The sequence below is a fragment of the Anabas testudineus genome, chromosome 3, assembly GCF_900324465.2.
Source record: "Anabas testudineus chromosome 3, fAnaTes1.2, whole genome shotgun sequence".
In the NCBI taxonomy this organism is placed as follows: domain Eukaryota; kingdom Metazoa; phylum Chordata; class Actinopteri; order Anabantiformes; family Anabantidae; genus Anabas; species Anabas testudineus.
This window is the reverse complement of record NC_046612.1, coordinates 18,634,001-18,706,089: the sequence shown is the minus strand read 5'-3', so window position 1 is coordinate 18,706,089 and position 72,089 is coordinate 18,634,001. Positions and strand designations below refer to the sequence as shown.

At 42.5% G+C, this 72,089-nt stretch overlaps 2 protein-coding genes across 3 annotated transcripts in view; both read left to right on the top strand.

Moving 5' to 3' along the window:
* Positions 1-55,568: 55,568 nt before the first annotated feature.
* Positions 55,569-62,141, top strand: onecut1 (one cut homeobox 1). 2 transcript variants are annotated; one of them, XM_026377655.1, is made up of 2 exons: positions 55,569-56,966; positions 60,937-62,141. In XM_026377655.1, the coding sequence occupies exons 1-2, from the start codon at positions 55,910-55,912 to the stop codon at positions 61,224-61,226; spliced, it is 1,347 nt and encodes a 448-aa protein (XP_026233440.1). In that variant the 5' UTR covers positions 55,569-55,909; the 3' UTR covers positions 61,227-62,141. The 2 variants fall into 2 exon arrangements, with proteins under 2 accessions (XP_026233440.1, XP_026233439.1); XM_026377654.1 differs by having other exon boundaries at positions 55,569-56,981.
* Positions 62,142-69,712: 7,571 nt separating this feature from the next.
* fam214a (family with sequence similarity 214 member A) overlaps positions 69,713-72,089 on the top strand; it is a 25,499-nt gene continuing 23,122 nt past the window's right edge. The window contains exon 1 of the mRNA XM_026377940.1: positions 69,713-70,964. Within this exon, the coding sequence (XP_026233725.1) occupies positions 70,934-70,964 (31 nt within the window). The 5' untranslated portion in view covers positions 69,713-70,933. The remainder of the gene's footprint in view (positions 70,965-72,089) is intronic.

Sequence of the window (72,089 nt, the reverse complement as noted above, 5' to 3'; positions counted from 1 at the left end):
GATGTCTCATTCACATAGCTAGATTAGCTAATAAAGAAGGTATTGTAGCTGCAAACGTCCACACACACACACGTCCACGGAGCACACAGACAAATGTTGCAAAACACAGTATACACAGCGATAGCCCAGAGGTCCTCTGGCCAGGGACGAGAGTTGAATTTAAGAGCCTCAATCACTTTCTCAAAAACACACCTAATCCTCTGTCTCTCCACAACAAACACACACAGAGAACACCCCTTCCCGCTCTCACACTCTTTTGCCCTCTTTCCAAATCTACATTCAATGCGGCACGCTCGTGACTGTGAGAGGGAGAGCGCATGTATGTATGTATGCATGTGTGTGCGTGTGTGTGTGTGTGCCTATGTGTCAGTGTGTTTATTTGTCTGCGTCTGCATTGTGATTGTGCTTGGAGACATTGTTAGCCCCAACAGAGGATTGCTGCCGTGTGTTTCAGCTCAAGGTCTCAGCCTCCGTCTCCGGCTGTGGTCTCAGCTCCTTCCAGCTGCTCCTGAAAGCTCCACTCTGCCTGAATGAGCTGCTAACCTTGGCACCAAATCAATATCAGCCAAACTCTTTGAAGAATCACAGATGGAACTGGCCTCACTGCTCTGTGCTCTTGGTGCTGTGCGATCAGTGCGTGTGTGTGTGTGTTTGTGTGTGTGTGTGTGTGTGTGTGTGTGTGTGTGTGTGTGTGTGTGTTTGTGTGTGTGCATGTGCGTGTGTCTATAATTGCTGCCAGCCTCCCTTTCCTGCTTGGCCTTCATCCAGAGAGCTGCACAGTGTGACGGTGGAGTATCTGCTCTCATTCATGATTGAGGGTGAGGTTTAGGGTTGGCTAAAGACAACCCCCTCCATCCCTCCTTAACAAACACACACAAACACACACCTTCATTATGTGAGTTTTCAGGATAAATTCTATTTTTGTTCACTATTTCATTGTCCAATTGTACAAATGTGATCTGAAGTGACGCTTCCTTCAGTCCATGCAGCCATTTTATCGTCCTTGGCCTGAACACACACGCACTCACTCACACACACACACCAAAACACACACACACACACATACACACATGCTTCCTGTAACCCAGCCCGGCATCATCTGATCTGGGTGCTGCTGAAGCTGATCGATGGTTGTGTTGAAATATCTCAGGGTATGATGGGATACCAAATTCACACAGGCACAGAAACATATCAATAGCGAGGACGCTCGCACCCATCATCTCTGTTTCCAAATACAATTAAATAGCTTATTTTACAGCGGAGCACTCTGTGCACAAGAAAACATTTCTACAAATAGATATGATACATGCTTGAATAGATTTTAGAATTGACATACTGCACAAATTACATCCAATGTAGAGACTAAACAGACACTTTGACTTAATACAGTGCTGAAATCGTATACATTTCCAAATCAAATCATTAGAATAAATAAGGGAATGAACTGGTTTCCGCTGTCAGATAATAAGTGCAGCATTTGTTATGAACAGCAGAGATGCTAGTTTAGATTTAGATGTGTGTTCTTTTCCAGTAAAAATACATTTATTGCTTCAAGTTGAAAGACACCGTAGTGGACGTATGAAAACCTTCCAGAAAAATCATGTTAAAAACGGACGTTGGTAGAAAATCCTGACTCAGGTTATCTTAACTCGTGCATGAAAGGGTTAAGTTCAGTTTTACACATGAACATCATCCATCACACAGTCCTTTGGAAACAGATAAGAATGGAGGAGACTCAGGCACTTTTCACTCATCAAAGCTACTGAGGACAAATTTGTCCGTCTCCTGACTTGAGTCTATTGATGGGAAGGACAGTCACATAATAACAAATGTATTCCTCTGATTGTGTTCTGCCATCATTTCTCTTTGTCTCTTTCTTTCTACTCTCCTCTCTCATTTCTTTCCCTTTCCTCCTGTCCTCATTATTTATCTTTAGTCTATTCTATTACCTTCCCCCCAGTTCTTATGCCTTCCTGCCTTCTCGTATTGATTTTCATTTATAGGTTTTCATCCTTTTCACTCCCATTTCTCTGCACTGATGGCACCTTGCAGCTTGCCTCTCACTCTGCCTCTTCCCTCACCTCTCCACAAGTAGATGCCTTCCACATTCTCTTGCCATTCTTTTGTTATAATATCAGATACTTCTGGACTTTGCGATACTTAGAGGCCAGGTAGTGAAAAAGAGCATGCACTGCGGGTGAGGAGGTCCTGGTATCCTTGTGCTATTCAAAAGCCATAAAGGTCACTCTCTTTCCTTATATGTTGGAGAAAAGAAGTTGGTATGGATCCAGAGATCTTTCAGTGAATAGAGCATACCAGCAGTTATCAAAAGATCTATTATAGAATATATTCATCGCTGTACAAGAACTCGATCTGCTGCACGTTGATGTTAAACGCATTTCAAGTGTTGGCTGTGAGTTCTGAGTCAGGAGGTGGATAGGTTCAAAGAAAACATTGTTAGGAGTCACTCGCCATGAGGAAAAAGAAAAACACAAAAAGGAAATTTAGCAGTAGGTAGCATCCAAATACAAAAGGTACAAAACTTAAAGAAGTCAATAATCAACACTGTACATAATGTATGCATTTTTACATGCAAGCTTTATATCAAGAGCAGAGTTGTGAGAACTCAACAGACACTAAAGCATATTTTTAGCAATGGAAACTGAACATTGAATTGTTTTTCACAGTCGGAAAACTAAATACAACATTGCTCAATGACAATTAGATCTGTGGACGTAATTCTTTTAAAATGTTGGAGACTAAAGGCTGAAAAAAAAGCAACTGTGAAGCGTGGATTGTGATCATCGAGGACATGATTTCTGAGATTGTCATGAAGTTTAATCACAAGTTTGGCAAGTTAGGATGAAAATATAGTGTTTTTGCCAATCACTACTGTTTTAGTGTGCCACATTAACCTACAACTTACCTAGAAATAGGGGGTGGTGACAGTCACTATGGTACACTTACAAGAAAATATATTTAAGTCTTTTCTTTTTTTCCTCGGTATGAACACGCGTGCACAGTATTTACATCACACCACAGTTCAAATTAATAGTTTTGTGAACAATAAACACAACACGATGTACCAGCGCGAAATAGATAATGGGAATAAAATCTGCAAAGGAAACGTTGATTAGACGGATAGGTTTCAGATTGGGTGCAAACAGGACTCCATGTTTGTTTTGACTCTCCAGCCAACGAGGAAGCGGCAGAGTATCAATGGGGCAAAATGTCAACTTAGAAGAGAGATAACGAAATGGCGTCGTCGGAAATGTATGCCCTTATTCTCCTGCTCCTTGTGCAAACATGCTAATATCAATGCTGGTTATTAATTGACCAGACAAAGAGTTATCCAAGGAAGCAGACAGTTTCATACTGATAATGACGGACGCTGTCTCTATCTGACAGCAACAAAAGAGAGTCTGTCTAGGAATGAGCTGATGTTCAAAAAACGTATGTTTACTTTCTTCAAGGAGAACAAACATGTTGCTTGACTATTTCTCAAGCCCCTTCTTGAAAATGAATTTAAATAATTGATTTATATATTATGCTATTATAATTTAAATCATAATTATTAGGTACAAAAGCTCTTTATAAGCCATTAATCTTTTATAATGTCATTATCGTTTATGACAATCCCATCATTTATCATTCTGTGTTGATGTTCTTGCTACAAACACCTAACGTGACATAGAGAAAAGAATGTATGGAGAAGGCATCGTGAGGATCGTGGGTACAGCGGTTAGTCTTAGAACAGGTCGTGCACGATTAAAAGGTAAAAGCTTTTGGCAATTTTGTGTAGAATGTCAACTCCAGTGATCTGAAAATCAGACCACACCTACGTACTGTATAGGGCACACTGATTCCTGCATTGGCAGCAATATCAACATAATTCATGAGACTCCTGGACTTTGTGACTTATGACAGATGGGCTATATCAGAGCACACCTCTACATACCTCTGCACCTACAAAAAAATGATAATAATTATTTATTTCAATCTTTACCCTCTTCAACACTGATATAAAACTGAGGGAATCTGTGTGTGTGCTACTGAGAACTGGCATGAATATGATTACTTTCATGCAGAGATCAAGCACTCCCCCGTTCCTCTTTGGCCTGACTGCAGGTCCTCACCTCCAGTACTACTTTGCTATTTTCCTCTTACTGATTGAAAAAATCTAAAAGTGCCCAGTAAAACAGGGGTCTTTGCCCCTGTAGCCTGGCATTACCAAGAGTCCTATTATCCTCAGTGATAGCTCTGAGACATGACCACACACACACACACACATACACTCACAAACACATGAACAATGGCACATCGATCACACGTCACTGCATTCTGACATTCTGAAGACACACACACTCGAACACACACACTCGAACACACACACTCGAACACACACACTCGAACACACACACACACACACACACACACACTGACTGATGCACACACACATGCTGCAACAACAAAAACATTGATTTGCCCCCTCCCCCTGCAGAAAAACACTGCCAATCTTCACCAGGCTGTAATTTTATGGCACAACAAAATGAAAGGGTAATTTCAGCGGAGTAGTGAGGGAGAGGCACAATCGGAGATAAAGGGACAAAGTTTGGTGTCTGAAAGGCCAGTGATGATGATAGCAGCCGTGCAGCGAGAGAGAAAGGAGGGAGAGAAAGGCCGTTTGACAAGGCTGACAGCCTCACGCCTCACTACCCAGCTCGCCACAGAAAGACAGACACTAAAACACTGCAATTTAGATAGTTTACTGGCCATTGTCAAAACACTAGCGCAATCTGTGGAGGGTTTAACGGGTTTAAAGTCACTCAGTAGGACCCCCACCATCTTCTACTCATTGCTTTCCACTGCAGGTTCTCTTCTGTTTTTTTTTTTTTAAACATACACCTATGCTGAGTGTACAAAATATTAGCGCTGCTTATCCCCTCATAGAAATAGCCTCAAATTATAGGGGTGTGTATTAGATTTCATAGAAAAAACATAACTCTGTTGCTCAGCATTTTTACTACAATTACATACCTGTAAATTATATTTATTGTGGACATGTTTATATGTGGACACACAGCAGTTGCCTTTGTCTTGTGGTCTTTGAAAACCCCTTAATAAAATCATGTTAGGAATCCAATTATAACACAATACGTTATTGTGTCCAGAAGATTTTATTGTAATTTGTCACTGTTGCCTTGTCCTCTTCGCTTTGTTTCTTCTTTTTTTGTGCCAGTCAGTATCAGTTTGTTGTGTGACACTGATGAAGAGAACCCAAACATTTATTCAGTTTGAAGGAAGGCCGAGATAGATTGATACTGATAACATCAAACAGAGGCTCTGCTCTGCGGTTTGGAGAATGGAAGACGTCCAACCTTTTCCACTTTTCCTGGCCTCACCCAGAGCTTCTGTCTCCGTGATGAAGAATTTACTTCAAAGCCAAAAAGTCTCTGACAGTTAATCAGTTTTTCTTCTGTCCTGTTTTTTTTTCCCCCACTTGTATTATTGTGTTAGGTTTCTATTTGGATGCTTTGCTCTGCTTACTGGATGCTCTAATGCTTCTTAAACTTTAAAACCATAAGATAACACAACACTCTAGGGTAGATTATACCCTAGGTTGTACACCTGTATTGTCTTACAACAGCATTCTGGAGCCAACGAAGAGTTGGCTGCAGTTTGCACCTCTGGACAATTCAGAAACAGTGAAGAATGTTTTGTGGACAGATGAGACCAAAGCACAACTGTTTGTCCTTAATGTCTTCACGTTAGTCAGATTTACCACAACAAGGTTGGGTTGTTTCTGTGCATCACTCAACTGGGACAGGCAGCACCAGGTTTGTTGCTGTGGACGTTTACTGGCCAACATAGCGAAACTGCAGAAACAAAATATGTAATATGTTAAAAATCGTGCCGACTGTGCAGATTGGGCAGGACAGTTTCACTCTGTTGAATAAGATGCTGCAGCTGAAGCACCTGCACTTCTCTACCACGCCATGCTGCTTCCGGCTTCCTGTTAAAACATCTCTTCAACATAAGGTACATTATTTCAGTGTCAAATATGTCATGGTCCAGATAGAAACCTCTTTGGATCCAGAGTCAGAAAAGAGTTCTCCAGTTGGGGAACACTGCTTACAATATGAACATGTATGAGCTGCTAGACTTTTACCTTAACAACTTGACACTGCTACTTATTAGGTTTTTGCTGCTTTGGTGTAAATTACTTGGACAACATTGGCACATATATTAACATTGTCCTGCCTGAATATGGGAAAAACTGAAGAAGATAAACAACAAAAAAGGATTGAAGTAGAGGAAAAAGGAGATGATGGGACAGAGAGATGTAGATTAGGTTGGTGACTACATATTCATTATGTACAGTAGTTTAGAGAAATTGTAGGACGTTAAGAAGCTGTGCCCATAGATAGATAAATATTGCTGGGAGAGACCTGAATTGGGGAGGGGGGGTGGGGGGGTCACAGTTTAGAGGTTGTAACCTTGAGTATTGATCCAGTTTTGCCATTTCCATAGCACCTGGAGGCCCCCTCTTTCTGACCTGCTGGAGTACATTAGACCTGAGATCCATAATGCCTGGTTGTTCTCTCTCTCTCTTTTCCTCTTTCTTTCTCCCTCTTTCCCCTCCTTCTCTATTTTACACACATACTGGGACACACCCACACAGACGTGCAATCACACTTATCAATATACACACACACACACACACACACACACACACACACACACACATGCACAGCTGCTCATCCAAGCACAGGAAGAAACTGAATTAGACCTTAAAAAACAATCTGGGCCTGCAGAGAGGACAATTCATCATGATCTCTGTGTGTCAGAGGTGTGTGTGTGTGTGTGTGTGTGGGTTTGGTGGGGTGCACAGTCAGAAGGGGGTGACTGCAACATACCAGCCACTGACCAGTAGTTCACACACGCAAACACAGAGCAAAACACACAAACTGTGCTCACTTCACCACACTGATCTTTAAACACTCATCCTCATTCTGGCCAAGGTCAGCGAGATTGTAAATGAAGCCACATGTGGAGCCAGCAGTGTGTGTCTGTGTCCGTGTACCGGAGGAAGACTGAGCTGAGGGCGAGTTTAGAGCATGAAAGTGTGTTAGAGATTTGCTAATTCAGCTTCATTTCAGACTAAAGTTCTTCACGCTGGCTCCAACTTGGCAGCACTTGCAGTACTTTATATCAATTCCTCTCATATGTTTTCTTCCCTCTAGCCCATTAAGAGATTCACCCATTCTTTATCCTTTTCTCACAGCTTTATTCTACTACTCTGTCTGTTGCTCTCTTCAGTTTTTCTTTTAGCCGGGTTTCTGATTCATTCACTCCCTGTGTGCGTGTCCATCACTCCTGCAGGTGACTGAGCCAGAAGCGGGGCTCTGTAGTTTGTCCTGTAGGCTGGCAGGGCCCCGCAGAGCCAAGGGGCAGCCTCTTTGTGAGGAAATGATTTTCTCGGTGCTGAGGAGGACACTCCAAATCATCTCCAGCAATCTCAGTAATGGCTCTGAGACGCTGCTGCCTTTGTCCTGTAATGGTGACAGATGACTGGCTGGGCAGATGGGGGCCATCCAGAGCCTAGTGAAGGGGCACACAAACCTCCAAGCGCGCACACACATACACACACAAACACTTGCATAAAATGCCACTCCACTAGCGGCTGGTGTGATTGCAGGTAATTGTCTCTTCTCGGGCTGTGGTGTTAGTGGTTATCCTTAACGATCACTCTCAAAGACGAGTTCTAACTATCTGTCCTTTCAAAGGAAAGATGATTCCACTTTACAGAGTCACGCCTGAGCACCCCACCACCACCACCACCACCACCATCACCCCACTGCCACTGTCTCCTTCAAACATAACAGGGACAATACAGCTTTTATTGTTAGTGCATTAAAAGTGTTTGGACAGCTGTCATGCGGAAACATCATAATAGCACAAATATGCGTAAATTACAGTCTGGTCACCTGGAGTAAAATGTTTAAAATAATTTTATAAATATTAATTTAGATCAGCATCACTGACCTAAATTCTTCTGTTCACATGGAAACTAAAAACAGTCCTTGAAGTTATTGCTTATCATGCTTTAATTCAACATAAAATTGTTTTTCTTCTTTGAAACATAACATGTTTAACACCGTAACATATAATTACATTCATGTATACACAGCTAATTAAATAAGTTGTAAAACAACTTAATACTTACAGTGGCAAGAAAAAGTATGTGAACCTTTTGCAACTTTCCGGTTTTCAGCAATAATTTGTCATAAATGTGATCTGATCTTCATCTAAATCAGGAGTAATAACAAAAAAGAAAATGGTGGTGGGGTCAGTCAGGGTTCACATAATTTTTCCACTAGCACTATGAGGTTTTCTTGTTCTCAATAAAAACATGAATGATCAGAATTTTTTTGTGTATTATTTTCATAATTAATGCAGAAAACCATGACATTCCAAAAGGTTCACATACTTTTTCTTGCCACTCTATGTATGTTGTTTATAATATAGAGTCATTTTATACTTTGCTGTTGTTAGCATGTTAGTTTAAACATCTAACTTATCTTTTCTGACAAAATTCTCCTTTCACAAAAATAAATGTGTTCACATTACAGTAACTCATCTTGAAGTTTTAATTATATGTAAAAACTATTTACTGTAGTTTATGTTTAACTTTTCATACATTTACCTTTTACTAAGTCTAGTTTTGGCGTAACCTGTATGTGTGTGTGTGTGTGTGTGTGTGTGTGTTGTGTGTTTGGTTGTTGTGTCTTGTGTCCTCCCATCATCTCTCTCACCAGGACATTAAAGGACAGTTTTCAGTCACAAAGGTTGAGAACATGTCTTGGATGGTTTGATGCATCCTAAAGTTTGACTTTTAGCCAAACAAGACTCAAACACATGTTAGCAAAAGAATCAATGGGTGTAAATGGAGAAAGCCTGTTGTCTTGTTCCAGGCCTGGTAAAGCAGAGGTGTGAGATGTTCGGTTGCAGTCCCCACGGTCTGAGGTGTTACCTTCTCTTTAACTTGTTTGGTAGCTACAAGATCCCGTCTCTATCAAGTGTGGCGATGATCAAAATACACGATTCATACAAACAGAAAAGTGCGTAGATGGAGGTCTTTCAAGTAATCTATTAAGTGACTTGTTCACCTGATAGATCTTCACAGTTGTATTTAGTTGTAATCCTTGATCACAATCATGTGATCATGTTTTACTCTAGGTTTATCTTAGATGACTTTATCTGTAACAAACACATGTAGCTGTGACATTTTACATTTGTCATTGTTTGTGTGAAGTGTCAAAACATTAGCCTGTTCTTTATATAAATAGTTAAAGTTATGTTATTTCGTTATTAATAATATTCTAAGGTGAGAACAATTGTGCAGTGTATGCTCACTCCTGCCTTCTTAGAAACTGTAAACATGACATCTTAGATACAGTATGTGCTGGCACTTATTATCCAGATAAGGCATCCTCTCACTTTACATCCCTCATCTTAAAACTACTCCATAGGTCATTAATTCCCAGACTGCTAAATCCTATTAGACCATGTCACCAATAAGAATCCATATGCAGAGGATATAGTCAATGGCCAATCCCTCATTAGAAGATGCCCACCAGCAGGCCCGAGGGCAGATCAAACGGGTTGGTCTAAATATTGCCTTCAAACCACTGCAGTAATCATGTCTCACTCTGTGGAGCGTGTAGGTGCAGCGCTGTGTGGGACTCCACAGGCAGGACTGTCATTTGGTTCTGTGTTCCTCCAGCTGGTCTGTTTTCTGCCTGTGTTGACTCCCGCAGTGGATGTGGAGATAAGATGTTTTGGAAAGCAGTATGGTAGTTATAATGAAGATATTCTGTGTTCCAACACACAGGAATATGATTTCTTAACATTACACACAGTAAATCAACAATCATTCATGTCAGCTCTCCTGTTTAATTCCTCCACTTACCTCTGAAAATGTCTATTGTCTTATGACCAATAGACACCAGTGACAAAAAATGAGCTCGCCAATCAGTAAATGACAGACGTCTGGGATGAGGAAGCTACTTCTCTTGACAAAGAAAGATGTGAATACCTTAATTCAGAGCTTATAAAAGTGATATTTAAGACCATGCACTATTAAATAAAATGTGTTTTTATTAGAAAACTGGCATGCTAGTAAAGTCTAAGCTATTAAAATGAAAGAATATATATAATACAATGTTTTAGGTGTATAATCCAGGACAGTGTTGCTTAAACCTTCCTGGAAAACTGAGCTGAATAAGAGCCTTCTCAAGAGGACGCTTAGTGTAGAACTGCCTGGATTAACTGCACTTACAGTATGTTGCAGGTGTGTGTGTGTGTGTGTGTGTGTGTGTGTGTGTGTGTGTGCAAGGCAGTGGAAAGTGGTCGGGGCCAAATTGCTTTATCATTTGTGGATGAATTGAATAAAGTCATATCTGGCTTTTTGGAATGTTACCACAGGGTTCAGGAAAATTCGTTAGTGGAGCATCTTGCTGAATTTTCCAAGATCCTGTTACACACTCACATGCACTCAGTCAAGGCTGTTGTGGAAAAATACCTTATGGGCTTGGAAAATGAGAAGTGCAATACAGACGCAGTCATAGCAATTTTTTAGTGTGTCATCTTGAAAGCAGAGAAATAGTTGAAGTGGATGAAACAATTTCAAGTAATGAAAGCTGGGAGACAACAAACACAACAGCTGCACTAATAGGAATGGTTCCCCCCATTTTAAAAATGCTCAACAGATCAACTGAAGCTACAATTTATACTCATGTCTGTCCATGACTTATATAAATCTAATTATATAGAGGAATAAATATAGAAACAATTGTTATAATATTAAAACTGTATAAATAGATGTCTTCAAGGCATTTCTGAGATTTCTCATTCAACACAACTGGATGGACATAAGGTCACGGTAACCTTGACCTTTGGTCTTTGACCACCAAATTCTAATCAGTTTATACTTGTGTCCAAATAGACATCTGTGCCAAATGTGAAGAAATACCCTCAAGGATTTTCCTGAGATATCGTGTTGACAAGAGTGTCTTTGTCCAGATGTCTTTGCATGGACAGCCTTAAAACACTGTGATAAAAACACAAGAGCAAATAGTAACAAATGGTTCAGTTTGACTCTATATGACGCCACAACGAATTTAAAAATGAAAAAGATGTGCAAGTATACGCCACTGAATACCGAATGGGAGCCCAAATGTCTGTTTACAGGACGAACCTCTCATCTGATGGTATGTCTGTAGACCTTCAGCATGCTGTACTGACTGTGTGGAAGGCAAGATAGATTAACTCAAGTAGTAGTACATACTAGAATAAACCTAGGGCGACACCATCCAACAGCACCGTGATCCAAAGCAAACCTACAACACAAAATTGTAGAGCGGCCGCCACTATCACCTGCCTTCAACCCCATAGAAAATCTCTACTGGGATTTAAAGAAGGTGGTCGCAGCACACAAATCCAGCATTATTTGTGAACTGGGGGCCGTTGTCCATGACGAATGGGCAATTTCTCAGGTATGGCTGATGGAAGGCTGGTGTGCGGCTATGCATCACAGCTGCAGCAGGTCATAACATCAAAGGGGTGTTCTACTACTAAAGTACTTAAGATGTCGTTAGGGGCTGAATATTTCTGAGACTGCATTTTGTTTTGAATTTGAGGACAAACTGAATCGGAAACAAATTTGTGTTGAGTTATCTAAACTGTTCTATTTGCTTGCTGCAGACGGCCAACAGTTAAATTATTTTAATTTTGTAATAGGGTTTCGACTGTATTATTTACTCCTGATTATGGCCCAGATGTATTTGTCCATGTTTAAGTATGCTGCAGTGTATGTTTGTGTGTAGTAGTGTGTGCGTTTCTTTGCAAGGTGGGGCAATTTGATAAATGGCGCCAAAGTAGAATAGACTGCTGTTCAGATGGCTTCAGCCTTGTAAAGATGTGACAAATGACGGAGCAGAAAGTATTGATTCCAATCTCTCTTTGGTGCTGTGTTTCACTGTGAAGGCTGCACACACGTTCACACACACACACACACACATACACACACACACGCTATACATACGTACAGTACACATGCATACAGCACAGTTGCATACAAAAGAGAAGAAGCACAAGCAGTGAATGCATGCATTATATAGATATATTTGTGACTCGTGTGAATATTAGAACATGGATTCTCATAGCTGCAGTATGTAGAAACATATGATTTGTTTGTGTGTACATGTGAGTCTATATGTACTGTATGTATGTGTAATGTTCTGCACATTGATGCTTTGTGGCCATGTGACTGTGGTCTTTGTGTATGTGTGTGTCTGTGCGGCTGTCCATATGTGTGCTGCCATTGTTAGTACTTTGTGTTCAGATGCCAGCAGGAGTCCCCGGTCACACACATTAAGGTCTCATCTCACTGTGTTTTAAACCAGCTGTGTTTCTCCACGCTGTCAAGAACATTCAGCCGCTCTGATTATATTTGTGTGTGTGTGTGTGCGCGGGTGGTGTGTGTGGGTGTGTGTGTATGTCAGGAAGTGTGTCAGGCTGTTTGTCAGGGTGCATGGGAGTGTGTGGCATGTTAGCATGATCACACAAGGGGGCAAAGGTCAAAGACAGCTAACCACAAGATGACAAGAAGGGGGGTGGAACCGATCAGATGAGAAGGGAGGACCAGAAGCACCAAGAGCAGGAAATAATGTGGCAGAGGGTAGGTAGGTAGGTAGGTAGGTAGGTGGGTAGGTGGGTAGGTAGGTAGGTGGGTAGGTTTGAAGTTCTGTTCATTTTTGGCAGAGTTGATGGGGACGAAACAGAAACAGAGAGAAGGAGACTGCATGTCTCCTTTTTGTGGTTAGTGTGGGTTACATGAAGAACACATTAATTATTCAATCAACTGTGTCTTGTGGTTGGTTTAAAAACAACCCTCTTTGCCTGCAACTTGTCTGAAAGAGTCCCCAGAGTGTAGGACAGCGTACTGCTGCTTTCTGACAATGGATGGATGACTGGTTATATAGCTAAACAGACAGAAAGCGCAGTTAAATATCTGCATGTCTCAACAAGATAAAGCTGATTACATAAGATTCAAACATACACTTTCATCACCACCTACTCAAATAGAATACTCTGCTACAATTAAAAGCTGTTTAAACCCTCTCAGCGAGCCCAAAGAAGAATGTTTATCTTTCCATAATACTGGATATGTCTGCATGATGATGAAAGCGTATGAATATCTTTGGTTATTGTTCCCAAACCTATGAGAGATGTTCAAAGATGGCTATGAATTAAACACTTCATTTATTAAATTGCAAGGACCAAAGTCCTGTGTGAGGTCAGGTTTAGGACAGTGAAGTACTCATGTCAGGAACCCAACCACTAAAAATGTAGTGACGTTGAAGTCATATATCTGGATGTTGAACGGCACCATCAGTTATATTGTTGAAGAGAAACTGGGATGTTGTAGAATCAAATTTAAACTCTACATCTAGAGAGAGACCTGAAGATGGTAGTTCACACATCCCACTTCCCATCCAGTCTGAAGGGGTTTAAGAGGATACACTGGCCAAATCCAGGTTAAATTTGAACCTGCTTAATTAATTGTTGGCCAAGGAGCTTGTACAAATTACTAAATTAATACTTTTGTAGTCACAATAATTGGCAGATTTGAGTTTTCCATTTTTAAAACATTTGCAGAAATGAACTCATTATGATTCACTGTGTGTAGAAAGGTTTTAAATTATATTTACTATGCAGTAAAATGTATAAAAAGTGAAGTGGGAAGAATTTCTAAAAACTAGAGATAGATATTGTTGGAGACTAACGTCTGTACATACTGTACACACACAAACACAAGCATTACTGTCAGTCAGTGCAGAGGGAGAGAGCTTTCTGCGGGGGGTCGGTGCAGAGGTCAAAGGCATTGAGAGGGACAACCACCACCCTGCCTGTCCTCCTCACCACCTTGCAGCACCACTTCCCATCACCCTCACTCACTCCCAATCAAGCCCTTCACACTCACATCTCCTGTTCCAATCTTTATGATGTGTGTGTGTGTGTTTGTGTGTGTGTGTGTGTGTGTGTGTGTGTGTGTGTGTGTGTGTGTGTGTGTGTGTGTGCGTGTGTGTGTGTGCGGCATCCAGGCATGCTGCAGCACAGCTCATCTCCCTGATACTGCAGCTCCTGAAATCGCTGCAGGGGGACACATTACTTCTGACCTTTGACCTGGGGAGAATTGACTCTTCACCAGGCCTGTGGGGTCACTCACCTTTGACCCCCGAGGTCATTCAGTAAAAGTCAGCCAATCACCAACCTCTGTGATTCACTCTCTGATCCTCCGGTGGAAAGGGAAGAGGTTGAGCTTATAGTGGTGGGGGGAGTTGACCATGAAGACACACCACCCCGCTGTGATGGAACATATGCTGTAGCATCTGCCTATTGTGGCAGATCTGTAGGGTTCCTGTCACAGCAGCCTGCATTGACAAGCCACAGCTTGTGTGTGTGTGTGATTCAGAATGTGTGACTAGTGTAATTTGGCATTAGACAAACCAGAGGGCTTGTAAGTCCCAGGAACATACATTCAGGTTGGGATGAATGCTCCTGCCCTATAGCTTCCTGCTGGTCTGGTTAGTTCTTGGGGAATGGAGTTTACTGGAAACTGATGGAGAATCCTTACGGTCATGACCGTTGGTGTAATCTAATGACTGCTCACTGAGTGCAGCAGGGAAGAGGAGGAGGTGGAGGCCATGGAGGAGTGGACATGAGGCGAGGAGTAGAGGGGGATGGTCAGGAAGGATGGGTGATGGGTTAGGAGGGAAGCACAGAAGAAGGGAGGGAGGGAATGGGTGATCGTCTGTCCACAAGACTGGTCGGCCGGTGTTGACCTCTATTTGATCAAATCAGATAACCAGCGCTCAGTCAAAGACATTGTCTTGTTATGTGCCATTGAAAACCTAATACAGGTTCACATTCATCTTGGAATATACAGAATGTTTGAATCAATGATTTACCACAGAGAGCTCTTCATTTAGATTAACCTGATTCTCTTTCTTGCTCGTTTGTGGAGGTTTGTTTGGCTTCTGACTCCACTTCAGAGTGGATTGATAGCAGGTGAGCCAGGGAGCACTTCATGTTCACAAAGATGCCATTACTAAAAACACTAGTTAAGCCATTCTGTGTGTTGTGTGGGAGAATGCTTTCATTATGTTGTGGGTATATTTATAATAGGAGGTGTGTGTGTGTGTGGGTGTGTATTTGGTGTATGTGTGTGTGTGGCCACGCTGCTGACCTCTAAGGATTTATGGGATGTAAGTGTGAGGGCTTTGTCACAGAGATATATCTGCAGGACCTACTGTGTTAATGCAGTGTGTGTTTGTATATGCGTATATGTCTCTCTCTGTCTCTCTTGCTGTGTGTGTGCCTGGGCGTATTTGTGAGTGTGTGCGTGTGTGTGTGTGTGTGTGTGTGACAGGGACTAATTCCATTAGTGGTCTAGTGCTACGGGAGATGAGCAAGGATTGACAGAGCTGCACTCGTAATGAATTGGCTCTGGCAGCATCACTCAGCCTATAAGTTCTCTCTCTGTCTCCCCCCTTTCCTGCTCCACTACTCGCTCCCTCTCTCTCTCAGCAACACTTTCATCCAACTGCCTCTCAATAAACACGCCCTCGTTAGGGCCTCGCTCTCTAATCACCACTCTTCATTACAGCCATGTTTGCTTAACTAGGAGGTTTCATTACAACTGCTGTGCCTGCAAAACTCCTGCATCTACCTGCATCCGCCAATTTCCTTTCTCCATTACTTTCAAGGTGCATTCACAAAATGACTAATTATCTCAGGGTCACATTATCACGTTTCGCTTGAGTAGGAGTTCTCTATTTTACACACGTGATAAATGTCTCTAACAATTGTAGCACAGACTTTGTTTTCCATATGTGGGTAACAGATTAATTTATCCCGAACTGAGGTTATTAGTTTTTTGTTCAGTCTTGCAGATGTGTGCGTGTAAACTCTTTCTAACTGTTCTATGCCAGAGATGAACAGCTGATTATAATATCCCGTATCCAGGCAGGTTATCATATGTTTATGTGCCTACAGCATGATAAAATCTTAAAACCTTATTTAAAATAGTGTTCTTTGCCTTCTTGTTCAAGCTCTTTGCTAAAACACACAATAAGAGACATTAAAAAGAAGCTAAACTTTACATCTAGATAAACTCTACAGAACACGTCCACCTGCCTTTTGCTTTTGTGTAACACCTGGGATTGTGACACTGTCGGTATATTAGGGTTTTGGTTCACGGAGCAGACTCAACTTCAGATTTGAACTGCATTCAGAACTGAAGTTGAGCCTCCCCTCATCCCACGGTGGCTGACAGGCCGAGGACTGCAAGCCTCTGGACAACAACACTGACCTTTAGGTGAAGAAAGCTCCTGCTCCAGTAGTGGAGGAACCCTACTGTTTGCTGCAGAGCCATCCAACACAGTGATAAAGGAAAGCAAGATGGCGGGGGGGCTCTGAAAGGGCACACAATGTCGATACAGGAGGAGGAGTGGTCTTCTGGACCCCCACCAGCACACTGAAGATGAACACACTCAAGGTCTGTAGGTCCTTATCTGAGCATCTTGAATTGTTGCCCTTTGTGTGCAAAGTGTAGCGACTGAATGTGAGCCGGTGTCACGATCGTGAGGTTTAAATGAACTTCACGCCTGATGACACCTGATGCAGACAGCACTTTCCCTCCTGTGAAATAGCTTCAGGCTGTTGATGATCATATAGCACCATGGTAAATAACATCAGCCTTCTGTCATTCGGTCATTTTGCAGATAAGAGTGTCTGCATTACGTTTGAAGATGACACTTCCTGTTTTACAATAAATACATGAATGACTTTATATTTTCAAATGTGTCCGTGCTTTCTGCCGTATCCCTCCTCTGCTCCTGCCTGATGTTGGCCGTTCTTCTGATCTTGTTATTCGCTCTTTTATAAGGACATTGATTCTGTAGGTCAGGTCTGCTGACCAGTCCCCTCCCCCCCCTCGGAGACTCTTTTCATGTTCCCAGCAGCAAACTGACACCTGCACTGGACCCCAGCAGTCAGCCTCCGTGATCCATACATCACACACACACACATATAGAAACACACATGAAAACAGACAAGTCACACTTTCACAGGCTTCTGTATGGGCATGTCCATATCTGCAAACACACCTTCAGCATACAAACACACACATCTCAACATGTAGACCATTACACAGTTATTGACACTTTGTGGGATGCCGGTATTCTGGCACAAATTGATTGGTCAGGTTGCTGTGGTGTATGAAGTGTTTGCACACACACTGAAAGCTGTTTTTACACTTAAACTAAACCTTTGCCTGGTTTTTGCATCAGCAGTTCATGCTGAGATATACTCCAGCTGTAAATCGGTAAAAGCACAGATGGATGAATGGACGAAAATGAATCTCTTTAAATATTATATGGTCAACAAGCTCGCCATCATTAACCACCATGCAGCAGATCACTTGTCCCTTCCTACTACCAGACCTACGCTGTCATGTACCAGAATAAACATGGTTAAAGTTATGGAACTGCTGGTCATGGTTTGGCACAAAATCTACTTGGTTAAGGTTACAAAATGGTTTGTTCAAATAAATTATATTGTTGTTAATGTAATATAACATTAAATGTGCAGTAAATGTTTTTAGCATAATGAATGAAGGATGTTTAGTTTGTACATCAGTGATAAACTGTCTTTACACTTGAAAATCAGTATAATAACGGACAGTCCATTCAATCTATTCATCTATTTTATTAGGCAACCGCTTTATAATGTTTATTAGATTTATTGTTAGTGGTGGAGTCTGCCATTCCTGCTCTAGAGTAACATTACCTACTCCTAAGGATTATTTATGGAGTTACTGACCATGCAGTATGATGGCTTAATAGTAAATAAGAAAAAATAATAAAAACCTAGTTTAAAATCAGCCAACTTATTCTAATGTTAATTCTCCTCAAATATAATGTCAATGTAATTCAATATGTAATGTAAATAGTAAGAAGTATTAATGCTAAACCTGGGCTGTCACTGTGACCAATGAAAAAGTAATACTTTTATTTAAATAATTTGTAGAGTGTAATGTAAAAATGTGCTAATCTACATGTAGGATACTGCATCCTCTGGAATGATGAAAAACACCAATAAGAGTTTAAGTGAGAGCAGTGGGAGGGAGGGAGGACTCCACCTGGACGTTGTGTCTCGTTGTGTGCTAATTGTATCTTTAACCACACTTTACAGTGATGGAGCAGGTGTGGAGCGGGGAGTCTTCATGCTGATGGTCTTCAGCGGGTCCATATATGAAGTACCTTGTTAAGCTAAGGTGGTCGATAGAGTCGACGGTGTTTGTGTGTCCTCATTAGCTGCAGGATGTCCCTCAGCAGGAGAGGGGAGGTGAGGAGGCCCTCATCGATGATGAGGTTGTGCATGTGTGTGTGAGTGTTTGTGTGTGTGAACCATCACATTGATCGATCCCACTCATAATCTCCCATGACCCCCTAGGCAGCATGAATTACACCAGTGGGCAGTGCGTTGTGTATGTGTATGTGTTTGTGAGGCTGGGAGAGTAGGGGGTGGGGGTCTCTATAATTACAGCTGATGGAGATAGCATCTAAGGGACCTGCACACAGGAGAAGCTGAGTGAGAGCAAGTGGATTAAGTCAAGAGAAAGAGGAGGTGTGGAGAAGGCAGAAGAGTGAAGGAGTTCCTCCAGTACAGTCAACTTTCTACTCTGCTCTCTGAAAATGGCAGCACCACTCACTCCTCTCCAACACACAGAGCCAACTGTAATCCTCCTGTTTGACTTTACATTGACATGATGATGATTCATTTGACACATGAAGCAAAAATGTAGATAATCAGTGGAAAACAGGTAAAGATGAAAAGTCTGAATATAGTATTTGCTTCACTGTTTTCTGTTTAATTTCAATATATTGAAATCAGTTTTCGACAACTAACAGGACTATAAAGAAATGTTTTGTTGAACCATCCATGTTTTTTGTATCTTGTAAAAAAACACTGCTAGCAAGAGCACGTGTAAGCATGTGTACATGTGCTGGCATGCGGGTGATGTGATACACAGTGTTGCTGATAGTTGGTATGAGAACTGTGGCACGACATCAGCTACAGGCGGGGAAGAAGAACAATGGCACTACTGCCAATGTCATGCATGAAAAACAGAGTGATTACATGTGATGAAACTCCGTTAACCAACCTACCTGCCTGGATCGTGTTGTTCTCCAGTGAAATAAAACGCTTTTTCCTTCATACTTAGTGTTTGTTTACAGTAAAGCTGCAGCTGCTGGCTGGTAATGACAGTGTGACATGCTCGCAGGTCGTTTGACAAAAATCTTTCAGCTGCAACCGCTGATGGTGCTTTATATATGTTGTGCCTCTTCTGTTCAGTTGAAAACTGTGATGGCAGAATAACAAATGTTCTTTACACTTCACGAAGCTAATGCCTGGTGTCTCTACTCAGAAAATGACAGCATTTCATTCAACCTATCCAGCCTCACGTCAAAGAATGAGACACACGCGTTCAAGCCTTATGGGTTTTTTAGTTTTTTGTTTTTTTTTTAATGAGAGGAGTAAAGTCCCATCTTTCTTTCCCTTCAGTCCTTCAGCCCTCCTTGTTAATATTTGGGGGGAGGAAAAAGGAAGGAGTTATATCAAGGTTGACACGCAAGTCGACTCATACATCACACAAGATGACCTTAGCTTCTGTAAAAGTCAGGACAGGACAGTGTGTGTGTGTGTGTGTATTTGTGGGTTTCTCCCAGTCACACACATGCACATATCTGCAGTTCTTCACTTCGGTTGACTTTTTTGTTTACAGCTCACCTTCTGTTTGTTTTTCTTCTGTCTGCTGATTTCTGCACCAAACACTGAATATGCTAATGAGAGCTTGTGAAACGGTGAGCTCAACCAGGAAGCTGAGGGTGCACTAAGGGATGTCCTCGGGTATAGGATTACACTGGCTGAAGATTATTATTGATTTGCTCATGAGGCTGTCAGTCTCTGCTCAGCTACCAGGAGCTGGGTGACTGACAGGGATGGGGTTGGGTGGCCCGCAGCCAACCAGGAGGAAGCACTCTGCTGGATGGTCTGAGAAGATGGAGGGATACTGAGAGAAGGATAACGCCGGGATGAGAGTAATTGATTATTGTTTCAGCAGCGGAGGGGGAGGAGGGAGAGGGGACAGGAGAGAGTGTGAGAGAGAGAGACACATAAACAGAGCAAAGGAGAGCGAGGCTGATTAATGGGAAATGGAAGAGAAATGAGTGAGTGCTGAGAGCAGAGATGTGATGGGTGATGAGACGGACAGACTGTAGGGGAGTCTTCCCTGTCTGTGCAGAGGAACCACCATCACAGCAAACACACACAGTTTATTATGTTGGTTTTTTTTATTTGATTGCAGTTTAAAATCATAAATATGAGACTAGGACAGTATGGTGTAAATAGACTTCCAATAAGAATTGTTATTATTTTATTTTTGTGCCATTTCTGTTTTTGCGAAGTAGAAACAAGATGCAACATTTCCGTGTAAATGTATAGAACATGTTTGGTTATTAATATATAAAAAACTGTTTCAGTAATGTTCACTGATTCTTTTGCTGCCTTTTTCACCCTCTGTGGCTGCCTGCTCTTTCAAACAGCATACAGTGTCACATGTCTGCAACTCAATACACCGAAACATGCAGAGCATGCAGATACAAACCGGACTATTGTGCATCCTCAGACAACGCAGTATTTTAATCATTCAATGTCTTCATAAGCAGTACGATCGAGACACATAAGATTTTACTAAGGACAGATTTAAGAATCAAGGAAGTCAAACAACAGGGAGATTGAGGAGCAAAGTGTGCTAACAGACATCAGCGGCAATTCTGTTCCTGTTGGCTGGAAGGCAAAAGGAAAACATAACACCAACAAGCACTCAGACATTCAAGTCCGACGTCCAAACTTGCAAACAAAGCAGCCAAACTAAAACATTAGCCTATAAACATTAAAGCGAGAGAGACGTCTGGCCCAGACAACTTTTAACAAGGTATGATTGTTGGTGCCAGACGTAGTATTTTATGCATCTCACAAAGCAGATGCCCTGATTAGATTTTCATGCACTAAAGTGTTCTCTAAAACCAAAACACACCGTTAGCGTCTGTGGCTCTTTCATTATATATTTGTGTACATTATAGAGGCGGCATACATTTACATTTCAGACGTTCAGGTGATGCTTTTTGCCAGAGTGTCTTACAGAGAGTGCCAGATTAAAACAAGAGGAATAGGGAGGACATCTAGTTCTCATCTGCAGAGTCCCTTTGTGTGTAAATCTAGTTTGTGCGATGCCTCCAGTTTCCCTCGAAAACCTCGTCCCTGCTCACCCTTTACACAAAGGCACTTTAATCAGCCAGCATCTACTGATGGGCAACAACAACAACACACACACACACACACACACACACACAGAGTACAGGTTTCTTTCTCACACGTCTTTTATTCTTGCTTTGCCTTCACTCATTCACTCCCGTGCTCTGTTTCTGTTTCTCTCTCTCTCTTTTTCTCACACTCTCTTTTTTACACACACACACACACACACACACACTCACAGCGATTCCCTCAGAGTGCAGACGCAAGCAGAAACAGTCACTCTGATATTATTAGACATTGCACTTTAGAAAGCCAGATGATTCATGTTTTTATTTGAGAACCATAAAACAATAAAGTTTGATTGCCGCGCCTGCTCCTGCTCCAGCTCCAGCCTCCTACAGCGGGACAAGACAGAGGCCAATAAATGACAACGTTGATTTCTGCTCGCACATTACTCTTTGCCATGAACAATTATCCATATTCATCTGTAGAGACACCGTGAAAAGGGCTTTTAATAAAACTCTGACAGATGAATTACACTAATGAGCCATAGTGAACATACAGGTCCATCATGAGAGATTGAAAAATATCAGACTACACACTTGTGAAACTCTAAAACAGCTCATTTGAGCCATTTAAGCAGTTTGTTTTATTTCAAATCCTTCACACGATTACCACCGCCTGTTTCTGTGAGTGCATCTGAGTGCAACACCATAAATGCCCTTCAGAAAAAGACCAGAAAGTCCAAAACTGTGCACTGTAACCCCCCCCCCATTTGTATGATTTATGACATTACGTGCACCCACACACTTTACGATCTATCTTTCTGCGCTGCCTTCAGCTGTGGTCATTTGGACCTGGTCAGATGACACCGTCAAACAAACTAGTTCAAACAAACAGTATCTATCAGGTCCATGTTGTTTGGGGATTTATTTCCACACGTACAAAGATACCTCGTGGTGCTGATGTCTCACCGGTAAGAACAGCTGCACAGGCCTTTTTTGACAAAAAGACACTTTAGCATATCAAGTACAGATGTTAACAAATTGCAGTAGTTTAATTGAAGTGTCCGGGTTTTGTGCAGCGAAGTCACTGCCACGCTGTGATACAAGTCGTCTTCGGTGTACTTCCACTTGCTGGCCACTCTTAAGGCCTGACTGATGTGAGTGCTACAGCTTCTCCCATCTCACTGGAGTAAAACTAAAGCTCAGTCAGAGAGGCCATCGGTTGTTTCAGCACCACTTTCAGTGAGGCTCTTCTTTGTCCAACTAAACTCTTTGTACAAGACTCAGTGGGTCTTTCAAACATCTTCTATTTTCAAAGATGGAGGCCATGGGCTCTTGGGAAGTTTGGCTGCTTAAAGTTTTTTTATACCACGCCCTGGGTGTATTCCTCAGCTCATCTCATTTCCAAAGTCTACACACGATTCATGGCTTGGTTTTTGCAGTAGCACTGAACTGTGAACTCTAATGTGGACATCTGTCCGATCTATTGCATTTTAAAGTAGATTCAACTTTAAGAACAGATGATCAAAGGAAACTGGATGTATGCATCCATGTAAAACCGTATTTTGAAACTGAATACAGTTCTAAAATATATTATTTCAACATGTATGTGCCTGTAATACAAAGACATGTGGTAACGCCAGAACATAGATGCTGTTTTCTCCAGGTTTTGACTTTACTCCTCCGCAGCACACATTATTTAAAGGCAGCTGGCAGCTTTCTGCCACACCTCAAGGTGTCTGTGTCACCACCAAGCACACACACACACACAGACACACACACAGAAACATCACTACCCTTGACACACAACCGACAGCGTGTCCTTGTCCCCTTGTCACACAACCCCTGACCCCACCTCACTCTGTCCCCTTAGCCTTCAGCAGCACCTCCCTCTCTCTCCTGTCTGTGTGCTGACACACACGTGTGTGTGTGTGTGTATGTGTGTGTTGGCGTGTGCAACATCTCCCTCTCCCCTCTGAAATATGGCTGTGTCTGCTTGGTCTGTATATCTTGACTCGGCCCTTCAGCAGAAAACCTTGGTCGCTGCCACCACAAATAGCCCTCAGACACGGCGCTCTAACAAGTCAACAGCGAAATGAAAAACGTGTGCACTCTGTGACATTTGTGGACTGAAATTCATTCACTGCTGATCAATTACTCACGGAAGGACGTTTCAATCCATAAATAATCTGATGTTAGAAAAATAAAACAATATTAAAGTGTAGACATCATGAATATGGTGTCGTGGTGCTGTGAGTGATCTAGCCTTCAAACCATAATCAGAAATTATATTATTATATTATATGTTTACATGTTATGTTCAATAAAAACATGAAAACATATAATGTTTGTGTACTATTATTTTAAGCAGACTGTGTTTTTCTATTATTGTGACTTAGATGAAGATCAGAGCACATTTTATGACCAATTCATGCAAAACTCCACGTAATCCCAAAGGGTTCACATACTTTTTCTTGCAAAAAGTGTTTGTGTGATTATCATGTGCAGTGTTTCAAACCGCAGTTACATGTTAAAAGCGGCTCGTCCTTTTTCTTGAGATGTGTAGTTGTGTTAAACGTCAGCATGGGATCGACTTTCTCGTCATTTCACCTATGCACAGTCCTCTCATTAGCGCCACCGCAGCTTGCTGGAGCTTTGTCAAGAGCACTTGACAGGTCACTGAGTGTTAACATGTAATGAAAGCATTGCAAAGTAATCTGCAACGTGTCACACGGGCTCTCCTTTAGCCTTGTGATGACTGGAGGATGATTGTGGAGGATTATGTAGAAAATGGACCCACTCAGGTAAAGTCCCCTCCAATCTCTTTCTGTGTTTTAGAGTGGCCCACAATCTTGTTGCCTGATGAAATCAATTATCAGTTTCCTCAGTCTCAACAGTGGCGAAAGACTGAAAGACTCACATCTGTGACCACCACAAACAAACAGAATCAAGGAGCAATGAATTATTCCTTTTGGAGGAAAAGAGTGATAGACAACTGCATGGGATGTGTTTAATCAAATGCAAGACTTCACAATGCTCACACACACACGCACACACACACACACACACACACAGACATTAAGGCTGTCAAGATATCGAACCAGAGAAGCCTTGGATATCTCCCATTGCTGCTTCACAAACAGGATGCACCAATCAGCCTCAGGCAATTCTCTAGATGTGTTTGCGCGTTTGTTTGGGTCTGAGAGTTTGACTGTATGCTTGGATGCATGTCTTACACGTATGCCAATGTACCTGTATTCATCAGCTGGCAGACATCCCACTTCCCCCAGAAATGTGTTGTTAACCGTTATAATATTCATTTGAAATAATGAGTGTGTTGTTCTTTGTGTGCACTGGAAACATCTGTTCCTCACAGTTTATTCCCATGTTGTTACATCTTAGTAGTGCTAGAGGGAGCCCTGCTCCAGTTCACACACAGACAAAAGTCAAGGACCCAACACCACCGCCTCCCCCCCTACCCACAGCCCCTCCGCCCCCCTTCCCTCAGACTCCTGGCAGTAAGCAGGGCCACTGGGCCAAGGCCAGTCCAGCCCTTCAGCCACAGAGATGGGCTCAGATGCCTCAGGGGACCGGTGGGGGACTTGCCAGGGCCTGCGCTGTGGTCAACCAAGGGGTGGGACAAAGAGCGGGAAGCGAAATGCAATCTGAACCTGTCACTTACCCCAAGAGGCGCAGAGAGTGCAGTGCAAAGAGGGAAAGACAGTAGAAATGTAGAAGTAGAGAAGGGAAAACACAGCACAAGAAAGACAGAAGGGAGACAGACAAAGATTGAGAAAAAGACAGTGGTCCTAAAGGGGCTGAATGGATCCATCAATACAGTAAAATGAAAGGAAAGAAAAAGATTCAGGCCAGGAATTATTTTGGGTCGGTTCAAAAAAACCTTGCCACTTTGCAGATTGGGTGTTTAGTGTAAAAACCCAAGGTCTAAAGCATGGCTGCAGTCTGGGCGCTGAAAAGCCATTCTCTGAATTCTGTTCTTTAAATGGGGAGAAATATTGATCTGGCTCAGCTGGCCCTGTAGTGCTGTGTGTGCCTGCGTGTGTGTGTGTGTGTGTGTGTAGCTGCGAGTGTGTGGGTGTGTGTGTGTGTGTGTGTGTGTATGAGGCTTTGTCTTTTAGGACCCGCTGGGGGTGGTGGTGGGGTATTACCATGGAAACAGCCTCACCCCCGACCACCACCACAACCACCACCCACCTCAACCATCCTAACACGCACGTGCACACAGACACATACATATAATACATACACGCGTTGTCCCGGCCAGGAGTGTTGACGTACACGCACGTGCTTCTCACACACACGTTTTTAAGGCCACTGGGCAAAAGATGTAGAAATTTCTGAAGGCGTTTCAGGATGTGTCACACTCCTCGATGAACAGATAGGGATAAAAACTGCACCTGGAGGCTACACACACTATACACACACACACACACAGTATGAGGTCCAAGAAAACAGACAATCACTGTGAAAAAAAAAAACCTGCACAACGCTAATGTGCGACTCAGACTCATCACTCATCGTTTTCTTTCCTTCAATTTAGCCTTTTTGTCTCTTCCACTCCTCCTTCTCACGAGCACACACTCACACCATTTCGTACTGTGTCCATCATATCCTATACACTTCTACGCACTTATGTGCACTTAAAGTAGAAACACATACATAACCATCACCATCTATTTTAGCTGCAGGTATTTTTGTGCTCACAAATGCAAACTAGCACAGCCGCACATTCACAGGCACACACACACACACACACACACACACACACCTGTCTTGTGGGAATGAGACATGAGGAGAGGAGATCAGAGTGGTTTACTGCCAGGTAACTGATATAAATACCCCTCATTACAATGGTGACAGGGGTTTCTTCTTTCCTCTGGTGAAATAGCATCATTAGGGACACACACACACAAACAAACACACACACACAATGGTCACAAACAAGCATGGACACAATTGCAGGGGAAAGAAACACAAACAAAACAAACAGCTGATTTCGATGTGGGGATATAAATGTAATAACATGATGTGGAGAAAAATGCAAAGTCCTGGCATTAATGTACACACAAACACAAATAAATAGGCAAATGCAAACAGATAAATATGGAGCATAGTATTCTCTTTTTTTCTAAATTATATTACTGATAATAGATCACTGCGGGTTTCATAGGCTCGTTATAAGGCAGGAAGTCGCAGTGCTGGCCGACACGGGGAGATCAATATGCCCAGGGTCAATTACAATATTTAGGGTCACATGACTCCAGTACCAAAATAAATCAGGATGTGAAATGTTGTTGGGGTGGATGCCAGGATGGGCCTACGGGTGAAAGAGTCTGAGGGAGGAGAGGAGAGAAATGAGAGGAGGAGAAAAAGACAGGGAGTGGACAAAAGATGGCAAATCGGCTAGGTGTTCATTGTAGAAGAGCTGCGTGTGACTCAGATTTGGCCTGGATAACATAAAAAGGCATCGCGAGCACACTTTAAACACAATATGAACAAGGCGATAAGATGCATTTATTATTAAGGTTAGCTGTTAGCTAACATTATAACGCCTAACGTCGACTAAGAGTTTGGATATTTTGTTAAGTGCTTGTTATTTATTTGGTGATAAGTGTTGCATATGTAAAATTGAATCATTATTTACGTCTAAACCAAACTCAATACATCCTTCAGCATCTTCCCATATTGAAAAGCGTCTGTGTAAGTGAGCTTAATGTAATTACAGAGACCATTTAGTAAACTAAGGCAATCAGATACAGTGTAGAAGCATTACAGTCAAAGAAAACACTTTGATGGCGAGGTAACTGAAATTCGATTACATATTGTAAACACAGTGAGCATCCCTTCACTGGGGCTCCACCATAGCTCAGATTAGATCACGTCTCGCTTATTAATTTCTCCAATGAGGAGATTTGGTGTTTTGCTGAGTAATGGCGCTGCCGTCCAAATGGACAGCACACAACAGCACAAGAGAAGACAGATGAGCAACAAAAGGAAGCAATTGTATTTCCTCTTTATAATAAAGCTTTTAAACTTTTAGCTGATTCAAACATCCCACTCCTCTGTCTCCGTGCAGCAAGAGGAGGAGGTGAGGAGAGAGTGATAGATGGACCCGCAGATTCGTCTTTTAAGGCAAAAGCCAGAGCAGAGAAAGCTGCTGTTCAGGTCCTAACTGTTTACTGACGCTGTGCTTCTCATTTGCTGTTGACTGATTGTCGATTCACTGCCCCCCACAAAATTATATCCATTTCTCTATGCAGCACAATGTCTCCAAACAAAAAATGTATTAGCTCAAGAGACTCCTCTGATCCTCGTGTGTGCGCACAGGCGTTCACATGCGGACGTGTGTTTCTGTTTGTGTGTGTTTATGTAATTAATTGGGGATTTCTGGGTCTATTCAAGACGAGCTGACCTCTGACCTCCTTTACAAGTGGCAGCTCCGCCCTCTCTGGCCCTGAGTCTCTCAATCTCACACTGTGCTAAAGGAAATTAGTCACACACTTAACCACGCACACCCTGCCCATTGTTAAGTGACTCCTAAAGTGTGTCAAAGAGGTTTCATGGTTCCCTTAAACAGCTCTCCCTCCCAGGCAGCAGGCATGTTCAGGTTCAACACACAAACCCTAGAGCTGAGGTACTCCACCTTGGCCTGTGACCCTTAAAAACAAAGAGGTGGCTTCTGGTACACACAAACAATTATACACAAATCTCTCCTTTATTTAAATCGATAATATATTAGCCAAAGTTCCAAAGTATCAACGCCGCTTTCCATAGAAAAAACTATAAAAAAAAGATTTTTTTTCAGGGGGCTGCTTTTTAAAGTTAGGAAAATACACTGTTGATGATTTGACTTATTTGGTTATAGCCTGAGACACAGTTGTGTACTTGGGATGTGGATTTTGATGATGATCACATGCCAGATTGTAAGACTTCTATCTAGACTCGGACTTGGATCTCCCTAAACCTTCCTCCTTGCAGGCTTTTGGACCGTGGACTGGATCCTCCTCAGATCACAGACTTCACCCACTTTTGTTATGAGTTTTTCTGTGCCCATTTTGAGCAGCGCCCATTATTTGTTGCCTCGGTGTTCACCTCAGACAGTGGGCAACTGCAGAGTGTAACCTCCAGATTGTTGTAATAATTCAGAGGAATTCAGTGCTGAGCGCTCCAGAATTTTTGATCCCTATGATAGGAAAGGATAGGATACTTTATTTGTCATTTCATTTATTAAAGATGAAACGAAATGCTGTACTCAGGTCTCAGTAGCCTTAGAAAAATACATACTATCAAAAAAAAAAAAAAAACAGCATGATAAATATAAATAAAATAAAATCAACCTGATAAATATAAATAAAAATCAACCTAAATATGTAAGAAGAAAAATATAAGAGCATGTATATGAATATATGGGTGTACATGCTGAAGAAGTGCAACAGTGCAGTGCAATTATTTTAAAAAGGAGCTGGTGAAGAGCAGTATTTATCATTTGAATAGCATCCGGGTAGAAGCTGTCCGTCAGTCTCTTAGTCCTCACCCGGGTGTTGCGCAGTCTCCTGCCTGAAGGGAGAGGAACAAACAGCTTGTGTGCAGGGTGGCTGATGTCTCTCACGATGTAGAGAGACTTCTCTCTGCATCTGTTGGTGTAAATGTCTAAAAGTGTTGGAAATGTGCCGGCCAATTATTTTTTCTGCTGACCTCACACGCTTCAGTGCCTGCTTTTCCTCCACTAAGCAGCTAGCGTACCACACAGTCATGGAGGAGGTTAAGCTGCTCTCCACCACACACCTGTAGTCATCTATGTCAGTAGTGAAACCCTCCTGAAAACGAGGTTTTCCCTGACACCTCGCAGGTCTCTACCATTTCCCTAGATCTAGAGTTCTTTAATAAGATGAAAGTGACCCTCTCTTGGTCCACACACAGCCTGCAGCATAGACCTATTTCCGGAAATCACACCACCCAAAGGTAGACTCTTTTTTTTATGACCTCCTGAACGAGAGGCCATGTACAAATACATTACTGATGCCTTAAAGGTTGGCTTCAAGATGGAACTCCCCGCCCCTGCATTGACTATCAAACACTGAACGATCAGTATCCCCTTCCTCTTCTCACTTCAGTGTTTAAAATTTTGCAGGGAGCCCAGGTGGACCTGAGGAATGCCTACCACTTAGTTGGAAGTTTTGTCATTTCATTTATTAAAGATGAAACGAAATGCTGTACTCAGGTGTCAGTAGCCTTAGAAAAATACATACTATCAAAAAAAAAAAAAAAACAGCATGATAAATATAAATAAAATAAAATGACTAAACTTCCAGATACCACTTAGTTTGCATTAAAGAGGGGGATGAGTGGAAAATGGCTTTTAACACCCCGACAGGCCACTACGAATATCTGGTTATGCCCTTTGGGCTAGCCAATCCCCCGACCGTTTTGAGTGCTGAATAAATTTGTCTTAGTTTATCTTGATGACATTTTGATCTTCTGCCATTCTGAGACAGGAAGGACGTTTTACAGCTGTTACTCCAGAACCAGCTCTATAAAGTGTAAATATCACAAGCCATGCTGTTCCAGGTTTTCACTGATTATCACAATCTAGAATATCTACAATCAACCAAGAGACTCAAAAAACCTCATCTTGTGAGTTCTCCAGTGGTGCCACGCGTCTTGTCCCACCTGCCATCCTTCGTCTCTCAGACCCTTTTCGTCCTGAAACAGCGCCTCTGGCCGTCCATCACCTCTGACATTAAGGGTTAGTCTCCTAGTTCCCCACAGACCCTGGACCCACATCTCCACTGACTTTGACACCCTTCATTCCAAGCCGGCCCTCCCAAGTCAGTTGTCGCCCACATGTGCAGTGAAATCCACACAGTTGCTTATGTGTGCGCATGCATGTGATCAAATGTGATACGATAGTGCGAATTTCTAACACACTAACGATCCTGGTGATTGAAAGTGTCTGCCGATTATTGATTTCCCCACAGAGAAGTTGCTAAAAGTCTCGCAGCTAATCCTGGAGGGCTGAAGACGCTGTAGATAATGACGTGTAATGAGCTAATGACTTGTTGAAATATTTAGTAGAGCCTCAATAAGATTGCACTATTAGAGGTGGGAGAGGTCATTAGAGGACTGTCTGAGGGACAGCCCTTCGATTAGTAGCACACAGGGCCTTCGACTCTAGGTTGCACACACACACACACACACGCACACATACACACACAGAGGCAGGTACATGCAAGGATAAAAGCATACACACCTAAACGGACACACACACACACTCATTGTCAAACACAGAAAAAAAGAGAATGGACAAAAAAGCATGGCTGTTAGTATTAGGAGTTAGACCATTGATCGGTCAGCTTTTAAGAGAGTGACCTTTTGCAGAGGGCTCTACTGGCCTTGATAAATCTGATCTGGGGGCCATCTGTGTCTGGGTGGGAGCAGCCTCTCTAGGATGGGACCCTAGAGAGGAGAGGAGAGGAGAGGAGAGGAGAGGAGAGGAGAGGAGAGGAGAGGAGAGGAGAGGAGAGAAACATTGCAGGTGAGCAGAGCAGCTGAAAGAAGATGAGGAAAGAAAAGACTGGAGAGGACAGGAAGACACAGAGTAAGAGAGGAAAGGTCAAAGGAAGAAGAAAATTGAAGCCACAGGGGAGCAGAAAGACCTTGAAAGAGAAAGAAAAATGAAAAAAGAGCAAAGGAAACAATGGAGAGGAATAGTTATTTGTTACAGATAGTTAACAAGTTGCTGGACAGTGATTGTTCGGTATTCTTGTGCCATAAGTCTCTGATGGTTCATACAGTCACCTTGCAGCTTCTAAAGACTTCTAAAGACTGTAGAAAGCCATCTAATAGGCTATCAATGCAAACAGCTTAATTGCACAATGACTATTGACAATAGCTTTAAACATCTCAAGCATTTAGTGCGGGCTAATAGAGATCTGATCGTCTACATTGCCACTCTGTAAAGCTTAAATTGCAGCCCATCTGTTTCTAAATACAGGGAGTAAAGTGCAGTGAGTGCAAATGAATGCACTTAGTCCGCACGACCCTTCTCACACGTGTTTATGTCAATATTATGTTTCTGAAGAAAATAGGAAGCAAGAAATTGATTTAAAGAGTGTCTGAAATATTTACCTGTTAATGTACCGAATGATTCAAAGCCATTTAATAGAGTGAATAACTCAAGTATTCCCTCAGATTAGTGTTTGCTGCGCTACCACTCCAGCTGGCAAATGGCAGAACTGCACATCAGCAGAAATCTTTTTTTTTTTTTTCTGTCACGTACGCTGAATCGCTCTGAAGCTCAGCAGTTACAAACAGGGAGGGAACCAGTTAATGAATCTGGACGTTTCTGGGAATGTGAATATGTAATACTCTTCTCCCTCAGGAACTATTGCTGCGGTGCTGTTCAGCACGGACATACTTACCACAAAAAGGGGGGGGGGGGGGGGGGTTATGACACAAAGAGGATTCATGTGTCGTCCATGTTCTGGCTGATCCTGACTTTATTTAAACTTCAGATCTCTAGTTACAGAAGACGTGAATGAACAGTTCAGGACTCAACTGTCATAACTTTCATGATTATAATACTTTAGTATTCATTTTTAAATGACAGGACTGACTGACATTTACATTCATATTTAGTTATTTGACAGATGCTTTTATCCAAAGCGACTTACAAGTGAGCTACAAAGGAAGCAAATATCTAAGCCAAGGAGAAAAGAGCTCCAGGAAGAGCTGCTGCAGTTACAGGGTGCTATTCTTTTTTTATTTTTTTACTTTTTTAAGTGCACAGAAAGATTCAGAGAAAGATTCAAAACTTTTCAAAGTTGCGAGTGAAGCAGCTGAGCGTGCAGAGGTGGGATGATCGTTCCACCATCGTGGAAACAGTGAGCTGAAAAGTTTTGCCCGGGGACCTTTCGAGGTGAGGCGAGGGAACCGCAAGACGTCATTCACTTGCAGAGAGCGGCGAGCAGAGTGAGGGAGTTGAGTTGAGGTAGGCCGGTGCAGTTGTATTAAAAGACTCTCTAGGCAGCGGTCAGGGCTTTGAACCTGATGTGAGCAGCTACAGGAAGTCAGTGCAGAGATCTGAAAAGTGGTGTAACATGTGTCCAGACACCACTTTCATGTCTGTGTGATTTGTTTGTTTGTTGTAAAAACAAAATCTAACATTGTGAGAGAGGCTAATTGGTTGCTGGTTATGAGAGGGGGCATCAGTTTCACCATCTAACTACCTGTGAGGAAGTGTGGGACACACGAGCCTACAGCAGAGGAAACGTACACTAACTCCTAAAGTAATGAATTCAGGTTTTTCTGTTTGTTTGGTTTTTTTTGTGTGTTTGCTTGTTAGTTTGTTGTTGTTGTTTGGTAAGTTCTCCTTTTGAGAAATTCATGAGAAACAATATTTGATCTCGCTATCTCTGCTGTTTAACTTGAACAAATTGGTCACTCCGTGTGTCTGTTTCTCGTTCACCTTGTCATTTACACATCAAAGCCGTGTGTACTGTAGATAAGGCGTGCACACGCGCTCCACAAACACGCACACATCCAACTGTATCCTCACCTGCTGCAGTAAAACCGTGTGGACTAATGATAAAACCAGCGTGTTCCTTACCAACTATTCCCTCATACTGTACCTTCGAAACTTAACCTCAACACACGCGCACACACATGCTCACACACACCATTACTCTTTCTTTCTCTCTATCTGCTACGTTTAATTCCCTCTGGAAAAGACAGGTGCAAACGTTGATTGAGCCTGCGCCAGATTTAGCCCCAGCTCTCAGTGTGCGTCCAGCTGTACTCTCTTACCCACTGAGATCGATGTCCAGCCAGCCAGGCAGCCAGCAGGCAGGCAGCCAGGCAAGCAGCCAGTCAGCCAGGCTACACCCAGCGGGCAGAAGGGGCCTACGGCTTTCCCCCGGTCCCAGATACAGCCGCGCTTCACTGGGCTCATTGGGCAGACCACAGCGGGGGCATCTCACAGTGCCAAGCCCAATCACTGCACCACTGATGCAGGATGTGCTGCAGGCAGGACAGGGAGGGGACGCCAAAAGCTTCCGAGACCTCCACCCATTTTCTCCTCACAGCTCCTGCTGAAACCACCTTTGCTCCATGCACTCCTCCCCTTATCCTGCATCCATCTCACTGCTACCACCTCTATTGAACCCTCAGTCACCCCCCCACCCCACACCCTCCCCCTGCCTGCCCTCTCTCCCTTCCTCTCTTCACTCCATCCATCTTGGAGCTACTTTGATTCAGGTCTCTCTCTTTTCCATCCTCCCAGCCCCAGCCGTTCTCCAGCCAACCACAGTTTCCTATTGATTTATTGATTGCTGTCTGCCTGTGGGAGAGCGGCCGCAGTCTCCCTCTGCTCTCCCCTGCATGGATTTGTCTTCCCTTTCCCCTCCTTTCTTCTCCTTCTCTCTGCCTTCACCCTCTCCATCTCCCCATCGATGCAGTAGCTCTGAAACATGAATTAGAGAAAGCAGGGGAGTCCAATTTACCGGGAGAAATCGGATTCACCTTCTCCTACACTCGTTTCTTGTTTCTCTTCCCTCGCTCTCTTTCACTTACACCCGTCTTTCTCCACCATTTTCTGGGGTTTCTTCTGTGTTTTGCTTTTGTCTACCCATCTTGTCCGTTGCTTGTTCATCCTGATGCTACAGCACGAGCCCTAATGCTAAGACACTGTGTTTTCTCTTTCTAAGCTACAACGAATTAAAATCAACTCAGTTGTTTTCAACTAGTGTTGCTGTTAAAAAAAATATCTGCATTTATTTATACTCCAGCTTCACTAAATATTCACTTCCTGGTTTGATGCAGGTATTTAGCTTCTGGAGGAGGTAGAAGAAAAATGTGAACAACTAATTTCAAAGTACATTCTCCAAACTGGTACTGGACAGATGCTGAGATCCATGTTTTGTTAGCTCATGTTTTTTTGTTTTTGTTTTTTTGTTTTTTTGTCTTGATTTGTGTTTTTTTACAGCAAAAAACACACAAGTGTTGTGTTACTGCATCTTTTTCTTTTTTTTTTTTTTTGCATTCAGTTGTGCTGCATCCCAGAAATGCTCCAACTTCAATTATGAAATGACACATCACCCCAGCATTATATGAGCCCGTGTTTCAGGCTGAAGAGAGTCATGGTCTCATACCACACCGTCCCTTGAAGTGCAGGTTAGTGCAGGTCACGGAGGACAGCATCTAATTATCTGACCTCTTGGGTCAACTGGTAGCTCTACGGGTTTGGAACAATAGGATCGACTGCAATAAATGGACAGAATGACAGAGAGGAAGAAAGAGGCTGAGGGAGAATGGAACCTCCGTTCTATCTAATTTAACCTGCAGTGTTTCCTAACGTGTTGTATATTTTGGTGTCATTAGATCCCTCTCATAAGCGTAGCTTATGATGGGATGCCTCACTGTGTATACCTACATACTACCACTACAGCACACACATGTTTTTGCATTTAGCAGTTGAGACGTGGACAGTAACGTTTGCTCGACTGTATTTTTACACAGAAATGAATTCTCTCCACTTAGTCATGCAGATAGCTTTGCCTTTGTTTGTCCAGGTTTTCAGAGATGATTGTATCTCCCTCAGCACTGTGGAGGTGATTAAAAGATTCAGCTGTAATATCGCAACAGCCGGAGCTGTTGATTATCCCCAAATCACATGACAATTTTTGAAAACTGTGATAGCAGGTTGTAAACAAATAAAACAAAAAGAAATTATGACTTTCAGTACCAGTCTGAGGCACTCGTTTGTTTGTTTTTGTACTACTTCATACTCACATATCAGGAAAATGTTAATCGTTATATTTCAAAACTTCTTCTGATGGCTGGAGACATACAGTTAATCATGTAACACGCTTTTACACGTAGGCCTACTGCTTGTATTGTTAATCTCAGACTTGAATACCTCTCCCAGCGCTGCTACAGCTGCCAGATTTGTCTCTGTATGCTCCTGCTGCCAGGCAAGATTCGCTGGAAATGATGTTTTCTGTCCAGGAAAGGAATTCTATATAAGGACAAATTCTCAAATAGGGATGAGATGGTTGAGCAGGAGGAAAGGGGGTGTTAGTGGTGCTTGACAGCAGCACTTCAAGAAAAGACTACAGCACTGGTATTGCCTCAGTGCACAGCCCTCCTTGTATTGATAAAATCCATACTACTGAAATGCGTCTGTGTGCGACAAGGAGCGTGAGATTAGTTTCCTGACTGGAACCTAGTTAATTCCACAGAGGAGACGACACTCCACACCTGAGGCCCTGGAAGACACAGGGCATCGACAAGCAGACTGCAGGGCAGGGCAACCTATACACACACACCGCGGACACACACTAAATGCCAAATAGAAATGTATGGGCGCACTACACGGCACACACACGGACGCGTGGTCCCCCGGTCTGACGCCACCACCCCAATAGGAGCAGGGGGGTAAGGTGTCTGCAGGCCAGAGAGTGGCAGCACAAGGACAGACGTCTCCCTGGCTGTCTGGCTGCCGACAGGTCTGATCGATCAATATGCTGACTCTCTCTCTTTCTCCCTCTCTTTCCCTCCTGCCTTCTCTCCCTTTCTCCCCATCTCGTTTTTTCCTCCATCTTCATCTGTCTTTTGCCCTCTTTTCTCATTATCTGTTTCATCTTTCCTCGTGCGTGCCACATTTCCCTGCTCCGCGCCACATTTTTCCAGCCTTTCTCATTCCATTTGCCCTTTTCACGTTCTCTCTCACTGTCCGATCTGTGCCCGCTGACCACTGACCCCAACATCCCTCAACCCAACCCAAAATGCCCTGCCTCACCTCGTCTAGCTCTCGTTAACCATTCATCACTCCCTCTCAATTAAGCACACACAAACTCATGTGCAGGAAAAAGAGACAGAGAGTTTATTTAACACACTCAAGGCCCTCTGCCACCTGAGCCAAAGCACCTTGCACAATGCAAATTGATTAGAAATTATATTATTGACTGTAAACTCCATCAGCAGAGCTTGAAAAATAAACTTAAATGGTTCTCCTCGCGCTGAAAAACACTGAAAAAGTGCTGGCGAAAAACACCTCTGTGTTGTGAAAGCTCTTTATACACGACACTCGTCTCGGCTGCTCAGCAGGAATAACACTCCACATAATGATGAAAGTGTCTTTTATATTTTGCGACACACACACACACACAGCTTGAGGCGCATTTCACATCTACATCTCTTGATTTAATGTAAGTATCAGTAATGCCTCTTTCTTTATTTAAGCGAGTAGTCCCATTGAGATCAAGAGCATCTTCCTCAATGGAGCTGAGATGGATGAAAGGAGAATAGTGGCAAATATGGAGGATCAAAACAGGGAGCTTTTAAGACCTTTACTGATTCATATTCGATAAATAAAGGCTTATATCTGTTCAGAATGAATAGTGAAGTTAACATTAATGTGGTGCTTTGATTTTTGTTTTCCGTGTTATTAGTATTAGCTGTAATATCACTTTTGTTCCTATTATTAGTAATAGTCTTACTAAAGGCTCATTTAATGTCATTACACTAATTTAATTGTTGATCATAGTCATTTCTTTTTGTTTCTACTATGCACAGTGCCATGTGAATACAATTAAAACCAACTCTTGTTTTCAATCTGCACTGAAAGAAAGTCACTGAGATGTCAGTGTCAAATCAGCAGTAAATAAAAGTGTACAGAGAATCTGTGTGTGTGTGTGTGTGTGTGTGTGTGTGAGATTGTGTGGTTTTTGGGGGCTATTATGTGTGGTTTGGTGTCTGTGATGGTTTTTTGGGCATGACCTCACCCACCGAGAAGTGCTCGCGCGTCTCTAATCTGTTTTAGATGGGATGCCTCACTTTCCCATCATGCGATTTTTTCTTTGTGGCCCCTGGGTAATAAATCTAATGGTCTAAACTTCTACTACATCTCATTGCTATTTCTCTAAAAAACTATGCGCTTTATGTTCTCTTGAACTTCGTTACGCCGGGCCAGAAAGGAATGATTTCACAGGAAAATGTATATATCGGCTTTGATTTTTGTCTACTTTCTCGCAATATGGGCCCGCTTTAGTGGAATAAAAATTGATTTTTTTTTAAGCTTTTTGTGCATTAGCTTTCAAATTTGAAATTGTATTTGCAGAACCTGTTTGTGATCAATGAGTAAAATCAAGATTTATAGCTGTGATGTAATATAGGAGGAACAGCAACATCTGACCGCGCAAGATGGGTGTTACTTCCTGTATTTTGACAGTGCTGAGTGTCTCTGCAGTATCTAACCACACATCTATCTATCTGTCTATCTATCTATCTATCTATCTATCTATCTATCTTACATGTTCTGCATCTTCTGTTATTGCGGCATTTTTTCTCTTATTTGCTTGCTTGAAACTCTTGCGACTTTACTTTAGCTTTTAAGGGCTAAAAAGATAAAAGCAGGGAATCCATTTCCTCTCACCTCCCCCTAATTACCCCTCCTCATCATCATCTTCATCACATGCCTCTTTATTTCTGTGAAAGCCTCTTTAATGACTGGGTTTGATGTCCTGGGTGCTTGTCTCCAACTTGGGAGAGCTTCCTTGAGGACCAGCGAGTGGTCTTCCGTAAGTACACAAACAAATACACACACTCCAGCACAGACACACACACACACACACACACATACACAGTGTTTGCAATCTTCTCGACTGTCCTTTGTGTGTATCTGCAGCCTTGAAGAATCTTGAGGAGTGTTTTAAAAGCATGAAGGGGGTTCTAAGAGGGACACACAAACAAATACACACACTAATGGCTTCACATTAGCCTCAGTAGCAGAGGAGACAGACACGCACACACACAAACACACTTCACAGGGTCCTTTCTTCTGGGCTTTTTTTTTTTTTTCCAAAGTGAGAGTCCCAAAAGACTGAAGACAGAATCATCATTTTTTCATTATGTTTTTGAAGTAAGGTCAAAAATCTTAAATTTTGTCCTTGGTCATGCAACTGGCAAGAAAAAGTTTGGAAACACCTAAAAACCTATGTATGTCCGTGTTTATTGATATTATTCAGTCAAATGGCTGTAAATGCATCACAAACCACTGAAAATGAACGAATGTATTTCAAGCACATCTGGGAATAGAATAATGGTCAAATCAAATTTCCATGTTAAACTTTACTTTTTTTTTTTTTTTTTAAAGAAAAATGACATGCCTTTACAGCATTAACTGCCTGACAAATCTCTGGCATCAGTTTTTGCAGATTTTCAAGTGTGGTTTCCTCTCAGACCCTCTGCAGCTCTTCCCAGAGGTCTTCTGTGCGGGTTGGGCAGTGATCTCAAACTCCTTAGTCAAGAGTCTCTCACACCAGCTTGACGTGGTTCAGATTTGGTCAATGAGCTGGCCAAGCCTTTACAAAGAGTATTCCAGAAACTGCTTTCTCTTCCAAATAATTTTAGGTAACTGAGAGGAATGATTGGGGTCATTATCTTGCTGCAAAATCAAGTTATCCCCATTCAGTCACTGCCCACAGAGAATGACATGTATCTCCCGTATGGAGTCCCATGCTAATTAGGGATGCTTTGCACACAACTCGAGAGCGACGAGGCCTCTGTTTCTCAAGGACATTTTTAAGTAGTTGTCTTCTTGGACAGATGTACACTTGGTCATTACACTTTGTCTTCTTTTCTGATTGGATCCAGTTGCAGCACGTTTCTGAAACCTTTAAAGACATTTCTTGGCTTTATCCCGTAAGGAATAACCTTACTTTCTGACAACAAGTTCTAAGGAAAGCTGTTTTTATTTACAGCACACGAAGGAACAGCCCAAACATAAACTCTTTATTGGTTTTGGTTTACTGGACATTTACTTATTCTGTGATGTTTTCACATGTGGAAGGACATACATGATTAATTTAAGAACACCCACACTGGCTTTTCTGAAAACAGATAGTTGCAAAGCTTTTATGTTGAACACGTATTAAACTGCAAATGGAAGATGTTGTTGTAAAAGGTCATGTTTGACATTGTAGATGGTTTACCTGCATGTTTTCCTAGTTTTGGTATCTAAATTTAAGTGAAAAACATTCCACACTAATATTAGTTTTTATGTTTTTATAGTTTTATAGTCTTTATGACAAATTATTTGATGTCTTTAGTTCCAAAACAATCTTCCTTCACAATATTCAAAGACCTTCAGTATACTGAGCAGGGACGACTTGAAAGAAAAATAATATAGATTTTTGTACATACTTCTCCAGTTATTAAGATATAACAAGAACATATCGCAGTGCAGGTAAATTGTACATGTGGAGAGCAGGTGACAGCTGTGTAGGTCTTGGCTCAGATAGAATAGCACCAATAAATGGGTTATTACATTCTGTGTTATTGACCATTGCCTGAGATGCAAATCATGCATTACTCTTCATCTCCTCTTTGAGAATACTTAAAGTATTTCTAACGTGGTTGCAAAATGTTAAAGAGAAGATAAAAAATGTCACATAAATTGTACAGGATCATATAGTAAAACAGAAAACAGAGACAAGAGACAAAGAGAAAAAGAGCTTCTGATTATTATATTATTTATCCGAGGCACTTGATTCTAACGCACACTGCATTTTGGTGCTGAATATAGACCACTGTTATCTGATGATATTTTTTTTAGCTAATGCACCTCCTGTTCTTCTACACTGTTCTGTAACAACACAGGTTCAGGTCATACATTATATATACATTACATCTTATCATATTTGATCCACAACAGAATGTTTTTCAGTTTTGGTGTTTGACATGCAGAGCAGGTCTATTTAAAAAGACACTGTATCTGTAGTGGCAAACATCTTTCTTAAAACTAAACGTGTCCTGTGCAATTTCCTCGTAAAACAGACATTATTCAATGGTACATACTGGGTGTACCCCTGACTTCTAACAGTGCATTCACACATACAAAGTAGGTAATCAATCTTCAGTGCTGTGGGTGGTTCAGGCTGCTCCAGCTGGACACTTGTTTTCAGACAACCAGTATTTTACTTTACATACCTTGATAAAGACACGCTGTAACAACCCTGTCTCCTAAAACCTACATTTCTATACAACTAAATTGCAATCACAAACAAAACACTGGATGTAACTGCATGGTTAGGTGGTTGTATGGTTAGGTTTAGGCATTAATGATCAGATTCAGTAAGATAAGGGGTAAAAGGTAAGTTTCTCGGTCATACAGGTGAAGTTATCTGGAAGTTGAGTCACAGGTTGATCGAAACGTTTGATCACGCATCCATGTAGCTTCTTCAGTCTGAGGATGGTTGATAGACCACAAATTTATCCTCCAGGTTAGAGGATAAATTAATGAATGAATGAATAAAATAGAGAAATGAAAACAACCTGGAGTATAAATTTGTCCACTTGCCATGACTCAACTTCCACATCCATAATATAATGCAACATCACATGCTCGTGGTAACAATAACAATAGACAGCTGTTTCACACTGGAGTCAAACCTGGCTCGCACTTAGCTGTCAATCACACTCTGTCAAAAGATTTTTAAATAAATCTGAGCCTTTCTCAATTTTTACCTGTAGTGCAGCTTGGCTCCTGTTCTAGTTGTAATACTCTGCAGGTGCAGCAGCTGAGCTGGCTTTCAGTTCAGATTGAATAGGTGGCTGTCGCTCGCCCAGCATTTTATATGTGCATGTGTGAACGGCCCATTAAAAATGTGTAGGAGCTAAGCAGGAGAAGTAGTGCAGACTAAAATAATATGATAAAATTAAACACATTCTGTTTTACTTTGAAGGAAATACTGATTTAAAACCATTTACATAGTGTAGTACTGCATGTTAAATAATTAGTGCTTGTATTTATCTCTTTGCTCTCAAATTCACCATGTAAAGAAATCCATTTCTCATTGCACACATTTCTAACCTCCACGGCTTTAAATGCACCACGCAGACGGGCAAACAGACATCCTGAATATTGAACATTTATTGTTACTCTGTAACTCTAGATTTTCTTCATAATGTTTTGTTGATCTGTGTCTATATAAATGACACATCCTGTATAACAAAGACCTGCTGGGAGATATGAGAGTGTGAGACTAGATTACACTCTGTGCTCTTCTCACTCACCGCAGGCAGCTGCTGTAAATAATGTCAATACATTGTGAACCCAGTGCTTATGTGAGAGTTCCACCGAGATGGAAAACTGCTGTATTTTAACCTTTTCAAGCATTCTCCTGCTATTGTCAGAAATATCCAAGACTTTCCGTTGTCCACTTTCTTCAGTGGAAAAATCTAATAAACAGATTGAAGGCGCAGGGGCTACTTTTTTTTTCCTCTTTTTGTGTCTCCCACTGTCTGTGTATGCATGTGTTGGCGTGTGTACTTGTATGGCGGCAGCCCGCTAGGCTGAGACTGCTGTTGGTGATGGGGGACATTGATTTTTTTTCTCCCCCCTCTGTTTTCTCTGGGATTTTGACAGAATCATAGCACCATGGAAACAAAGAAACTGCTTTGTGACAGAGGAAAACCTTTCATTTCAGTCGGAGTGAATGGCGGCTTGCCGCTGATAACAGCATGGGTAATCACACAGACACACTTACAGAAACACACGCACACATGAGCGCTAAGTACCGCGAAGCACACACGTATAAGGTTAAGGTATGATTGTTGGACATAATTGTGAAAATAAACAACTCAAAGGTCCCTTTTCACTAAGATGTAGCTCAGACACACAATCACAGTTATTAACAGCCTCAACAGGAATAGATGTCAGCTGCAGGGTAATTTCTCAGCCTGTGTCACAAGTAATACAGATGTATATACCTAGTGTTTTGCAGTATTTTGTGCATTCATCTGGTTATAACTGAAAATATAGGTCTGCTTTCATGCTGTATTTAGGTCCTTGAAAGCATCAAAAAACATCATGCACTTAGATTAAGTTATCTTTGTATTACTACGAAAGAAGCAGCAATCAACGTAAAGGAGACTCTTTGTGTGGATATTTGTACTAACCCTTTAGTTTTCCTTTTAGCTCAGGGATTGTGCTTTTAATTATATATGTTCCAAATGTAATTGTACTGTCGAAGAGCAGCTTGTTTAGGGTTTTCTTAAGAAAGTTTTGCAGTAGCGTTTCAGGTTTATGGTAATCGAACCACGCATGTGGAAAAACACCATGCTAACAGATAGCATGCAGTCCGAACAGTGAAAGTCCAGAGTCAGATTGCTCTTCATTAAACGATTTGACCCCAAAATATTAGATTTCAGAGATTCTATTGCATTTAGCATCTTTTCTATCATTATTGAGATGACGAGGGATCACATCGATTCTGTGTCAAATTAACTTGAAGAACACCAGACTGCCAGGCTTTCTGTGTGTGTGTCTGTCTGTGTGCGTGTGTGTGTGTGTGTGTGTGTCTGTCTGTGTGTGTGTGTGTGTGTGTGTGTGTGTGCATGTTTCCAGGCATGTGCATGTTTAGGTGCACTTAAATGTCTATGTGCAGGCATGTTTATTGTGATTATGCACAGTGTGTATGTGGACATGTTTAGTTTGTTACCTGTGATCACAACTTCAAAGCATCAGTTTTAGTTATAGTTGGTTCATAGGTATTTAGGTGTGATGGTTAGTGTTAGAGTTAGGGACTTGGGAATGCATTATATCACTGAGTGTGTGTGTGCGTGTGCGTGTGCGTGTGCGTGTGCTGCACCATGTCACACACACACATGCGGAGTTTGTCTCTATTGAGCTGTTGCTGTAATCTGAACAGCTCTACTGAGAGCCTCCTAACCTGAACCAGAACAGTCAGACAGCGGTCAGTGGTCACAGAGAACAGACAGTTAAAGGGACAATCTGCTCTAAAAACATAACTCACCCCGTAGAGGTCACAGGGGCAGAGCTGGGAGCGTATGCCTCTACCATCAGGTTTCCTCTGCGGGGTGCTGAGCTCCCCATCACTCCGGTGTGTGTAATGCTTTGCCTTTGCTTGCCTTTATGATCCAAAGGGTTTAATATAAAAGAAACTGTAATTTAAATTTGATACGGTAAAAATTATCTTAGAGATTATGAGCAATCAGAGGATGTTTTTTTTTATTACTTATTTTATAAGTGATTATTTCAAGGGTCTAAAATTGTGGTAGTACAATTAGTTGAAATCAGTTTAACAGCTGATGCCTGAGACCCACATTTATACTTATGATGTACAGTACAGAGTTACTTTAAGCTAAGCTAAGATCCAAAAACCAGCTCTCTGGTCCCTTCTGTAATCATGGCGTGTTCATTGCATAAGCGCATTTAAGACTCAGTGTCTGAGTATCTGATACAATGCTGCTGTTCTGAGTTTGTCTGTCTGTAACTTCACTTTCTGGGCACTGTAGTTTTTAGCAAACATCACTGAAACATGAGTAAAAAGTGCAGGTGCAGTGGTTATTTTCATCTGGTGATTAACACACAATAATCATTCTATTTATTGCAGGAGGACGATCAAGTCAAAACAAGTTGCAGTGTCCATGTTGATTGTGATGATAATTAACATCATGGATTAACACAATGACATTAACCGACTTTAGCTTTATGTTTTAACCAATTCCGATATACATGCCACAATAAAATCTCCATCAACATGCATTATACCTCCGATTTTGACGATGAGCTGTGGCTTCATCCTGAAGGGAAGGTCTGGATGTTTTTTTTGGATGTGCATTTGCTGCATCCCTCCGCCCCGGCCTTTCGAGGATGACTCGTCTCATTCGAAGCCACTCACAGCTAAATGTCCCATCTGGTAACATTTCCACGATTCTCCGCCTTAAATCAATAGCAATAATTTTCCTAAGACCCTCATGCACACACGCGCACACACTCACAAACACAAGGACACGTGCTTAGGTCCGCTTCTCTTTGTTTCAGCAGCCATTTAATTTGATTGCCGTTTGTGTGTATCTCCACCCTTTGAGCAATTGGTTTTGAATGTGCACTTCAGTTTGAAACAAAACAATTTGCCTGTTCCTGGACGTACACCGCATATCCTTCTCATATTCTCATCTCTCAATTGAATTCATTGATTGCTTGCCCTTCAATATTGCTGATTTGTGGTTCATTTTTTGTGCATTTTGGTTTTCATACTAATCCATAAACAGATGTAATACTGTAGACAAACAGAAGTCAATACACACATGCACCAGTCTCCATTTTAGCTCGCTCCTGCTGCTGGTTGGGCTGTGCGATGGCCGACACTCGACACTTTGAGGTGCAAAGCGTCGACGCTGCTCCCTCGAACATCCACGTGAAGACACAAGCATGAAAAAAACACACAAGTGCACAAACGCTCGCTCTCTCTTTTGCTCTCTCGCAAATGCAAACATACTGCACTGCTAAATGTGATTCAGGAGCGACGGAGCCGGGGTAACAGTGAGTGATGCTTCGTTATTAATGTATCCAGATGAGATAATTACTCAGCCCTTCTGCTCCTCCGTTGGTCGGCCAGTTAGTTAAACACGCGTCAGGGATTATGATGTCAGCCAGATTAAATGATCAATTACACACACATGGCAGAGTGCACGCTCCCTCTCCCTCCCTCTGAAAGCGCACACATAAATACACACATACAAACACAAGCAGAGTATGAGCAACTGTCTACACACAGTGTGTGTGTGTGTGTGGATACTGTATGTAGTGGCCGGTTGGTTGGGGGCCCTGGCTTTTGACCTTGAGCTCAGGGGTCAGGCAGCAGACGGCCAGCCAGCTGGACATTTCCATCTCAAAGACCCCGAGGACCCCTCAGCTCTCCCACACACATACACACTTACTACCTCCAAGTTCCCCTCCCTCCTGTTACTTGTATCTCATTTTCTCCTGCTGTGGATGGTTAGATGGTTTATGAGTGCGGAGAAGCTACAGCCATTCATTTCTCCCTAACTGGGGGTCTAATGGAGAGGTCTATGCTGGAAACCTGAGCTCTCACTGAGTAATGAGCCGCCCTTTACTGTCCAGTGTGTGTGTGTGTGTGTGTGTGTGTTTTTTTTCTGCGTGTGTGCACTGCCCAGTCGTCTCTGTGTAGCCAGGCTCTGACCCTGTAAATGATGTCTCTCCTCCCCTCATCCGCAGTGGCTCTTTACTGCTAATAACCTCTGATCAGATCTTAGATGGCAGAGCCCTCAACTGGTCCTAGACTAGCTCCAGTCCAACAGCCTGCTAATATGCTCCAATCAACCGTGGGCTTTTCTATTGGAGGTTGATGCTCAAGGATCCGTGGCGAGTACGAGTCATGCCCTGCGCCCCCACCTAGTAGCCTCACCAAAGCCCCGCTGACTACCTCTGCCATCTCTGAAGGAGTAGGGGGGGCTAGGATGGAGCATAGCGTTAGTGTGTATGGGGGAGCAAAAGGGAGCCAGCCACTTCTCCACAGTCTAATGCAGTTAGAGCAGAGCCGATCAGTCATCCCGACCAATACTAACCATGTCGCTGGGCCTCTCCTCCCATCTTCTCCACACAGGAGCCACAGAGAGAAGCACTGTACATTTACCTGCAATTAGATTTACCAGAGTATTCTGCTGGGAGTGATGGAGGCCCCTCAGACCCAGAGATGGCAACAACTCTTTGTGAGTGTACGTGCGTATGGATTCATACATACATACGTACACGCATGCAGTTGGCGTGTGTTGAAGTACATGCATGTATTTGTGTGCATCAACATAAACACACTGTAACACTTATTAGAAATTAAGCATTTATTTTGTGCATGAACTGCATGAGTCTCTGTGTGTCGGGTAGATGTTAGTGCTGCTTATTCACAGCCCAGTAGTGTTTGTTTGGCCCTTGACTAAGGTGGTGGATGGATAATGATTTAACCATTGAAGATTAGTGATCAGATGAATACAATGGAGAGGCTGATAGCTGTCTCTGTCTGTTTGTTCTGTCTCTACTGGGAACAGAAAAGATCACACACACACACACACACACTCGGGTTAGTTTAATCCCCTTTCACTGAGCTCAATGCTAAACTCAATGTAAGCATGCACACGACACAGGAGCACCTTAACTAGAGGGTGTGTTTGGTGTGTGTGAACACTTGTGGACCTTTGCTGTGTAAACACGTCGGCAGTTTCGGAGGGAGGCTCTCTGCCTCGTCAGAATGCATACACACAGATTCCATTCCCTCGTCCCTGAACCTCCTCCCCTCTCTCACTCCCGTCTCCTCTCTTCTCTCCAAACGCTCCTTTCTTTACCTCCAATCTCCCCTCTCCTCTGCCCCCGTGTTTCTCTGTGATTTACAGCTCCCGGCCCCTCCCCGCACCTCGACAGCACATTAAGAGCATTTAAACTGTAGCCGTTACTAAACAGTGGTCTTTATGGAGACGGTCCACACATCTAAAGCCCATTATAGCTACATCAAAGTGGGATAACAATGACTAATGAACAATAGATATCATGAGAGACTGTGCCAAATCGGTATTCACTGTTACCGCGAGGATGTGTGTGTGTGTGTGTGTGTGATTGTGTTAGAAGCAATCATAGCTCCATTCATTGTTTCTCTGGTAAAGTGTGTGTCTGTTTATGCACCCAACACAGACATTGACAGGATCTTAGTGGTGTAACAGGGTTGTGATGGGACCTGCATTTGTGTGTTATGTATGTGTTCATAAGGCATTTACTGTATGTGTGTGTATATGACACGTTCTACATGTCATGTCCATCTGTAGATGTGTGTACGATCACTGCCACAATCACAAAACCTGCTGCAGGGACAACGTTTTTATCCACACACCACAAATACGTGTAATCTTATCTCGGATCAACATAATGGGATCCAGACCTGTAAAGACTCACACACAAACTCCATCCCGCAGCTTTAGCGCTGCGCTCTACCTGTTGACCTTAACAGACCATCCTCCTTCCCTCTCATGTCGAGGGTTTGAGCCTGTGTGAGTGCAGAGGTATTTTGAAGGCTTTACCCTGTACTGCAGCAACGAATTGAGAAGGTGGAAGCGGTGTCCGTAATCCCATAATGGCAGGTGCATAATAACAGGGGAACCCCATGTAATCCTCTTTTAGATGCAGCTATCGTTGTGCTTAGTCCAGCCACTTTCCCTACTAATCCATCCGCCTTCCCCCCACACAGCCCCCCCAAAACACACACCCAGACACAGAAACTCACCTGTGTGATAAGATAAATACACAAACCTGCACAGATATTTAGCTGCACTGATGCACGGATTAGAAAAAAAAATCTAAAAGACAGAGATACATTTCGCTTCATTTCTCTAAAATGTATTTTAAGAGTGTGTGGTAATGATAAAACCTGCAGCATCGAATATTTCTTCCTAAAGCGACTGTTATGTGATGACACAGAGACCTGTTTAATAGTATGTGACCTCAGGCTAGAGACCAATTGGCAATGCTAACTGACAAATTGGACAGCTGGAGGACCAGAACCTAATTAGAGATATTGCTGGCAGCAGTGAAATACTGACCTTCGATTTCATGCTGAAAAGTGTATTTATAAGATTTTTATCAGCTGAAATTACATTGTGTTTATTGGGAAGAATTTCCACTGGCATCCAGTTGTGTTAAGAAATAATTACCCTGCTGCTCTCGCATCACCTTCCCTAGTTTAAAAAATCTGTTGGTGATGGATGATGTTAAAATCTGATAAATTAACGTGTGTTCTCTGATAGTCGACTTAAAGAAGGGAAATTAAATGTAATTCTCATGTGAAGTTTGATAGAAACAGCTGGCACTATGTCACAAAACTTGTTCACCTGTGTAAATAAAGGTTTGGAAACATCAGCACCTCACAGTTTATAGCACACGCCCTCATCAGATGATGTCTCTCTCCTTCTCAATTGCGCAGACATACACAGCAACAATCATGGTGTCACACACCTTGAGACACCTATTGCGCACAACGGTAAGCTGCTCGCGCGCGCACACACACACACAGAAAGGGAGAGGACAGTCTCTTGTTGACATAAAACATATAATCCTTCCCTTTTCTGAGGTATAGATTTTCAGGCACAAGTAAAGGACAGCAATCCTTGACCTAACCGCTGAGCGCTTTGTTAAATCTGCACACACTGTGCACTGCTCACACATCACTTTGAACAGGTGGAACATACTTATTAAATATGACACTTCCTATAATGTAAGTGGCTGGGAGGATTTTACAGGATCGAGGAGGACTCTATTCAAAGCATTATTAAAGTTTAAAGAGGGATTTCCACGTCTGAGCTTTGCGCTTTACATGCAGCACTATATAAATCTTTTGATTTGAAAATAGATATGTACAGTAGGAAGGCCCATATGCTGTGAATAGGTCAGATGTGGAATCTTTTAAATAAAAATTATTAGACTACTAAAAATCAAAGCACTTTTTAAACATACCATCTCCTGAAATGTATATTTCATAAACACACTGCACATGTACAAACAATTATGAACAGGATCCACATTTACACGACCTCTGAGCAAAAGCTGTCTGCAGATGAAGATCATGTGACATAATCAAAAGCTCCAGAACAGCTCTGAATTAACCTTGACACAACATTGCTTGTCGACAAAACGGGACGTGCTGAGTAATGATTACATTTCTTTGTCCTTGTTCACATAATACTGTAAAACCTGGGCACAGAAATAAATTACACTTTCCATTCCAATGTTTTAAAAGCTTTGGAGCGTACCAAGCCATGTTGTAGGGGTGGAAACTGAAGGAAGGAAATGGATCTCGGCTCGTTTCGACTTAATTTTGGACACTGATCCCGGCTTATTTTGTCAAAGGACAGCGTTTGTCTATTTTTCTGAGCTGGGTGGTCATCTGTGCAAAACAGGGACCTCAGGAGGGGAAAAATGCACCTTTTTTTATTTATCCTATAATCATGTCCCTGGTGTATATCTGCCAGTGCACTGACCACGCAGTCCTCAGGCCAACGGGTCACTGACCCATCACCCTTGACCCCCTCAGCTGGTCAAACTCTAACCCTGGGACAGATGGATAACGGACTCTATGCTTTATCTCCTCCTGACCACATTCTCCTCCTCCCTGGCCTCACCGTAGCCTTTCCTTTCACCTCTCGTTACCCTTCCTCTCTTTCCCCTCTTCTTCTCTGTCCTGCTCTTGATTGCCTAAATTCTCAGATCCACTCCTGTCACCGTCATATGCTTTCCACTTTCTGTGTGGTTCACCATTACTCCTTTCTCTCCTCCAACATTCCTCTTCTTTTCCTGCTCTCATATGTTTCATCCCTTAATATTTTACATGTCTCATTTCCTTTATCTTTGTATCTTTATTTATGCGTATTACTACAAATCTACTGAAATCACTGAAATTCAAATAAGACCTCACTTCAGAGACTGAAAACCAAACAAATGATGACACTGGCTATGACTCAGTAAAACACTTCTGTGGTGTAAAAGTTTAAATAAACCAAATGATTCCAGTCAGATTTCAGCAACATGCAGGTACATCTGAGTGGATGCATAAACATAATAAGCAGAAAAAATGAATCCATTAGAGTTTAAATATTACCTGTAGGATGTAAATAGTTTAGTGCTAATCAGATCACATGCTGTAGGTTTATTTCACTAATAAAAAAGGTCTTTGATCCAAGCATTAGCTCTGAGTCTTAGTTATGGAGCCACAGCTCTAAATTTACATTTTATTTATTCTGCAAAAGAGTATTTTAGTGACATCTTAATACTCGTCTGATATTATATGGGATCATTAAAAACATTTATGCAGCCTAGGAGCCTCTCGTGCCAAAGGGGCTGAGGCTCAGGCGGATCGAACCTTTCGATTGATACTGAAACAATTTGCATACTGATTCTCTTTCAGTGCGCACGGATCCATAACAACACCGGCCAGCTATTCAAATGCGCCTGCATCGGGAAAGGCACGGAGAGAAGCACGGCACCGGAGAAGGAAAAGAGGGGCTTTTTGTGAGACGGATAATTTGCGTTTGGAAACGGGGACGCATGCAGTGACTAAGGATGTTTACCTCGGTCAGAATTTTGCACACTGGCAGCTCTGGAGAAAAGCTGGAAGCCGGAGGAGCCGAAGGAGGAGGACGAGGGAGAGGGTGGGACGGGGGAAAACGCGCACACAAGCGGAGGAGACGTGTGGATGCGCATCCTCTGCCTTTTTGCAACTCTTGTGTTGGAGTTAAGAGTTTATGTAAATTGGTGTCCAGGCTCTGTCGTTATGAGCGCTGCTGCATGGCAGTAGTAGCTGAGAGACAGTTTAAAGATGGATGACAGAATGGGATCCTGCGGTAAAGTCGGGGGGCAACAGTGTGCGAGTGTGCGTGATTCATGCGTGGCGCAGAGCGAGAGGAGTTTAAATGCAGATATTTTTGCTACCAGGCCCCCCTGCTGAGAAGAGACGTGGACATCAGAGTGCGCTCCAAGTCTGACACAGCATCGGACTGTTTCTCTGCAAACCTATTTCGACCTGTGCAGTCCACTAATACCTGTAGACTGACGTCAGTTAATGGTCAGGCGTTGCCTGGGTGATAGTTTTATTAATCAAACATCTGACCTTATTAAATATTGTTATAATAATGCAGTGTCAAGCCCGCAGTGGTGCTATTATAACGAATTCCCATTGATTCTTCTGCATATTGCAGCTCCCTGTATGTTTAAACTGGGCCCACACTCACACTGAGTTCAGGTTTATCCCTTTTTGTTTTTTTTGTTTTTTGTTTTGTTTTTTATTTACGACTTTTTTTTTATCTGTAACTTTTGAGTTTCTCTAATGACCCGTGTGCAGGCTGTGCAGTTCATTTAGGTGTAGGGAGAAATGGTGATCATGCAGGGAAACGTGTTGTCAAGTGTTTGACTGGTTTTCAGCCCCACCCTCGTGTTCTGCTCAGATAGAAGTATGTTGGTCTGATCTGATCTGATGCAATGCTAAAAACAAATAATCCCTAAGTACTGGGTCCAGACGTCGAGAGGATGAGTGTGATGAAATTAGAAAATATCCATGTAGGAAAATTAGGGTGTACATAGTTCATTTACCAAGAGGGTTAATAGACAAACTGTAAACTCACAAAAGCTACAGATATTTATTATAGGTACAGTCATATTGTGATACAGTCATCTAAAACAAGGACTAATTATTTTACTAATAGTGAGAGAGAGAGCTCTGAGGAGTGAGAATAAAAACCCTTTAAAATACAATAGAATAAAATAAAATAGAAATAACACTCGGTAGAAATGTGAAGAAGTTAGTTTTATTACTATCATTTCTCAGTTTTGGTTAATATTGTTGGGAAAGCCACAGTCTGTTAGAGGAAGAAGTCATTTGGATTTCAAGTGCACATTTGGAGTGGCGCTGGTTTGGCTATCGTTAACACGGCTTTGTTGTCATAATTGGAGTCTCACCAAAGTTACAGGGAGTAATTGGGCGACATATGGACACCTTAATGTAAAGTGATGCCCTGTTAATTTCACATGAGTGCACGAATCAGAGCAAGTGACGCGGAATAACACGAGGGAAGAGGCAGTTGATTTACCCCTGAGCAAGGCAGCAGGTCCGGCATCTGCTGCTGGGCCATGATGGCATTTTTATTAATTAGGGAACTAAACTAAAAAGTAAATTCCTCAATCAAATAGAAGAAAAATCAAGACGTGGCATTAATATAGCTCCGAAGTTGATTATTGTGACACTGGAAAACACACAAAACACCCTGCGCATGTTAAATAATAATAAACCAGGGTGTAAAACTGTAGATTAAAAAGAAAATGACTTCTCTTTAGCTGTTCATCTGTCCCCCAGCTGTCACTGTGGGCGAAGTGGATTTTTCTTTTTGTAAAACTCGCTATTCGTCCTCAAAATAAACATATTAAAACAACGTCATTTGCACAGTCATGCGTACACTATTTTAATTTGTATAATAATATATGTAAATATAAAATGTGGTTTCCTTTGAGAAATAACTACGTTGTTCATTTTAAATGATCACCTTAAAAAACTATTTGTAAGATATGGGCCCTATAATAATAAACGGTAAAACATGCAAGAAAAATCCATGTGAAAAACGTATATTTTAGGTTTGTTTATTCTAACAAATCAAAGGCCTTAGCCTGGGTTCCTCCAGGAATTGTAATTTTATTCAGTATTGATTGACGCGGTGTGTTGTGTTTTCAAGGCCTATACTTCAAATGCTGTAAAGGCCAGCCACCAACACTGCAATGCATGTTTTTAGAAAATAGTGCAGGTAGCAATCATTTCATATCTCATCAATATTTTAACGTCCCCCCTCTTCCGTATTTCTCATTAATTGTCTTTATTTTGGGGAGGATCTGAGGATAAATCCCAGCCACCATCGCAGAGACACGATATTTATTGAACTCGGGAGTTAAAAGGTGAAACCCGTAAATGAGTTTATTGGTTCAGAAGACTAAAACAAGCGCAATGAGATTTATTTTGAAAAGGCTAATTCAGTTTACGCACGCAGGCGCCCTAAAATCATATGGCTTCATCCGCCATAATTAATCACGTAGGCCAAGTTCAAGTAGCCTCATTTATTAAAGTTTGGTTTCACCAGATGCCATTTAGCAAAGGTCTATTCCTAAACAAGCTGTAATTGTCATTTTGAACATCTATAACGCTCGCATCGCTGTGTGACTTTGCAGAGCTGTCGAAATATTGATCCACGGTCCTCTCTGCAAGGCATTATATTGTTTCTGCTCGCATATGCTGCTGTGGGCTTCACGGGATTAATAATCAGTGTGAAACCTGTGCCAAAACTATTTCACACAGTGCCTTCAGGTGCCCACCGCCTGGTCCTGTACTTTGCTGTGGTACATACTTTTATTCCATAAATGTGGGATATAATGAAAACTGCAGAATATATATATATATTTTTATATTATAACTCTACTTCCACATTCGCACATGCAGGCTATGGATATGTGAGCCATTACTTTCTGCTCCCTGCTTCTGTTTCCTTTGTATTAATGAAATTGAATTCAACTTGAAATGTATCCTCTTTCAGAAGTGCTCGGAAAAAAGCGTGTTCCTTATATTCTGTGCAAAGCAAATGTCACCGGCTCTAGGAGCCAGGCCTATCTCGGCACAATGACCATAGAGAGCCAACACACACATAAACACACAGCGCAGGTCGTGCAGACATGGCAGGAGCCTATCGATCCGTACGAGAATGTGTAGATGAGGTCTGCTGCCCTGTAAGGCCAAACCGTGGCCTTTCATATTCCTCTGTCTTTCTACATCTCGTTTGTCTCTGGGAGGCTACGCAGCAAAATAGAAACACACAATAACGTGGCCTATAACTTATAACTATTGTAAAAAAAAAAATAATAATAATAATAATAATGATAATAAAATACAATTATCAGTGTGTCTATTTATGTTTATAAAATATGATGAAATTAAACCGCACTGTACAAATAAAACTAATTAAACTCCGCTGGAATTAAAATGTGATAGATACATTTTAAACCTGACATGTCGCCTAATGCCATTCACAGTTTTTTTTTATTCTCCCCCTGTTGTCAGCCTCTAAAGTCTATTATGTCCACCAGAACTACACGGTTGGACAGACACACTTCTAGGAATTAGTGTCCTTTTGTCTGGACACACGTCACACACACGCCGTTGACATTGACTTCACATCAGAGACAGTTTAACTTCTTCTTCTTTCTTTCTTTCTTTCGTTTTTTTTTTTTTTTTTTTTTTTTCTTTCCTGTTATTTAAGTCGTTCAACCGAGCGCTGCATCCATTGTGGGGACCCTGACAGATGCGGGGCCCCTAGCAGGTCCGGGACAGGGAAAAGTCTGAAAGGTTAATCTGTCCCCCCGCAGATGTTGGCTTTGGGAGTCTTGAAGCGTCACCTTTGACATGTCTCCCATTCAGCAGGGGGTCCAGCAGGACACTGACCGCTGCAAGCTGTCACCTCGGCCGACCGAGGACGCCCCTGCGCCACCGCTCTGTGAGGATAAACGGCCCCTGGCTTACATGGGGACCCAAGTTTGGGGAGTTTGACACAAGTGCAGCATAATGTGCTACAACAACACGGGGACACGAGTCGTGCTATGTGTCAGCATGTCATTTCCTCCAGTAGCTCGGGTTTTAAATAAATGTTGGTTTGAATACGTGTTGGTCAAAGTGGAAAAAAAAAAAACAAAAAAAAAAAAACAGCACTAATAAAATAAAGGTGATTTTGTTTTGTAAATGACACTGTGTGTTGGTCAAACCTTTACACTTATAAATCAAACTTCGGGATTAAATGTGCATGTGTGCATCTCATAACAGGACAAGCGTGTGCACACACACACACACTTACACACACACACCGCTGGGCTTGGTTCGTTAAGCCTAATGGCTGAACAATAGACACATCTGTTCATCTTTTTCTATCAAAAGAGAAGGTACCACGGTCTTCTTGGTTTGGTTAAACCGCCACACACTCCGCAGTGTTGGGGTGTGTGTGTGTGTGTGTGGGGGGGGGGGGGGGGGGGGGGGGGGGCTGCAGCTCGGCCCCAGCAATGACAGAATGGATCTATATGTGATTTCTATCAATACATAGGATGTAACTTTATCAGCTGGCAATTCAACCACGGTGCTTTGTTGAAATTCCGAGGCTCTCTCCCTGTTTGTTGACAACGACTCAGCGTCCTTTCATTGGAGATCTGGAGGTGTTGAATCACTGACCCCCCCAAAAAAATCAACTCCAAATGAACCCGGAAGTTTACTTCATTGACGCTTAATGATTTAAGGAGGACTGAGGATAAAGGCTCATTATTGCCCTAATGAATATTGTCTTTACAATAACAGTTGATAAGCAGACATTAGTTGCGTCCAGCTCGTTTCCATGGGTCGATTCTGTGAGACTTTTCCAAGAGATCCGTCCATTTGCGTGTTTAACATCTCGCTAAAGGCCACGCGGTTCTGAATATGGGTTATTAAAGAGAACCGCTTTTAGCAGGTGCCTCGATGCCGCCCTTCCTTAATAAGGTGTGTGACGTCAGAGCAGCAGGGAGGTGTGTGTGCGCGCTCGTGCGTTTGGGAGAGAGAGAGAGAGACACACACACACACAGAGCGAGTATGGGAGGGGATGATCGTCCCCAGTGCGCATGTGCAGACAGGGATCTGTGCTGCGGTGGACGAGGGACTGGAGGACACACAACTAGAGAGATGGCGCGGCACCCGACCGGAGCGCAAGGACAGCTGGTTGGCGGTGGGGGGGCTTGAATCATAAAGTGAACCAGGAAAATAAAAATAAAAACAAAACAAAAACAAAAACAAAAAAATATATATCAAGAAAAAGAGAAACACAAAAGGAGTTTCCATTCTGCAGAGCAACAACAGAGCAAGGAGAGAAATCAAGTAGGTGAGGATAAAGACGGAGAAGAAGAGGCGACAGCGCAGGAGGCTGAAAAAAGCAACAAAAGAAATTTGAACTTTACTGGACGTGAGGACTTCTGGACATCAGCTAACTGCGGTAGGTCAGATAGATGGTTTGTCCACAGCGCTGTCCGGATCATGAATGCACAGCTGTCGATGGAGAATATTGGCGACCTGCACGGAGTGAGCCATGAGTCCGTTTCTGGTCACGGAGAGCTGCTGAGTGGCCACAGTCCGCATTCACGTCCGAGCGCCCGGGGACTTAGCCACCGGGCAATGGGCATGGCGACCCTGCTGGACAGCGGAGACTATCACCCCAGCCACCCCGGGCACTTGCATCCAGCCATCAGCATGTGTGAAGCCCCCCCTGGCATGAGTGCGAGCAGCACTTACACCACCCTGACTCCTCTGCAGCCCTTACCCCCCATCTCCACCGTGTCCGACAAGTTTCCTCCACCTCATCACCACCACCACCATCCCCATCATCCTCACCCTCATCCCCACCAGAGGATCCCCGGAAATGTCAGCGGCAGCTTCACGCTGATGCGAGAGGACCGGAGTCTGGCGCCTATGAACAGCCTGTATCCCGCATATCATCACAAGGATCCATGTATGGGCCAGAGTCTCTCCCCGTTGTCTGGCTCCGGTCTGGCCAGCATACACACGTCCCAGGCTGGCATCCCTCCATACGCTCATCCCGGTGCCGCCATGCCTGGTGAGAAGATGCTCACCCCCAGCGGGTTCGAGGCTCATCACCCGACCATGTTCGGCAGACACACGGAGCAGCACATGAGCTCATCAGCGGGCATGGTACAAATCAACGGCCTCCACCATCACCCACACGCCCACCTTGGCGCGCAAGGGCACGGACAGGGACTGGGGAACAATCGGGAGCAGGCCTCCGGGCCCGGGCAGCAAGGGGGTGGTGGCGGAGGTGGTGTTTCTGGTGGACAAATGGAGGAGGTGAATACCAAAGAGGTGGCGCAGAGGATCACCACCGAGCTGAAGCGCTACAGCATCCCTCAGGCCATCTTTGCCCAGCGGGTCCTGTGTAGGTCCCAGGGGACCCTGTCCGACCTGCTGAGAAACCCCAAACCCTGGTCCAAGCTCAAGTCCGGTAGAGAGACCTTCCGCCGCATGTGGAAATGGCTGCAGGAGCCTGAGTTCCAACGCATGAGTGCGCTCAGGCTCGCAGGTGAGCGAAGCCTCGGTAAAGCCTCCTTCTTTGCTTTTTTCCTTCTTACTGTTTTGCTGAAATAACAGACGTTCAAGCAGGAGCACTGGTCCTGAATGTCACCCCACTTTTGAGCAATTGGCAAAGTGGGCTGGGAACCAAAACACCTTGTAGATTTGATCCAATCCTCCAAGTGTAAACTGTAATTTGGGAAACATTCAGGACAAATGTTCCCTGGTTGCTGATGTATCTTTACCAAAATACAGTGCACAACGAAATGTATTGATTTCTCTCTAGAATTCAACCTTTATAGAAGATGCTGGATGTTAATGAATACTGTAGGAATCAAGTCATGACTTGGGGGTTTGGTGAACCCTCGAACACGGCGCTTTAGAAACAGGATCAGAAATGTGTGTCTGGATGCACCAAACGGTCACAGTCAAGTGTGATAAACAACATCTGAAAGACTGGAAGTGCTCTTCCAGGATGACCCTAGTGCACCGTGTAGCGAGCCGATATCCACCCGTATCCCTTTTCAGTTTCTGCACAGATTTTTTGGGGTTGTGTGAAACAAGTGCTCATGTCATTTTACCTCAAAATATCGACCGCTGGACTGTGTGTGTGTGTGTGTGTGTGTGTGTGTGTGTGTGTGTGTGTGTAAGCTGAGCCTTCGCCCAGAAATCGTTAGGAATGTGTTTATTTTGGTGTAGGTGCAACTGATCAGCCTTTCTGATGTTGTCCTTGGTGTAAACAGAAAGAAGGGGAGAAATAAAAGTGCGTGGGTGCGCGTGTGCCAGACACTCAGTGATCAACTAAATGTCAGATGGAAGTTGTGCGTTATTGAGTCTGTGAAAACGGGCTTTGGTAAAAAACCAGAGGCTGTGATTTCCCAACAGGAGAGAGGAGAATAAAGAGCATGTGTTTGTGTTTTGGTCGTAAACTCCCCCTGACTTGCTCGAGGTTTCTCTAATTAACTGATAGACCTCTGTATTAATTTGTCCCTGAGGTACGCACGAGTCAATTAGGGCGCGCAACGAGGCCCACATCGCGCGTGCGCGCTCACACACAACCAATGGATTCTGTTTTCATTTTATTGTTGTTGTTTTTTTTTTGTTTGTTTTGTTTTTTTTTTTTTTTTTTTGTTTTTTTTTTGGTCCAACATTTACAATCAATGACCTACAAATGAGCTTCTCGGCTTCTTGTGACCACATCTGCGGCTGCGTCGCGGAAAATGAACGCGTTTGTGCGTTTCTGTTGTGGCGCGCGTGCTCGCCGGCGTGCGCGTGAGTGTAATCACAATTGATTATTTTTCAGTTTTCCCATCTGCTGTTTGTGTGTGTGTGTGTGTGTGTGTGTGTGTGTGTGTGTGTGTGTGTGTGTGTGTGTGTGTGTGTGTGGTGAAGATGAGATTGTATCACTGACTATTACAAATGAGAAATACCATTCAAATGGAAAAATACATTTGGAGGAATATTTGATCAATATTTGATCAATATTTATTCTGATTAACGCTTTTTAAGGAAACGCGAATTATTATGCAAAGAAATTTTGTCTCGCCTACGTTTAAGTTGTGCTCATTTTATCATAGTCACATATTTCTAGTATGGCGCTGTGTCTCCTTTTACTCCAACCTTTAAAAAGAAACGCTGATAAATCAAATCACACGGCTTCTCTTTAGCGAATATTTTTGAAAGATGATATTATAGCTTTCACAAAAAAATGCTCAAAACGTAGGGTGAGGAGGAGGATTTATTATTTTATTTTTTTTACTGTTAAAAAGTAAATTAATTTGAAGAGAATAAGCCGAGCGAAGCTTCATTGATCCGGTCGTTCCTGGGTGAACTAGATATGTGATCGTGTGCTGAAGTAGATGTGATATACTTATTGATTTTAGGCTTCTGAAATTAATCTCGGGCCTTTACTCTTTTTCCCACGTATTCAATTAACCACCTGACTTTGAATTGAATAGAATAGTTGAGATGATGTTTTGGAACAGGAGGGAAATGAAGCATTAGAGAAACGAGAGGCCAAGTTAGACCACTTGGATGTGTAACTGTGTAAAGACTGCTTGTTGTCTTTCTGGTGTCTTTTACACATTGTCTTCATGTTGATCTGCTTGTTAGGGCACATTTCTCCTTGTAATTGGTGGAGGGTTCGTTTTCTAGTTGAATATTTGCAGCATTTCCAGCACAGAGGTCTGTTTGTTGTTCTCTTGTACTTTGCGTGAGATTATGAAACGAAGGACTATCGTCACCCCGTATCAGCAGGCCCAGTGTGTGCACTGTGTGTTTGAGTGTGTGGAGTTATCTGTGTGTTTGTAATGATTAGCCGGGAGCAGCAGCAGAGTTTTTTTTTTTTTTTTGTGTATGTATGTCTGATTAGCCTGATAACGAGGCCGTTGTTATGTCCCCCTTGGGCCTGGGAAAGCTGCGTCTCTGCCCGGGCCTCCTCTACCTGGGCCGGGCCGCTGTGTGGTGGCTCCTGCTGTCTGAGTGGCCTTCACTCTGCTGATTTATAGCAGCTCTTACGCGAGGAGCTCAGGCTCCCTGTTAATGTTTACCAGCACTGGAGACACTGGGCTGCTCACACTCACAATTACACTCCAGTTTATGGTCTTTGCGCATGAGCCGCAGCACTGTACTTTAGCACAGGTCTGTGCAGAGATGAGGTTACAGGGGGGGCATCGGCAAAATCCGAGTTATCTCGATCACTTTTATAATTATGTTTATAATCCATCAACACCAAAAATAAAACACACATACCAGTACCTTGGAGAAATAGAAATTAGTATTAATTGCTTATGTGATGTAGTCTGAACTTGTCATGTTTACAGTTTAGTGGTTTGGCCAGAGTCATCCATGTGGCGCGTATTCTCCATGTATAGATTTCTTTGGCTTATTTAATTGCTTTTCCGCTGTGGCTGCATTACCGTGTTTTTTTGAGGTTTTCTGTAATGAAATGTTTTTATTCACCCGCTGCATTTTGCTAAATTAAACAGTACGGGTCTGAGAATTGCTCTGTGGTCAGAGCAATGCCTTTATTCGTTTCCCCAGTGAGTCCATTTTGGGCTTTGGTGCAGAAGCCCGCGTCTGCCCCCTCCTGGTCTCTAGCCACTGATGGACCTCAGGTTGTGTGGCTGTCCCGGGGCTTAGAAAGATGTCAAAATAAAATACCTGGACAGCATTGGTTTAAATGATGAGTAGTTTATTTTTCCACACATGTAGCAGACTGAGGCGCGCCGTCGCGTTCAGCACCATGGACAGTGCTCCTTGTCGACCTTCCAGGTTTCTCGTCTGGCTGCTCTGTTCTTGACAAAAACGTGGAGAAGTTTAGCTTGTTATTATTTGTTATTATTCCTTTACACTGCCAGAGAGTGCCAGCTTCTTGTAGGTTAAATCCTCTATGATGGAAACAAGTCTGATAATAATTTTATGATTCACAAGATTTTTCTTTAACTAACACTTTCCATCACTACAGCATCAATCTAGTTTACATGCTTTAATCTAATTTGTTTTTAAGTAATAAACATAAGGTGATTCAAAGAGGACAAACTACTGTTCAACTCAACTGTTGGTGTTTTTGTAATGGTAGATAGAGTTGCATTAGAGGCATATCATCATCAGTCAACATTAACAATGTCTTTCCTCAGGGTTTAGGGTAGGGGTTTATGTTACTATGACTGATAAGACCCTGAAATGTTCTGGTCAATTAAAAGCGCCTGATCAGTGTTGTGCCTGCAACTGTGAGTTGGTGAATTAACAATTTTCATGAATTGGTTTTACTTCACCATACCTTTGTGTCCCAGTTTGAATGTTTAATTGACCCCTGGAGAAACCAGCGAGACAATTCATGTGACAGTTAATGCAGGATGTTTTCTAATCCTAGTTTATAATGTGAAAAGATTCTTATTATTATTGTTTTCGAACTGTGTATTTTGCCCTCTCTCACAAACATGTTCTGTCTGTCTGTCTTTTCACTGAATCCTCCACAGCATGTAAACGTAAGGAGCAGGACCACGGCAGAAGTGAGCGCGGGAATGTCACCAAGAAGCCCCGGCTGGTGTTCACAGACGTGCAGCGGCGGACACTCCATGCCATCTTCAAGGAGAACAAGCGTCCATCCAAAGAGCTGCAGCTCACCATTGCCCAGCAGCTGGGCCTTGAGCTGGCCACAGTCAGCAACTTCTTTATGAATGCACGCCGCCGGAGCCTAGATAAGTGGGTGGACGATGGCTCCGGTCACGCAGCCAACTCTGGCCCCAACGCCTGCACCAAAGCCTGAAGACAGACTGATTTGATTAACTCATGGACTGACTCAACCTCGGTGGAAAAGCTTTAAAACTTAAGAGAAACAAAGAGAAACTTAAAAAGACCTTGAAGCAACATTTTGCCCTTAAACCTGTACTATATTGATATTTATAGTATCCAAAGATGAAAAAACAAACCAAAGACTTCTTGTTTGACCTGCTTTGAAATGTTTGTTTCAGCAACACGTTTATGTGTAACGTACTGCAAAAAGACTATAATTTTACCCCCCCGCCCCCCCTTCACACACACTCACTGTCACTGGTCTCTAGCTTTACTACACCCCTCCCACTCCCCCACCAGTCAATATCAATCTATCATTCACCATCCTTATCTTTAATCTGATTGGTTGGTTTTAATGATGGGTCCCTAAATGGAGGTTTAATCAGCCTTTCGGGAGTCTGATGTGCAGCTGCCCACACCCTCGAACAACAGCCAGAACGAGGAGCTCCACTGGGATTGGCCAATCAACTTTAAAGAAAGAAATCCTACAGGAGTGTCTGAATTGCTGCGCTACCTTTTGTGGATCGGTGGTGGTGGACCGTCTGTCTACCTGTCTGTCTGTCCAGCTGTCTGTCTTTCTATCAAGCATTCCAGACAGATGGGTAAATACCCAAGCGTAGACTGCTAACCCAAAACCAAAATCCCAACTCTAAATCAAACCAAAAACCCCAAACCTCAACCCACATGGTAGTGCTTTCTTCCAACATGCTGAAGCGTTGAATATTTCCCAAAAGAGAAACTAAAGTCATCTACACCCCATAGCCTCTCATGAAGCTTAGAGATAAAACCACTTAAGGAAATGCTAAGAAATAATTTGACCAAAGAATATATTTTGTTGTTGATAATCTTAACCTCATTTCCTCCCAAACCTCTTAACACAGACTGTTAGTTATATATATATATATATATATATATATATATATATATATATATATATATATATATATATATACATACATACAACCTTGAGAGTTAACAATTAAAAACTAACTTTGCCTTATAGATGACTTTTTGAATCAAACAAGATATTCCAGTTTTAGCTTCACAATCAGTCACGTGAATGTTATTGTACATGCTGTTTGTGAAGGGGAATCGTTACAGACACAACCTTCCCTGTAGGTCTGTTTCTCTACAGGTTTATGTCTAGATTATGTGTTCAAATGCCCATTCTGTGGTGTGTTTCCTCTGCAAGGGTGAAAACTCAAGATGATGGCTCTATATGTGGTCTTGACACTTTATTACCTGTGATACTTTTGTTTTATGTTTGTGTTTTTTTACGCTTTTTGGGGCAAACTGTGTCACCACTCAGCTATAAGCATTCAGCATCACTGTGCGACCCATACATATTTGATTTTATCGTCTCATCAAAGATGTTGGATAGAGAGGATGATATCAATGATCAAATCACTTTCAGGCACTTACACAGCAATGTCAGCTCATCACCTGAATACAAAAGCACCCCAATAACACACCCTCCCCGTTCCTGCCTCTACTCTCCTGGCAAGCTATGCATTTCAGCACTAGGAGGAAAGCACTACACAGGGCTGGCCCAGGGCAGCGTAGCATTAGATATATTTAGCTGGCCCCTTGCCACCATCCTCCTCATGGCCAGGGTTAGCAGCTCTACATTCATCAGAGCATGCTCTGAAGGAGCGTTGAGAGAGAGAGAGCTGCTTCTTCATCTCTAAAAAGAAAAACCAAAAAGACGACAAGAACCAAAAAAAAAAAAAAGTGTCAAGACCTGCTGATGTTTTATAGTGTGAACCAAAGATGCTACCTCACTCAAGTTCCATACGTGATTTTTATCACTTTGACGATACCAAAGATAACCAAAGATTTTTTCTCATTGCACGGCCTCTATGAGTGGTGTTAAAAGATGTTGTATGTCTCCCCTCCCCCATCCCCTGCCTTTTCCTTTCAACTACCCTTTCTCCCCCTCCCACCTGCACTCAACCCATGCACCCCGGCTATGTATGCTCTTGCTTCATCTATGCTCTGATTACAGCTCCATAGATAGTCATGCTGATGTAGCTATAGGCAGATATGCTGATCTAGCCATAGATACACACAACCGGCCATGCAGGAGCCCGCGGGGTACAGTAAACTTGCTAGCAGTGAGATCAGTCTTTGTTCTGCTTGTTAACTTTGAAAACACCATTAATTTCTACCGCTTTTGGGGGAGAGAAGAGGGTTAAAATTGAAAAGCTGGCAATGTGGCAAGCCAACAAATATATAAAATTAGAGTTTTATGTGAATGTTGTGATGGAGTACCCTGCTTGGGAGCTCTCTTTTTAGGTTGATTTCCACTTGGCCCTGCACCTGAGTGTGTATCTATAGGTTGACAATATTGATTGATCCAACAAATAGGTCAAACATGTTCACATGACAGTAGGCAGACAAGCTGACATAGCCATGGGCAGAACTGTTGACTCAACTATAGGCAGACATGTTCCTGAAAGTAGAAGCAGACGTGTTGCAATCTTTCTAAAACTCCCAGGACGAGTGCCTTGCTTGAACCAAAGTGTTAAACCGCTGTTGACCTCTCACCTTTGACTCTGTGAATACCTCAGCCTGTAGAAGGGCCACTACTGAAGAAACAAGGAAAAGGTTTTATTTTGAATCACACCGTGGTGCTTCGCCAGCGCAACCATGCAATGAAAACATACCAAAGGAATTTCTGTTCTGTCCACTTCTACAGATTACACCAAAGGTCTTTGTTTCTCCTCTCCCTGGCCCTGCCCCTTCTTCCCCTCCATCCCTCCTTTCCCGAATTGTCCTCGTCAATGCTGTGTGTAGGAAGGTCCAGCACTGTGGCCGTGCATGTCTTTACCAATGTCTCTGAATACCTCATAGTAATAATTCCTTTGAGTTCTGCATTGAGATGCCTATCTGGGAGCAAGGCAGAACTCCACTGGTGGGAAATTGTTAATGTTACTTCAAAAAGCTGTATGATTATCTATTTTGAAGTTGTTGGGGTTATTTTTTGTTTGTTTGTTTTTGTTTTTTGTTTTTGTTTTTTTGCAGAAGTGCTCTGTTTCAAGTCACGGAGGAAAAGTTTCAGGGTTGATGTATGAAACTTAAGGGATGGAGGGAGAAGCATATTTTTTATCAGACACTGGGTTATTCCAATATTATATGATGGTAGACTATTGCTTTTACAGGGTAAAACCAACTGCTGTGATATTGTGTTCATATTTTCCCTTTTCTCTATTTCCGTGTTGTGATTTTAATTTAATTGCATTTTGTATTGGTTAACCACTGCTTTAATTTATGCATTTGTAGAAACTCTAGATTTGTATATAGTAGGTTTTTGAAAAAAAAAGGCAAACAAAAAAGACAGTCTTATGTTACAGCCTTATTTCCCACACTTAGATATAACAAAGGAGTAGTTTGTATTCTTCTTCAGCTAAATCCTAGCCGGCATTTCAATGTGTGTTTTAAACACTGCCAGAAACCCAGGTAGTTGATTTGCCAATGCAGACAAAGTTATACAGGAGCTACTTTGTTGAACAGCTGGCAACAAGCAGTGTGTATGTGTGTGTGTGTTTTTTCTATTCTTTTGACTTTTTCAAAACAATTATTTTATGGGTATTACTGCACATCCAAAGATTTTTAAAACAAACCAAAAATTGGAAAAAAAAAATAATGTATATTGTTGAAAAGCACTGGCATTTGTGAGGTAGACTTGTTGAGTTTTGATTTGCCATTCGCACGGGTATAGAATATAGAAGGCGTAGGACTATGTAGACAAGCTTACTCTACCATGTGGGGAATCTCCTGTTCAATGTACAATCTGAAGCATTTGAAACGAGGGCTGCAAGTCCCGCTCACTTTGCTGTCTCATGCACAGAGTGAGGTGGAGTGGAGGTTGGGCAGCCGGTCTGCCAGGGGCTGTGCCATGGAGCTGGGTCTGTTTTTATTGCCGTGTCACTGCTGCCTCGCTCCATCTAGTATCTGTTCTTTTGGTACATACTCGTGTAATGACTATGAGCAAAGTCTAATAAAACTGCAAAGAACCTTACCAAGGAATCAGTGTGTGTATGGGGATGATCACTTGGATTGCCCATCTCGTTTTTCGTGTGTGGATGATTGAGAGTGTGCACAACTCCCTGAAGTGTGCAGGGACGTACGTCTGTATTTGTGTTTTTCTTCAGTCCGTCCTTGTTCATTGTTTCGTTTGTTTCTGCTGCATATTGTCAAGTATTATATGGGGTGTGTGTGTGTGTGTGTGTGTGTTTGTGTGGAGCTGATTGGTGAGTCAGCAAACTGTTTACAACGGTAAATAGGACTCCCTCTGGTTGTCAGAAGCCTTACTGTTGGTACTGCTTCCTCTATGTCATGCTCAGACAGCGCCGTCTCCAAAGACAGATGGTCATCACCAACATGTCCAACAACAGATTATGTTGTTATGTTAAGTAGCTGTTGTGTCACGGGAGGAAGAATGTGAAGTTATTGAGCAAAGCACAGATGCCTACATTATACAGGCCTTTATTAAAGAATGGATGGACCTAAGTTTTCCCTATTTTCATGTTTTCTCTTACCTTTCTGTCCACAAGGAGTTCCCATATGATGGGTAGCTTGGCTACAAGTCTCATAACAATACTGCAGCGCCTAAGACAATCATCTGGATTTCTTACGCTGGGGAACTAGTTTCTCACCCACAGAGGGGTGTCCTCAGCTATTCATACACAAAGATGCTTGAAGGGTTTTGATAAACAAGCATATTTGTTGTCATAGACATCTAGGTATAATCACAGTAGTACTTCATTTTGTACTTACATTTCAAAATGAAATCTCATAGCTCTCGTCAGCCTTGTGCTCTGACCTTCTTCTCGACTCACAATGCTTCTTCAGTTTTCAGTATGTGCGTGAGTGCGCGAGTGCATGCGTGTGTGTGCGCGGGCGGGTGTGTGCCGGAGAGGCAATGCTGTCAGTGTTACTCTCAGATGTATAACTCCATGTCTCATGACTTGATTTGTTATTGCCGTTTCCCAGGTTTTGCTACTGCTTTCTCAGTGCCGTGCAATATCATCTGTTGTGATTGCTAAGCAAATGAAAAAAAAAAAAAAAAAAAAAAGAAAATTGAGAAGCAAGTGATGATGTCATCCAGCTTTTTTCAGTGTTCAGATGTTTCAACATTTCTGTAGTCACAAAAAGTAGAAAATAAACTGTTGGTATTTCCAGCTTCTGAACTCTGGCTCTTGTTATTATTTGTTAGTATTTATTTTCTTTACTGCGTGTGTGTGTGTGTGTGCATGTTTTTTTTTGTTTTGTTTTGTTTGTTTGTTTTTTTTGTCTTTTCCTTCTCAGACACTCAAATTGAATCAATAAAACATCAAATCACGTAAGGAAGTAGAGGACAAGACGAGCAGACATATGAGTCTGGCTTATATGGAAATCTGAATAAAAAGTAGCTTCCGAGGATGGGTGGATAGATTATTTCACGTACACTGTCAGGGTTACAAGGTTCACTTGCACCGATGACCCATCTTTTAGAAAACTCGAAACCATATATTCTCATTGTGTCTTAACTACATATACATCTGGAAATATTTTACTGCCCAGTCAATAAGGATTTCATTAAACTATTAACTCGTGTCTTTATTCAGCTGTGTTGTGTAATTTCTATTCCTCCTAAACCCTCCCCAGTGTAATGACTGCACATGCAAACCTGGAAAACATGGAGAGCAGCTAATTGTAATGTTGAACTTACATATTTAACCATTTCATTTCCTCTGAATATATATTACTGCTAGAAATACTCAGATTAGAACTTGAAAGTGTAGAAATGCAATTTAAAAACAATTAAAATCAAAATAATCTTACTTTAACCTGGTCAAATGCCATTTCTCATGATTATCATCAGTCAAAGCCAAATTACTGCCTGTTAAACAAGCAATTGGACTCCAGATCCAGCTTAAATGTGGGCTTGTACCTACAACAACAATAATAATACAATCCTGTTCCACAGTGTAAGTATAATGATGGTGCAGCTGCCATGTTTTCTAGGTGCTGGGGTAAGTTGGGGTTTAGCATCATGCCTATAAAAACATTTTCATGTGAACAGTAGGCGCTGGGGCTAAAACCGCTGATCCTGAAGTTAGCTACCTGATCCACAGCTGCCCCAAGTGGTTCAAAATAGTAAATGGTTCAAAATGAAATGAATAAGGACATAAAGGCACTGCAGTGGGCCAGATATATGAGAGATGACTCCTTGTCGATCAATGCTTGCCTTCACAATGACTCTAGGGTGTCCCAGGACCTGGCCACATGTCCTCACTGCTGTAGTTGAGCCTTTCAGGCCTAGTTGTGGCATTTTCCTTGTTGTCCTTTAGGCATTGCTTACATCCTGTCACTAGATGGAGCTGTGACATTGGTTTTCCCCACACAGAATGATTCCTTTGTGCTGCCATTGCCAGCATGTTAAAGGAATAATTCACAGCATCAAGATTTGTGGACAGTACATTGAACAACCATCCTGAAAACAAGACCAAGAATTGAATTCATGTTTGAATTATTTAAACTGAACCATTAAATTCATATGAACACAGATCTTTAGAATGTGAATTCAAAATTGTCTCTATGCTTCTTCAATTTCTCAGACTGACATCACCACACTAACTACAGCATTTACTGTGCAGGCCTGTGCAGCTAAGTGAAAACCACAACCTTAAGTGTTATACCTCAGTTACTTTCATTTTAAATGTAAAAATAGCCCACCCATGATCAATCGTTGTGGTTGTGACTGACCAGTTGTAGGCCCACATAAAAGAAAACTGCAACAGCATGTCATTTTTAAAACTGGAATACAAGTCTGTATTGGCAGATTTGTTCTGCTCAGGTTTGATGGGTCTGTATTCACTGTACAATATCTGTCTGCAATATGTTTTATCTTAAACTGAGTATTGCTTAATTCTACAAATTGAACTAATTTGATGCCTACATATTATGTAAAAGGATATGTAAAATTGGTTTTATTTTAGAAACACCTTTAACCATGGAGCTAATATTAGGAATGGACCTTATGTCATGTTTGCTGCATTACTGCAGATATTCTTGAACTGAAATTGTTGAGCCCTTGGACAACATCTAGACAATGGGTCAGAGGCAATGTGTTTAACCCCTAGCTGCCACCCACAAGCATCCAGTTATCAAAAATTAATTTGTGTAAAGGCATGAGGAAAACAATGTTAAACACGTGGTTTTAAAGTTACAGATCATTTTATGGTAAGACTACCTTTGCTGCCTTGTCATTGACACTGTGAACTTTACTGCCCCAGTTTTGTCTCCTATGTCAGAAACCAAAGATGTCAGTCAGTTTAAAACTCAACAGGCTTACAGCAAATAGCAAAAAGTCAGGTAAGCACCAATATCAAATCCTGCCTTAACTGAAACATTTCTCAAAATACAACAATCAACACCAGACTGTCGACTCCATCTCTGCAGCTGTCAAACAGATTTGTGAAGCAGATTTTTTGTGTCCTTATTTTGGCCTTTCCTTTTTCCAAGATGGTTCATCAGAGAAGAGATTAAAACCACGAGCCCTCCCTCTGTACCAAAATAACAACGGACCACATGTTGGATTTACAGTGGCAAGAAAAAGTATGTGAACCTATGTGAAATCTTATGTTTTTTTTGCATTACTTTGTCATAAAATGTGATGTGATCTTCATCTAAGTCAAGAGTATCAACAAATATAATGTAACACCAAACAAATTCCGATCTTTTATGTCTTCATTTAGAACAATAAAAACCTCATAGTGACAGTGGAAAAAGTGTGTGAACCCTTTATAACCTTGTTAGCAGCACTAACCTCAATCAGCTGTTTCCTGTAGCTGTGGATCAGACCTGCTCGTTGTTCAGGAGGAATTTTAGCCCATTCTTCCTGAAGAACTGCTTTTGGTCACAAAAACTCAAAAAGTGTTTGTTGTTGAACAAAATAGTTCTAATCTACACATACAAACTAATTTTCTTAACTTGTGCTAACAGCTTGCTCCAATTAGCTTTGTTGAGATGATAAATTCCAAGCGTTCACATACTTTTATTTTTTTACTTGCACTATAAGGTTTAAATAGGGTTTTGTGTGTCTGTGTTTGTTTTGTTTTGTGTTATTGTGTTTGTTTATGACTTAGATGAAGATCAGATTACATTTACAGACACGTACTTTTATTCCATCTTTTATAGCACCTTTAGCGCTCGTGGGCTCCTCGCGAGCCTTCTGGCCCAGAACAAAATGTTCACGACGGAAAAAAACGAACCCTCACGTGCGCACGTGAGCGCGCACCGAATTCCCCCTGACCAATCAGATCCCGAGAGAGTAACCCCCCCCCCCCCCTCTATCGTTTGTGCTCGTCGGACGATCGTCGACATTAACGGGACAGAACCGCGTAAAAAAAAAAACACAGCTCCGCTTTAGCTTTTATTATTAAAAAAAAAACAAAAACAGCTTTCATCACCTCCTCGGAAGTTTTGGTCCCGCTCCTAACTTGGCGGTTGCTATGGCTGCGAGTTCGTGCGAGGCTGGCAGAGGAGGAAGTGACGAGTGTGGCTGTTGTTGGGACACGTGACTGGAGCTGCGCTGATCTGTTTTGACAAGCGGCAGGGAGCGAAGGAGGAGGAGGACATCACGACGAGCGGCGCTCACTGCTCCTTTCATCTGCACTTCGCCTCACTTGCATTACTGTCGACCTAGTCGTCCGGTGTTAGCGGACCGTGGCTCTGTCAGCGCCGAATTAGCGGCCGGTAGACGGTGAACGATCGCGGACAAGCGTCGCTGTCGGCGCCGAGCCGAGTCTGGCTGTTTGTTGTTGCTTAGAAAAGTTTTAGTGGAGAGATCACAAAGGAAGTCAACACAGGTGGGGTTTTAGCGTGAACTACATGGCAACGGCTCGACCTTCGTGGATAGATGGACCGTGCACCGTGAGAGGATGATACGCTGAACATGCCCTCGTCGTAGCAATAATAATAATAATAATAATAATAATAATAATAAAACCGAGACCGTTCGTCATCGGTGTTTGTGGCCGAGCTGTGGCTCACTACCTGCGCTGCATTGGGGGGTTGGGACGTTAAATGGGGGGTGGTAGTCACCAGTACAGGCTTAACCACCCGGTAGCGATAAGGTTAGTGGAGTGAGTTTGATATCTGGCTAACGCAGTGCTGAGTTAGCACAGTGTCGTGGTGAGGGGCCAGCGTTACAGGAGAGCACACACAGAAATGCATCGCGACGTAACTATGGCTCAAGTGGTGGAATTTGAGACGGACTGTAAGAGTAGCCAGCTCGCTAGTTAAAACACGAGTAGTCGGATTGGTTACTCGCTAGCAAGCCGATTGACAACTCCATTACCCAGCGCTAACTGTACGAGACATTAGCCATCAGCTGCCTTTGTGCTAGTCAGTTGGACATTACAGTGCGACTCGATGGAAGCGTACAGTAGCATGCTAACAAAGCAATGCTTTGTTGTTGGATAGGGGGCAGCTGGCACCAACACACAGACTTCACAGCTGATACTGCTTAGCTAATACAGCAGTTCTCAGTCACAGAGGGTTTGGTGTGTGTGTGTGTGTGTGGTGGTGGGGGGGAGATCCAGACACCGTTGTGTTGCTGTCAAGACTGTGTGTGCGCCTGTGATAGAAAACGTGAAGACTGAAGACCCTGCAGGAGATCCTGAAGGCAACCTGATGACACTGGACAACATGAAGCCAGAGCGAGGTATGTGAAGCAGACACATCTCTGGGATGCACTTGATGGTCCGTGTGTGGGCAAGATGTGCATTTGCAGCTCCAGTTGAGTGACTGTACCCATTCTCCTGAGAGAAGAATCAGGCCAGGGAATTATATAACAGCTGGTCAGCCTGGTCACTGGTTATGTGAATTAACAGAGCCTGACCTGAGTAAATGAGGACGTGCCCATGCAACACACATTAGCTGGTCTAGACTTGGATGCTGAGACGAACGTCAGCTGTTTCTTTTCCCTATTCTGCCTCAACATTTAACCTGCAACATCCTCTCATGCCAAATACTGTTCCCCTTTCCAGTAGCTCCTGTTTTCAATGTCTGATGCACAGTGCTGCTGCAAAATGCTCTTGACACCCACCCTGTTGTGGAAATAAGGCTCCTGCCGTATGCTCTGCAACCTGTTTACACATTGCTGTGTCTGCAGCAAGAGGTTAAACAGGAGCACAGGGGGCACCCTTGTTTGTTTCAGTGCGATTATGCAAAGTTTGCTATTGCATTAATTTGTAGAGGGTATTTCAATACTTTAATCTCTGACACTGACACAAGTGTTTCATAAGCTCCTTTATTGTATAAGTTAAATGATCATGGCACACTGCTGTTTGTGATCCAAGGTAACTGGTGACTTGATTTATTGTCAACAACACCCTAGCACCATACTTGGCAACAGTGAAAGGCCACTGTTCTCAGTCATGATGAGATTACTTGTTGTCAGTCCGGTATAGTCTTTGTGTTTGCATAGGTCATGAAACAGCAGTCAGGCTCCTGACTGGTCTGAGTGAGATTCTCTTTAGAGCAAAACATGCTAGTAATGAAACCCCACAACACAGTAAACATGTGCCCTATATGGGCCTAGTTTAACCCTAGCTTTGCCTGTAAAGATCCTTTATATAGAAGCACTGATCCAGACATCTGTGTGATATGACTGACCAGAGTAAAGGGCACACTGACTAACATGGCACAGTGTAATTATAGCATAATAATGCATCACAGCATGCTGGATCCACCATGAACAGCAAGCTAAAATGCTGCTGTAGTTGTAGTTGCTCTCAAATATTAAGATTATTAAGATATTAACGTGATGATTTGCAATCCAGTACTC

Bases quoted from the DNA above. Each gene is read 5' to 3' on its own strand.
- onecut1 (XM_026377654.1), top strand. From the start codon at position 55,910: ATGAATGCACAGCTGTCGATGGAGAATATTGGCGACCTGCACGGAGTG. The intron at 56,982-60,936 runs GTAAAGCCTCCT...AATCCTCCACAG, and splicing joins CGCAGGTGAGCGAAGCCTCG to CATGTAAACGTAAGGAGCAG.